Genomic DNA, 72089 nt, shown 5'->3' on the forward strand with positions numbered 1-72089 from the left:
CCCTACGTGGGCTCAGCCTTAACTACCTAAGGTTTGAGAAAACACTACTGGCTTGTGGGATGCCACATACAGAAGTGAAGGCACGTGATCCAGGCAAGCAGGTAGCTGGTGCACACCATGAAGGATGGCTGCCTCTGGAGGTACTCTGACATGTGGTAATCATTGCAATGGCACTTGGCACTGTGTGCTGACTCCTGTCCGCGTTGCTCTCTGTGACTTTGTGCCATTAGCTAATTGAGCTGTGCAGCGATGCCTCGGCAGCACTGGCATTGTCAGGCATGTTTTTCAAATGAGTAAATACAGATTCAGGAAAGCTACGTGTCTTGCCTGGCAGGTGGTTGTCTATGGGACTCACAAGCCCTGGGATCGCAGCTGGTGAGATTTTCACATCATGGTGGAGGCTGCTGAGCTCACCACAGTCTTGTCCTGGAGATTCTTATCTGGAGGGGGCACAAGGGTACTTGCAATGGGATGCACCCACTGTGCCCAGAGTGATTTGGCGTCACCAAGGCTCTGCAGCCTACTCTAGGGGAATGCAAGGGGGATGATCTACTCAGTAGTGCCCAGAGCCAAGACAAGAGGCAATAGGTACAATCTAGAATACAGGTGGGCTTCATCTCAGCTGATTACAGAGGACTGTGGCCTGTGAGAGCTGCAAATGTGCAGTAAGCGGAAGTGATTTGGTGGAGAGTCATCCAATCCATTTTAGATATCTGCTTTAACCTGCAATGTCCTGATCAGCTTCTTCCTGGTATCTAATGGAAACACAGCCAGGTAACTCAGACGTTGGCATGTGCCAGAGGAAGCTGCACGTCACCTCTGGTGGCTGGAAAATACTCAGTGAACTTCTCGGTTCGCCTGGATTAGATTGTGAGGACAGGAAATCCAAGGTGAGGAAAACGTAAACATAGGATCTGAAGCTCTGAAGAGAGCCTGAATTATTCATTATTCTCATGACCTAGAAAATAAGAAACACTCCATCTCTTCAAACCTACTCAGAGTTAGAGGGTGCATCTGAACAAGCTGCTGCTCATGCAGTCAGCAGGAGATGAAGCCTCCTTCATCTCTCACCACTTCCTGCTGGTGCTTTGTCTTCTCTCCAGTACCAAGCAGTGGAGGTGGCTATGGCCCAGCCCTCCTCTGTGCTGTCATGGCTGGGAGCACTGGGATCCTCCACTGGGCACTCTCTAAGCTCGCAGTGGAAATACATCTTTATGGTAATGCGGGCACCAGGCAGCCACTCTGAATGGGAAGTGATGGCAGTTACTTTATCTAATAACAGCATGAAAGTGTAATGTGTCTTTATTGAGCTGCTGGATTGCTGGTGAGAGCTGAAGGAGATGCAGCCTCGAGTATAACATTTGCAGAGAGAAGCAGCATGAGATATTGCCACGAGCTCCCCAGTTAATAAGCAAGCAGAGGAAGGGAGAGCATACCAACTGCAGCAGGAAAAAAATAAGAAAATGGAGGCAGCAACCTCCTTCCTTAGGCAGCAGATGTGCCCCAGGGAGAAATGAAGAATTCCCCTCTTGACCCAGGATCTAGAAAACTCATGTATGACTAATAAAAATGTAGGAAGGACATATTTGAAAGGAATAATAAAAAAAGACTCTTGTCATATTAGTGTCCTCAATGCCAGAGGGAAATGTCCATTTCTGTAGAGGGAAGGTTAATGTGGAAGGCTCAGCTGTGCGGTGACCACAATCTGTGGGCAGCCATGAGATGCAGGAGAGACTTCTGCCCTATGATGGATGGGGGTACATGTGGCCAGGTGTGAGTGCATCCCCTGCTCTTATATACAGCTCTGAGGGTGATGACTGCATGTGGCTGAGGGGAAAGAAATGTGAAGAACCACATCTTTGCAAAATTGGTTCCAGTTCACCAACTTCAGCTTCTTCCCTAGCTCAGTAGAATTACTGGTGGCATTTATTGTGTGTATTTTAATTGACATGTTATTTAATTGCATTAAAGGCTGCTTCTGATACTTCTTGCCTGACAAAATGTGGCCTTTTGAGAAAATGAAAATTGTTGAGATGCTTAAGATCATATTCTGGCTAAGTCTTGTCAACCTGCTCTGGGTGTCCCTGCTTGAGCACAGGGATTAAACAGATGAGCTCCAAAGGTATCTTCCAACCTCAACCACACTGTGATTCCATGAAAAGATCCATGCAGTTCCAGTGTAATTACTGTTTATATCTTTGTACATCATCTAAATTGACTTTTGAAAACTTATTTGGTAAAATAATTAAGATTTTGGTAAACAAATTCTGATTACTTCACTTTGGAAAGCCACCACCACCACCAAAACAAATCATTTTTTAAAAAAGAAATAATCTGGTTGATGTTCTCTTCCACTTCACTAAGTAGATACTGGGGAAGGTGATAGGAGGGTACACCTCTCTGCTGCCCAGTTTGGGCAATTTGCAGAAAGGTTTGAAGCCACCCTCACTGCTTGCCAGCAGCTCTGTCTCCCACGTAGCTGTGTTGAAGGTGTGAAAACAAGAGGAGGTGTAGGAATGGGGCAGGAAGGATGGCAGTGGACATTTTTTGCCCATCACTAACACACCTTGAGGCTGTGAGCCGAATGGGCCATTTTACTTCTGCACACATCAGCTAGGAGGAGTGGATCAGGCTCAGGAAGAGGTGATAAGGCTGCAGAGAAAATGCATAGAGAAGCTGCAACAGTGATCTGATCTGAGGCAAAAGGTGCTTTGCAAGGGAAACATTATCGGTCTGTTTGGTTTGCTGGGGGACAATTCAAGTAAAGCTGTATCTTCAGATGGAGAAGGTCTGCAACATCAGAGGCCACGTCAGCCCAGCAAGAGAAAGCACTTTATAGAATGACTTTCTGTACATAGAAGCCCATGCAGCAAAAATAATTCAAACTGAAAGTGTGTTGCAAAATGTTAGTGGCAAAGATAAACAACCTTAGCACATCCTTCATGGGGAACCTCGAACCCAGGTTGTGCAGAAAGAACGGGCATGCAGCAGTTAGCATGAAGGGACAAATGCTTTACTGAGAACAGATTGGAGGCCCACAACTCTCCTTCCAGCTTCAAAAATTACTGGCCCTGCTTTGCTGATATTATCCAGTGCCCCAGTTGTGCTGCAGTAAATGCTGGTGGAATACCAGTAGAGTGGATGGCAGGTGCTGACCCTGGCTTATGTGCCATCCCAAAATTCTGTCTCCGGAATTCACTGCTGGGGACGCAGTACTGAGCTGGAGGGGACACTGCCCTGAGCCAGCAGAACATCTCCTGCGTTCTTACTTAAAATTTCAGGTGAATGTCAGAGGAAAATGTGAACTGGTAGTGCAAAAACCTCTCCTCAAAACCTACTGTGAGACCCAGGAGAGCAGACAGAGCTTCACACAGCAAGCTTACATCCAAAGGATGAAGAAAGCTGCCTGATGCACCAGCTGGCTCAAGGGGAATACATTCTCAAATGCCCCATTCATCAAAACCTGTAAAGAGGTCTGGACTGACACACTCAGATGTAGACACTTACAGGAGAGGTGCCAAGGTGGCCTGAATGCTTTTCCTACAACCTCTTGCCAGGCAGAAAACAGACTTAGCTAAAAGAGAGGAGGGATTTTTTGAGTGGCCAAATAGCATCCCTCAAAGGTAGGCCTGAGGGGGTAACTGGGGTCTTCCCATCCTCAGGGCACTGTGTGGGCTACCCCTGGTGCCATGTGCACCAGCAAGTAGTCATCCCAGATGTAGGGATGGGAAGAAGCTTGACTTTGCTATTTGAAGGGAGCAAGATCCGCTTTTAGGAAGGTCATTTTCCAAAAGTGCCCAGCCAAAAAAACATTAGATTGAAGCCCAGGAGTTCCAATTCCAGTGGCAATAATAAACATAGATAGAGGCTGCACCTTTTGTTTATTTAAGGCTTTGATGGCAGAGTCATCAAACTGTAGAATCATGAAGTCTGGAAATGACCACCAAGATCATCCAGTCCAGTCATCAACCGTATCCCAACCATGCCCACTAACCACGTCCCTCAGTCCCTCATGAACACCTTCACAGGTGGTGACTCCACCACCTCCCCATGCAGCCCATTCCACTGCCCAACCACTCTTTCAGAGAGGTTTTTCCTGACACCCACCCTGAGATTCCTTGCACCGATGCCTTGTAGTGTGAGATTTGCCGGTTGGAAGCATTCGTGCAGCTACCGACTGCACACTGGCAGTAAATAAATAATAAATAGTTGGATGCCTGCCGTTACTTTGGGAACAGAGAAAAGGAGACATTTAAGCAAATCAATTCACTCTCTTGTCCTTAAGCCTGTCTGGAAATATTCTCCAAATCTCTTTCCACGCTGCAAAAATTATCTCCTGATCTACAAGTGAATGTGAGGAACTGAGAGATACATATTCCTCCCAGCTTTGATGTTTTCTGGGTGGGTTGTGTTGTCAGCTGTTCCAATGTTTGCAAAATTTCACTTATTTATCTATTTTTATGCACAGCTCTCTGCAGCCTGGCAGAGCCAGTATTGCAGTATTGATTCAGGAGCTCACAACAGTGACCACCCGGTCCCAGACTGATGCAGATGCTGTATATGGACTGCTCCATCCCTCACCCCCAGAGCTGAATCGCTTTTAAAATGAGGCAAAAGAAGAAAGAAAAGCTACTTTCATCTGTTTTGAAGGGGGGGAGGATTACAAAGGCTAAACGAGCCGTATGAGTACTTAGTGAGCAATCCTAAAGAGCACCCTGATAGGAAGTTCTGGCAGAGAGCTAATTAAATTAGCCCTCTTTGATTTATTAACAAGCAGAGCAGCACAACACACAAGATTGTCCCACAAAACGAACGTGCTTTCCTATTCCCTTGGCTGCTTCAGTGCATTTGCCTCCCAGATAACCGGGTGGTGGGAACTCTGTTTTGACGAGCCCCGGTGGCTCAGTAGATCTCCCTGCCCACCAGCACAGATACATGCCAGTAACGATACACAACAGCGTCTTATTATTTTTTTTTCCTACGCTTCCCTAATTCCTTCTTTTTTAATGCCTAACACAACCTAATGGCTAATTAGTAATTTCCTGCCCACCAATATGCGGATGAATGAGAAGCAAAAGCCTTCAGCATGTTTAATTATTCTGTTGATTTAGAAGCCACTTTTTCCCAGCGCAGTCCCTCCCCATGCATGTGTTCCCATGCATCACACATTTCATTATTTTTAGGAGCACGCTCTGTACCTTTATACACTCTTGCAGCTCCAGCATCCCGCACCTACAGCATTCTGCATCCAACCCAGACACGCTGCTGACTTTAAAAGGAGTTACCCCAAGTTACAGCGGACCCCACGCCTGCTGATGTCTGCTGGTTTTTATTTATTAGTTCATTTGTTTGCAGGGGTAGGGCTCATTTTTTTTGCTCTGGGGAAATGTCTCTTCTGTAAAGGAGCAGAATATAACATTAACAAAGCATCAGAGAGTGACAAAAACTGAAAGCAAAGCCCGCAACCGCACAGGCGTGAATCTATTTATATAGCGAGCGCTACTTGTGCTTCACCCTGAGAGGAGCTGTAACTCCCTCTGCATATGTGATTTTCCTCCCAGGCTGCACAATGAAGCCTGCTTCACCTATTCCTGCCACTTTCCTACAGTTTTGTTGGTGGGTTTCTCACCTACCCGTTCCATTTATCTCTGGTATTAAGGCACCCTTCGCTAAATGAAGCCAATTAATAAATGGAGACGTTAAGCAATCAATTGTGCCTGCCTATCTCCCCAGCCCTGCGTACTCCCGGCTGTAATCGCAAGATAAATGCGATGTGCTGATGTATGGTAATGTTCAATAATACATTCTCCGCCAGGCTCGATTCATCAGGGACTTTCTGGAGGGGAGGCATTCGTTATTGGCTGTCTCCGGACCTCAAGGATAACAGTTCTGTCCTTTCCATTGGCCGACCCACTGCTGCAAGCCTCTTCCCGTCTTATTTTGATGATGAATATGAAGGGATGCTGAGCCGTGCCGGAGCGCAGCGCTCGCCGACTGCACTCTCTCCCAGCCTCAAGGACTGCGGGGCTGCCTCGCTGCCTCCCCTGCCCGCCGCTGGCAGCAGCAACCCCCGAAGTTGGGATGCTTTTCTTCACCCAGTGCTTTGGGGCTGTCTTAGATCTCATTCACCTGCGGTTTCAACACTACAAAGCGAAGAGGGTTTTCTCAGCCGCCGGGCAGCTCGTCTGCGTCGTCAACCCAACGCACAGCCTGAAGGTGAGCCAAAGAGATTTGCTCTCTCCCCATTTCTCTGCTCCCTTACCCCTTCCTCCCTGCTGCTGCCATTTCTCCCCGGGGAAGCATGATGATCCAACAGTGTGGGGAGAGCGTGGTTATCACCACGCAGCCCCGGCAGAGGGATGGATGCTCACAGTGCTGCAGGAGCACTTTGGGGATGAAGGAAGGAGAGCATCCCGCAGCCAGAGTAGCTGTAGGCAGCCACCAGTGCCCACATTGCCAAAGTTTCCCATTCATCCACAAGACAAGAAGGCATGCTGTGAGCATTTTGGGGGGGGAGGTAAAAAGTTAGTTTGATGAATTAGCACGTTTTCTTTTAAAGGGCTCTGGTGTGGCTAGTGCTGCCAATGTGTGACAGTGTGCTGCTGGTGTGTGACAATGTGATGCTAGGGAGCAGGGTGAGGGGGGCTCTCCCACAGCTCAGGGATCTCTGCCTGTTGTCCATGCTTTCTTTGGGGCAGAAAAAGCAGTTTTTGCCTCCCGAGGGGAGCCTGAAGGCATTCTTTGGGCACTGAAAGCCTCCTTCGCCCTCTGCAAGGTGAAGCTATTTTAAGGCTGGAGAATACATTTGCCTTAATGCAAAACTATTTATAGAGACCATAAAACACTTCTCTTGTGAGCGTGGTTCTGGATTTACACTGACAAAGTGTCAACAGTTCCATCTACGCCAAAGCCCTGAGGCTTTCACACAGAGCCACAGCAGTGGGTAAGGCGGTGGCTGGGGGGCTTCAGGGACTGCATGGCAGCAGAGAGGGACCACCTTTAGCACAGTGATTCCTGTCCTGCTGAAAGCCCCTCGCAGACCTGACCTGCAGAGCAGACTCAGCAGGGAATTGAATTCAGGACAACTCATCCAGGCTGGATGTGGCTCTGGGTAGCCTGGTCTGGTGGTTGGCGACCCTGCACATAGCAGGGGGGGTTGAAACTAGATGATCTTCGAGATCCTTTCCAACCCAGACCATTCTATGATTTTATGATTCTAGTATGTCTGGCTCTGCTTTCCCACACCAAGAGGTCGGCTGGCAGGGTGACCTCCTCCTTGGGGCAGCATCCCCCTGATGGGAATAGCAACACTTCAAGAAAGCAGATTTCTGGAGCTGTATTTGCAGTGTGGGGCAGGTAGAGGTATTTCCCAGCACAGCAGCAGCTTGGAGAGGGTTCTCCTGCAGGGCTGCCAGGGGATGTTTTGGGGACAGCTTGCCTCTCATGTCATCACATCCTCTGCCACTGCTGGCACTGCTCAAACATCCCACAGCCCTCTCCTTCTCTCAAAGGGATCTTTCCATGCAGATGGGCAAAGCACGCTGCTGGAAGAAACAGCTGCCTCTGTGAGTGCATAGGGAGATTTGGTAAATGAGCTCTTCTGTTCCTGACCCCTTTTAAATGATTGCCTCCCGCTACTTTTGTCTGCAATCTGAATTATGAAAAAAAAAAAAAAAGCCCTTGGCATCCAATGGTTTTTGAAGGTCATGTTACAATGGCACAGTCTGAGGAGACACCCCACAGGCACACGGTCCACTTCCCTCCCCCGTGATAACTGGGACAGAACCTGATTTTGTCAGTTCACCTTCTCCCAAGCTGCAGATTCACTTCACTTGCCTTTAAAAGTGCCAGAAGAAAAGTTAGAATCACAGAATATCCTGATTTGGAAAGGACCCCTAAGGATCACTGAGTTCAACTTGTGATGCTTCCGTTCCCCTCCATTAAACACGTGGGATATTTCAGCACATTAAAATTCCTCATAGCCATTCTCCCCGTTGCTGGGACTCAGAGCCCAGCAGAGAGGTGAGTGATCTCAGTACAGCCTTGCTTGGGTGCAAAGCTCCCTCGGAACAAAACAGGAGCTTTTAGGAAAGGTGCAATGTGCAAACAAAGCACAGTGATCAGGCTGAAATTTCATGTTCCCCCATACATCCCCTTTGTGCCAGCAGGCAAACGGAATCAGCTGACACAAAACCACCGTGGATGGGAAAAAAAAAAGTGGTACACCCCAAGCAGTCAGCTCATCTTCCCTCCTAGCTTGCAGAAGGGTCACTTTCCGTGGGCAGGGCACCTTGTCCAAAAGGTGCCAAAAACTGGGCAAAGGAACCTGCTTCTGCCCTGGGGCTGAACCTGTTCCTCTGCAGTGTATTGTGGTATTATGACTACTTGGTGTTTTGGAGTCTATTACTTCCAGCTGGGTCACTGCATCTGTAACATTTTGCTGACAGCCTCCACATCTACCTTAACAATTGACAAGCGGAGTGAAAACTGTATTAAGGTTCACAGTTGATGAATACAAGCCTGCTAGGAAACAAGGGCCGGGAGCAAAGTCATTCCTTCAAAGCTTTAATGACTGTGCTTACCCCACAATTGTAAGCTCTTTGCAAAGGGATTATCTCCTTCTGTGTTTCTACAGCACTCTGGTGAGGGGACTGCTGGCTGACTTGTGCAAACGATGAATGATGGGCATCGTGTTCTGCTGTGATTGTGCACCTTGACATTTCACACACAGCTCAGGTCCCCCGTCTGTGTGTATAACCCCACTGAAGTCCAAACACGGCAGAACCCACGGAAGGCTCAGAGATGTGGTTGGCATCTCAACCCCCACTGATTGTGATGGCGGTTGGCCACCACAGTGTGCACCAGAGATTTGGCACCATGGATCTCAGCAGGAGGCAAAGGACAGGCATCCACCAGGGCCTGTCTTGCACAGCACTGTAGTCACAGCACCCATGTTCGGCCAGCTGCTGCATACGGCTCTGTTAAACACATCCTCTTCATTCCAAGAGTTATGAGCTTATGAAACTATAGAATGACTTTGGTTGGATCATCAAGTTCCAACTCTCCTGCCGTGGAAAGTGGTTTTAACTCTCCTGAGTGCTGGAAAGAAGTGTAACGTTCGTGTGAAAAACACTCTTCCCCATCTCTGTAAGATTTAAACAACTCATTAAATTGAGAGAAGATGCACATGTGAAGGACGGCATAAAAAGTTTAACTTTACATTCAGCAAGGATCTCAGTGCTGTTTATTGGGCCAGTCTGCATTCTAGAATTATTTGATGTGAGAAGCATATCTGCACTGAGTGAGTGCATTTGAATCCTATTCTAACTGCTTGGTTCTGTGCAGTGGCAGCCAAATGGCTTTGTAATCTATTTTATCCCCAGCAGGATTAAAATGCTATGGTACACAGTACCCCCATGAGATGTACTCTTACACTCGGTGTAAGCAAGGATATGGGCATTGCAATGTGCAGCTCACAGCCTCTAGCCAGCCCACACCACCATCTCAGTGCAGGGCTGTAGTCTGGGGAAATCAAATGGTGTTTTCCCATCTGAAGCAACTGGATCTAACAGCCAGGGCAAGAGAGGCTTTGGTAGCCCAGGGTGCCTGCAAACCTAGGGTCTTGTCCTGTGGTGGGGACAAGGGAACACTGGGCAATGTAAACTCCAAAATCCTTTTGTACGGAAGCAGCAAGTAGATAATGATGGGTACCAGGAGTTCTTCCATCCCATAACTCACTGATCTTGCAGACCCATACATGCACTCCACATGGTCCATAGCATGAGAGAGCAGAGTAGCATGGAAAAGCAGAGCAACTTCAAGCTCCATCATCAGAAATCACAGCAACCTCTGGGAGGATGGGAAGTGAGGGGAAAAGCCACTGCCCCTGAAGTTTCTATGCTAATATGCTCCTTGCCCAAGTTGATGGGTGCTATAGCTCTGGTTAGAGGTATACAGGGACAAAGGGACATCAGTTTCCTTCCCTACATATGGATGGAGATTTTGGTTTGGGGCTGGAACTGCTGGTATGAATTTTAATACTGAACCCGACCTGACTGCAGGATGCATCAGGTCAGTTGTCATCCATGGGAGACGGTGCAGTCATGGTAATGCTAGAGAAACCCTTCTCCCCCCCTCCCCGTGGGATGTTTGGCAGCAGGGATTAGGAGCAGCAATCAGACACATCACATTGTGCTCTAATCCTCCTGCTCTGAGCTGGCTCAGCATAGACATGCATATACATGAGCCATACACAACAGTCCTGACACCTCCCCCAGGAGCAATGCTGCCCCAAAGCTATTGCCATTGCAGACTCATGGGGTGCAGAAGAAATCAAGATGTTTTAATAAAAGCCTTGATTCTGTGAAATGACTCGTGAGGTCTCAGTGTGCTTCCAAACAGATGTAAGTTACACCCAGAGATTTCCATCATTAGCACAAATCTGTGTGATTTGGCAGTAGTCTCTGGATAGAAGCCAAGCACTGAGCATGGTCCTGCAAGACCCAGACATTCAGAAGTCCAGGCTCAGGTCTTTGAGCATCACTAAACTCCTCAGAGTCAGAATTTGCAAATAGTACAGTTTTTGTTTAGAATGAAGGAAAGGAGCTGCTGGCTGTGCCCTGCCTTCCCAGGGCTTTGGCACTCCCTGCACATAGGGAATCCCTCATCTTGTCCTCCCTGGCTCAGAGCTGAAGCTTTAGGTAGCCCTGGCATCCCCTATGCCCTCTTCTGTCAGCATCTCCTGGCTTGGTGTGGACCAGAGAAAATCAGTGAATCCCGCAGAAGTCTTTGCCCAGCTTTACTCAGGACTGAGCGAGGCAGTGGGAAAGATGTGCTTTTCTGGTTGTAACGAGGACCCCTGCGATGCCAGCTTGTTCCTGGCCCTCAGCTCTCCATCCCCTGCTCTCTCTGAACAGGGGAGCAACTTCCCAACTCTGCATGTATGTGCTTCATTTGGAAGTGAGAAGCAGGGATTTGGGAAGTTAAACACCTCATCAGGCTGCTTTTTCCTTTTCTTCATAGCTTGTCTCTTTTCATTAGGTGCCATTTCTTCTGAGCTATCCTCACGCTGCACATTGCTGCCTATACAAAACCCTTAAGGCAAAACATACTCTTTGTCATTCAGTAAGCTAGTTTTGCCTATTTTTTTTCTTCTTTTTACTCTTGCTGAAGGAAAGCATCACTAACTTTACTGCAACTTTGGGTCCCTTCTGTGCCTTTAAGCTCCTTCAGAAGAAACCACAGTCATTCAGACCTCAGCTTGTTTGGTAACACAGATTTCCACACTGACTGTAGAAGTCCTGTTTTAAAACAGTTACCAGCAAGATGGGGAGAGCTACAGAATTAAGGGAAAGATTGCTAACACCGCTTTCATTCCAACAAGGAATCACAGAATCATAGAATCATAGCATCATAGAATGGTCTGGGTTGAAAAGGACCACAATGCTCATCCAGTTTCAACCCCCTGCTATGTGCAGGGTCACCAACCAGCAGACCAGGCTGCCCAGAGCCACATCCAGCCTGGCCTTGAATGCCTCCAGGGATGGGGCATCCACAGCCTCCTTGGGCAACCTGTTCCAGTGCGTCACCACCCTCTGAATGAAAAACATCCTCCCATTATCTAACTAAACCTCCCCTGTCTCAGCTTAAATCCATACTTTACATGCTTGCAAAGTTCTGTTGCTCTTAGGCACCGGACAGCAATCCCAGCAAGCAGATCCTGCTGGCGGACTCATGGCCACACGTCACACAGGGCAGGGAGCCATGACCACTGTTTATTCACCAGTGTTGGTGAACCATGGATTCATAGAATTATACCATAGAATGACTTACATTGGAAGGGACCTTAAAGCCCAGCCTGTTCCAGTTCTGGAGTGACCTGCTGCCCACAGCCACCTTCAGCACTGCTCAGCTCTCCCAGTGTTCTCATCTAGGAGGGGAAGAGCACTCAGGTGCTGCAGATGAATTGCCTGACACATTTGCATGTACGAGTCATAGAAGTTTTATTTATTTAGAGGCATTTCTGAGCATCACATATAACATTAATAGATTTATCTTTAGCTCGTCTTGTTACTCTCAAGAGTGACAAAAAAACATTGTAAGAGAATGTTGGAGACCTCCAAGTGCTCTGCGTGTTTATTTTGATGTGTGTTTTCCTTCCAGTTTGGCCTCTCCAGTAGAAAATATATCATGTAGTCAGCTTTGGTGTTGTAACTGGTACCGTAAACATGCAAACACTGAGCTCCAGAGTGAAATGTCCATCAACCTCCGGGCACTGCATGGCAGAGATGAGACACAGCTCCTTGTGAGCTTCTCAAATACAGGATCACACAGCGTCTCGCATCAAGTGTCAGCTGAATTGGAAAGAGAAACAGAGAAATGGAGCACAACTGAGACAGAAAAAGATGAAATTAGTAACCTCCCCTTGTGCAGAAAACAAATAAGCACTTGAGACAAACAAGGAGGTGGCTGCTATGGAATCAGAAAACCACATCAGTGAAGGGTGAAAATGTTCTTCCGCTCTCAGGGACTGTCATGTGGCAAATAAGCCAAGAAGTAAGAGAGACAACAGAGTGAATCACCATCACATGAGGATCATATAGGGCAGCAATGTGACAGTCAGTATGGTCCTGAGCTCGGCAGGAACACCCAGGGGTGCAGGGTGAAACACATGCACAGATTCCAAAATATATCTGTTTTGTAGGGTCACATCCCTTATTCAGACACATCTATTCTCATAGCATTCAAACTGGCCTGTTTTAGGCAAAGCAAGCAAACAAACCATGGACATTGCCACCATTGCCAGATGAGCGCGGAAAATACCTAATGAAAATGAGAGGTGGACCCATACAAAGGAGGCACTCAACAATCCAAGGATCAGCAAAGGAGACTGACACTAGTGGAAAAGGATTGAGCAATGCTAGTTACACAAGTATCTGATGATTTAAACTCATCAGAGTCTTTGTGGTATCCACAGCCCTGGGATAGTAGGAGCTAATAAAAAGAGTCTGAGTTGAAAGGAAAGTCACTCTGGCAAGCAAAAGATGTCAGAAGAGAGTGAGAAGTATTTCAAAATATGCTGTGGGATAAGCACCCTTGTTGGTGATCACAAGCAGTACAAAAAAAACAATCTGAAGAGGGGAGGATAGATTGTTTGACATCTGTCTGCAAAGACTTTTCACCCCAGGACAACACTGAACATCTTCCTAAAGAGCACTGAGTGACTTCCGTGGCACAAATAATCCTCTCCACCAGCTCTGCCTTTCAGTCTCCTTATGGGATAGCTGCCAGCAGAACAAACTTACACTCAGTTTATTCAATTAACTGCTTCTTGATTACATTCCCCCTCCAGCAGGATCCCTAATGCTTCAGAGCTGGTTTTCGGTGCGTGTGCTGTGTTAATTAGCTATGCATAGAGGTACAAAGCAGAGAGGCGACATAGTGTCATTTCCTTTCCCTGCCTGGATTCTGGCTTTGTACATAGAAACACAGCGTGGCTGAGGCTGGCAGGGCCCTCTGGGTCCCTCTGCTCAATCCCCTGCCCCAGCAGGACACCCAGAGCAGGGTGCCCAGGGCCACGTCCAGGAGGCTCTGGGAGATCCCCAAGGAGGAGACCCCACAGCCTGTGGGCAGCCTGTGCCAGTGCTCCGTCACTGCACAGCACAGAAGGGCTCCTGGTGTTCCCAGGCTCAGTGGAGTGTTTTCTCCTTGATCAATGAAAGCCATGGATGCTGCCCAAATTCTGGACTTAGGATGAAATAGCATCACTTAAGATGAAAAATTGATGACTTCTCTGATTTATTAGGCTAATTCATGGTTTGTAGATCGTGAAGGTGTATGGATGATCTGTGTTTTTCTGGGACATTTTAAAATATTGTCAGCCTACATGACTCAGAGTAGTGAAGCACTGAAATCGGTTGCTCAGAGAGGTGGTCCCATCCCTGGAGCCGTTCAAGATCAAATTGTACAGGGCTCCAAAAACCTGATCTATCTGAAGGTGTCCCTCTTCATTGCAAGGATGAATTAGATTCACAGAATCACAGAATTGTAGGGGTTGGAAGGGACCTCCAGAGATCATCGAGTCCAACCCCCATTTTTTTGTCTCTTCCAACTCAAGCAATCCCATATTCTATGACTTTCTTGGTCCCTAAGAGCTGCCCCTGCACTGGTGCAGGTGCAACAGAGAGGAGCATAACCCCACTCCTCACTCCACCCCTACTCATTTCACAGGCCTTGGCTGGTTGAATAAAAGAGTTGGCACTGGTATGCCAGACTGCATAGGCAGCTGTAATGTGGGCTTGTGTTTCCCATCTGTTGTAGGAATGGAGCTTTCAGTGGTGAAGGCACTGGGATGGGGAATATCTCAGGTCACTGCAGCAAGCTTCATCAAAGGGTATCTGACATGAGCCCAAAGCATCGCTCCTTCAGCCGTGCTTTGCTGATTCTTAAGGCTTGGTGGCCAGGGGGAGATGTTTGCACTTCACTTCCTCGCCTCATATTCCTACAGTGTAGCCATGGTGTGGCCAGAGGCTTATCTGGCTCATTGAATTTCCTCTCTGCCATCCTTCTGGAAGATGTTTTTGGGGGACAACTCTACTCCTGGTGAATCGAACAGTATCCTATATAAGTAGCTTTCCCAAGACACATACGAGAATCTTTCTTCCAGATGCAATTCCTCTTTTGAATCTCAGGGGAGGAAATAATGAAACTTTAAAAATAAGCAAAACTTTTCCTGGGTTTCTTCTATCACAGAAAATATTTCAAAAATGAGACTCAAAAGTACTGAGGTCATGCAAAGTTGCACAAATGTAACTGATGGCTTGTAAGTAACTGATTATACAGGCTGAATTTTCTTTCAGGCTGTTGGTAGAAGATGAAAGAACTATCAGAAGACAGATCTGAAGCCAGCTTAATCTCCAGTTGCTTCACAAGGTGGTTGGAGATAATTTAGTGTTGCAGGTACACATGAGCTTACTAGGGAGGTCTCTTAATAATTTTTAAGCTTTTAATGATTTTTTTTTTTTTTTTAACAATAAATCAGTGATTAGGAAAAACTATCCCAGTTTACAAACAAATCCAGGCTGTATTTGCATATTTTGATATTTTGCTGCTTTAATTGAAGCAACTTTAATTTGCCAGAGACCAATCAACAGCCTATAGCAAAGAGAACTTGTTCTGATGAAGCAGATGCTGGAGACTGGAAGACCTTTTCTCTACTCACTCAAAAGGAAAACTAATTGATGCTGAAAGCTGCCTTTCAGCATTTTTTTGTGGTAGTAACTTTTGCTTTGTGACTTTTACAGCACGAAAGAAACTTGTAGGTCAAGTAGCTTCTGTGTTGGCTTTCATGCAAAAGGGCAAGCTGCACGCTGCTGTATCTGCAACCTGGGTGCTCAGTAAGGAGTGTGTCTCCTGGGGTTTGCAAACACCTGAGATCTGAAAGAGACCTCAGTCCAGCCCTCTAATGTGGAGAAGCTCTATTGCCCAAATCCAGTCTTGCAGACAATCTGTTTTTACCTCAACCCTAACCCTGGAGATGGAGTCACCATTTCTGGATATGTTCAAGGACTGTTTAGATGTGGTACTGAGGGACATGGTTAGTAGGCATGGTGGGGATGGGCTGATGGTTGGACTAGATGATCTTAGAGGTCTTTTCCAACCTTAATGATTCAATGATTCTGATTTGCTTGGTGGGTGCCTTTACCTCTTTGGGGTGATCTCATCACCAGACTTCTCCCAGATCCTTCCAGCACATTCCTGAATCCTGAGTAAAACCAGGCTTAGCAATCAGGGGAGCCCTTAGTGATGAGTGACCTGGTACTCAGATCCCAGGGCCCAGCTGACAGTTCAGAAGACAGTGCTTGTGTCATAGGTTTGCTGAGCAGTCTTCCCTGACATCAGGCAGGTAGTTTGAGATGCAAGCAAAATACTCAAATCTTCCACCATAGGTGAACCATAGATATATGGGGGACCCATCTGCAAAATGAGTCCTGTTGCCAGAAATTCTGTGAGGCTGCTAATGAATGCTTTGGTGTAAATGATGCTGGGGGCTGTACTCTTCCTATCTCACAGTCAAGATGTAAATATGGAAGATGAAAAAGGGGACAATGAAGTTAAATTATAACCACCTAAGTTTCTTTTCTTTCTTTCTTTTTTTTTTTTTTCTTTACCTTAATCACTTAATTATGATTATACTGTACTTAGAAAATATAATGCATTTTAGGAGTGTTAAGTGATACTTATAGGGCTCATTAATCCGTGGTTAGTGAGCAGCCACTGCTGAGAGGGAATGGAGCAATCACACCACTGCAGCACTACACAGCATTATGAAGGCAGTAGTAGACTCTATACTCACGTGGCTTCAGAGGGATCTGGACTGGCTGGACCAATGCACTGAGATAACTGTGTGAGCTTCAGCAAGACCAAGTGCCAGGTCCTACAATTTGGGCACAAGAACCCTGTGCATTGAAAGGCTGTGCAAAGGAAAAGAACCTGGGGGTGTTAACTGACAGCTGTCTGAACGTGAGCCAGAAGTGTGCCCAGGTGGCCCAGAAGGACAACTGCATCCTGGTTGGTATGAGAAATAGTGCAGCCAGCAGGAGCAGGGAGATGATAATCTGCCTGTATTCAGCACTGGTGAGGATGCACTTTGAATACTGTGTTCAGTTTTGGGCCCCTCACTACAAGAAAGGCATTGAGACCCTGGAGTATGTCCAGAGAGGAGCAGTGAAGCTGTGAGGGATCTGGAGCACAAGTCTTATGGGGAGAGGCTGAGGGAACAGAGATTGTTCACTCTGAAGAAGAGGAGGCTCAGAGGAAAGCTTATTGCTCTCTACAACTGCCTGAAGGGAAGTTGTGGTGAGATGGGGAGGTTGGCCTCTTCCCCATGTAACAGTGATAGGATAAGAGGTGATGGCCTTAAGTTATGCCATGGGAGATTCAGGTTGGTTATTAGGAAAAATTTCTTCTCAGAAAGAGTAGTGAGACACAGGCTGCCCAGGGAGGTGGTGCAGTCGCTGTCCCTGGAGGTGTTCAAGAACCGTGTGGATGTGGCACTGGGGGACATGGTTTAATGGGCATGATGGGGTTTCGTTGATGGTTGGACCTGGTGATCTCAGTAGTCTTTTCCAACCTTGACGATTCTATGATTCTACAGTTCTATGTTCTGGCCAGAGTATGTGATCACCTTGAACACAACACATGGCCAGAGCTCAGAAAGAGGACAAACCTCATCATGGTGGCTGCTCCTTTTCCAAAGCAGCCAGAGGAGCAGGATAAGGTAGCCTGCCTTTCTGATGAGCTTGCCTCTCAGAACTGGTGATAGAGCTGAAGATAGAAAGAAATGCATATGCTTCATGTGGTAAAATCCTCCTCTGGAGATGGGAGATGAGGTGGAGGGACCCCATGGTCCACACCTGAAGCTGTGCCATGTGTCTCTCATCCTCATGGGAAGTGACCTGTGGTGAGTACAGAGCATCAGCAGCTGCCCCAAACCCATGGGCAAGAAACATGGGATGTGGACAGGTTGTTTTGAAAATACAACAGCTTTCTGCACATCAGGCTTCTTCTTCATAACCTGTACTGCTCTCCTTGCTCATGTGGACATACTCTTTCACTTCTAAGCCAGAAGAAATACCTTGGGAAGCAATAAATGCCATGCCATGATACGAGACTCCTGATCTTCCAGGATTTTTATCTAAGCATAATCCATCGAAGATATTTAATTACGACAAAGCAGCTGCCTTATACATCTGAAATGCTTCTATTTGCCTTAATTTTACAGCACGATAATTAACTACCAATAACTTATTTAACATATATTTACAGAGGGGAATGTCAGGAATGCATCATTTTTTTCAATCTCAGTAAATGCATCTGCAATAACCAATTTGGTATTTAATTAGCTCATCTCTGAAAGAAATTACCTCAGAAAATGTTTTAGCTATGGTTCTTTGCAAGGTCTGAGGAAAAGGATGCACCAACTGCAAGCCAGTAACATTTTTTTGGCTTTATTATGTTGAAGTGTTCTGCTGTTCATGTAAGCTTAACATAGTCATGGCCTTCACATCATTTTAAAGTTCAGCTATTAACCACATAGCATATCAATATGCAATAGAACAGCATTCATTAAGTAGACTATAAATCAACCCTTCTGTTGGCACAGTAGATACCAATGACTTTCATAAAGCTCCTGAAAGCTCGTGGCCAAAGAAGAGGACACCGTTATCAGGAACAACACATTTCCGTGCAGCCCAAAATGCATTAGATCTATACTAAGCAATACATAAATAAATATTAATGGGGAAGAGAATTTGTGTCTGTCATGTGGTTCTTCAGGATTTCCTTGAGGAATGAGTTAAATATATCCTACATTCCTGCAGTGTGCTCAGGGACGTTGTTCTCTTGGGAAATACAGCACCAATCCCTCAAATGAGGGTCACACCACAGTCCCTAGGGATTGCTGATGAATCTCTTAGCCACAAACCCCAGGAACTGCTGAGCATCACATCTGTGTTTTTCTTGGCCTAAACACAGTGTGAGCTGCATGACCAAGCATCTTCCGCTGCTGGCCACTGACTCTGTGCGCTCACAGCATGGTTCATCCACTGATGAGGATATGTGCATCTGTAGGGGAGCGTGGAGCTGGGTGGTTGAAAACAGGGATCCTCTTCTGAAACTTTACTGACTGATAACAAGGTTAAGCTGCATGAGGGGACAGAGAAAGTTTCTTGCCTCCCAGTCTTGAAATCACAACTTTTTAAGCTAGAAGAGGCTCTTATAGCGACCTCACTGGGGCAGCTGTACAAATACAAAGACAAGATCCTTTCTCAGGAGCTTAGAGCCATAACTTCAGCTTCCTGATGTCTATTAGAAAGGTGTGCAGGTTAGACACAGCATCTGCCATTGACAGAGATCACAACATGCCTACGAGCAAAATATATGAGGGCTGGTCTGAAAGTAATGCCTCCTAATTTATGATTTTGGCCCACAGTGCCAGAGGCAGATGTTGGTGGTATGGCAGTAGCAGCTGAACCTTCCCACCAATATCCCATTACATTTTGTTGCCATGTGACAGATGGCAGCAGAAAAGCAGTCTGACAGGTCCCTGAAATGGATCTGACATGGAAGTGCAGATGAGCAAAGTTACTGAATTACTGAGCAAAGTTACATGAGTTACTGAATTCCCCCATGATGAGAAAAAATGGCACCCATTGATATTCATCTACACTTACTGAACATTTATGGAGACCAAATAGTGGATATGAGCACAGCGAGGCAATGGGTGCTGTGTTTCAGCAGTGGCAACAGCAACGTGAAAGACAAGCCACATTCCAGACAGCCACACACAGCTGTCATGCCACAAAATGAAGAGTCTTGATCAGCTCATCCATGCAAATCATCTAATGGTGGTGACTATGTTGAAAAATAGTGTTTTGCAGCTGAGAATTTGATCTATCAAATAGTGTTATTGTTCTCTTTTCATCTGTTGCCACTTATACGTGGAAATAAATAGAAGGCATTACTTTCAGAGCATAATATTTTAGAAATTTCAATGTCAGAAAAAAGAAGGCTGCACCTTGGAAAGGCTTTGGGGAAGCCAGGGAGGAGTTGTTCAGTGTTTTATTTTTCCTGAATGCTAAAGAAATAACAGTAACCTGAGATCCCACACAAAAGCCTGGAAACCCAAGTATCCTTCTCCTCCTGCTCAGGGGAAGTTCAATATCCCCACAGAAATGCTGTGTCTGTTGTAAAACCCAAACTAACTTTGCTAGGAGTGGGGGGAAGCAATGAAAAAAATGGAAAAAAATCAATCACAGTTGATAGGCAGTAGAGGTTTGTATCGATTCCGTGAGATTCCCTTCATCGGGATTGCTAGCAACAGTCTTATTTTCCCTCTGTGCTCACCACATCAGACTGTTCCCCTGTTCCCTCCCCAGTGGCTGTCCCTGTGCCCCTCTCCCTTCCAGCTCTGCAGGTGCAGTTACAACCCGTCTCAGCTGCTGGATCAGCACTTCTTGTCCTCTGAGGCTTTGTGAATGTCACCCCCCGCTTGCAAAACCACCGTCTTCAGCAGTGTTTAGCACTCTGTAAAAGGTAGCAAAGTCTGAAAGTCACCCCTTACCCCATCCATGCACCAGCATCCCAGCCTTCTTCACATTTTGTCTGGTTGCTGTTTCACTTTTCACTCTCTGGTAGATTCCTGCCTAGTTTCTCCAGGCAGAGAGCACCCCTCCCTGTAGAATATCAGCCCCTGGAGCATCCCTGGTGCTGTTCCTTGGGACCACCAGTGGGGCCAGCTGTCATCTCTCTGCTTCCACATCTGTGGGGTACCAGTCTCTTCCAGCCTTAGTACCCCACTTCACACTGAGTATCAGAGCTCCTGTTTCCATGGCCTGGATCTCCTTGTGCTTTTATTTTTTTTATTTTTATGTTTAATTCTGCAGAAGGGAGGCCATGGTTCATTGGTCTGGAAAATATCATGCTTGTCTTTGGTGAATAGCCAGGTTTTCATAAAATGTTCATCAAGCAGAAATTCCCAGACCACTTATAAATACTGTTACCTTCCTTTTAGAGCTGGAAAATCCAAAGCCTTTCTGAGATTAGAACAACTTCTGCACTGCAGAGAGGAGACGGACGTTCTGCTCCCTTTTAATGAAGGAAGCGTCCTCAGTAATTCTGTGGAATGAGTGACAAAACGTCTTCTGATGTCAAGGAAAATCTCAGGGGCTCCACGTTTGCAGTTTCACACCTCATGCAAGCAGAAAGAAGGTTTTTCTTGAAGCTGCTCAAAATAGATTTGATTTTGAAGGAACAGAAACCCATTAATTATGCTGTTTTGTGAGATAATCAGTCCAGACACCTGCTACATAGAACAAGCTGAGATGTTGTGCTAAAGTAAATGACAAATAAATGCAAGCCGGTTGTATTAGAGGACAAACCCTATTCTCTGTCCCACCTCATAGTGCACAAACTGTGAGCTGTGTACGGCCATCTCATGATGGAAAGGTCATCCCAGCCCTAAAAGACCAGAGAATAAATGTTAAAGTTACTTCCAAGGCTGCATGGCACTTGTCCCAGCAGTACACTGCACTTGTCACTCAACTCGTAGAGAAAATAGAGATGCTGTTGGGTCTCCAGGAGCAAAAGTGCAAATTTCATGCAAGATGCTTTCTGTTTGTCCCTGAGGCAAGTGCCTGGGCATCACTGCAGGGTGCTGCCTTCCAGCTCTGCCTCTGCTGCTGTTAGCCCTCCTGCACACTGAGCTCCATGCGAAGCAATAGAGTAATGTTCCTACAGGTGGTCAAATCTGCCTTACTCTGATCATTCCAATTCACAACAAAATTAATCATCGTGCAGGGCTTGTACTTCTCATCTTTTTTTTTTTTTTTTCTCCCCTTTTAATACAGCAAAGTGGTCTGCTATTAATGGGCATGCATTAAACTGCTTGGCACAGCATGTTCAGAACCGAGAGGAGGAAACGATCATTTCACGGCCACTGCAAAGCAAACCTGTTGAAGTGTCTTGGGGCAGAGTGAAAACCTAGTATTTGGGGATTCATTTTCTGGAATTTAATGAGGCCAAGAGTCAGGTAGCAATTAAATCTCTGTAGATAGAGAGGGTAGTTTCATAATAGACTTCAAGTGGTAAGGTTGGCTTAGAAACTCCTAACCCTGTGTCACAGCCTGTTACCAGTACTACTATGCTGGTGGCTGTGCTGTAAACCAGATTGATGGGATGATCTGCATTGCAAACTCTTTCAGGAGATTATATTTGAGCTGTGGCATTTCAAGAGTAGGCTCAGGTTCCTGCCAAACTGGAGTGATGAAGCTGTGTATGTGTCAAGTGTGCATGTGTGCATTCATTCATATCCCTGTAGATGCTTTGCAGATGTGATGCTTGCACATAGGAAGCACAAGAAGTCCAAGATTCACAACAGGGGCAGTGAGCAATGCCTTGCCTAAAGCTAAACATCATTGGCTTTTTCACCTGGTTAGAGCTACCTTCTGCTGTAGGAACTTCACAGAACCATAGACTCATAGAATATCCCAAGTTGGCAGGGACCCACAAGGATCACTGAGTCCAACCCCTGGCCCCACACAGGACCACCCAAAATTCAAACCCTATGTCTGAGAGACTCAGTCACATGGACAATCAGGACCCCATGGTCTTCTTTTGCTGCACATAGGCATATAACCCTCTGCACTGAACAAGCCCAGCTTTAGGTGCTGGCTTTGTGTTTTGGGCCCATATGTGATGTAATCAAGCCAATCAGAAGTGTAGAAATGGCACTGAGGGACATGATTAGTGAGCATGATGGTGATGGTGGTTGGATTAGATGATTTTACTGGTCTTTTCCAATCTTAATGATTCAATGATTCTAGAATTTGACAGTGGTATTTTCAGAATATTTTGATTTTACTTTTGACCTTAATTTACTAGAAATTTACAAATAAATAGATTTTTTTTTCTGTAGTAAGTTACACTTTGAATATGTCAACAGTGATGCCTGATTACAAACTTTTCCTCATTGATGTTAATAAATATGTGAGTAGTTCCTATGCAAGAAATCAGTGCTTTCAGGGGAAAAAAAAAAGAAGTTGAATGATGAATTTAATTCCTGAGCACAGCATGATCAGTATACAGCTGTCTATTTTGCAATATCCAAAATCCAGTCCTTTCTGCTACTTCAGTCCAGTCCAGTTTTTCTGCAGAGTACATGTTTCTCTCTGAGTACAATAACCATGTCACTTCAGTTATTGCCTGTCATAGCAAGGAGATCAGACACGCTCCCTGGCTTCTCTATACAATATATCAAGTGTGGTTATGTAAAGTATTACATTAAATTATTACGTTAAACAGGATGCAGACAACAGGATTAAAACACTAGGGCATTACACACATAACATGAAATCAGAGGCACCCTGCCTGTCTCAGTGCATGTGTATACATTACTTTGTATAAGGGGCTTGAGAAAAGATATGAGAGGTTGAAGATTATTTTATTTTTTAAATCAAGTATCAGACTATGACTATTCTCTGCCCTTTCTCGTCTCTTACAGAAAGTCTAAGGGTTTTCTTACAGCTATAGGCCAGCTTTCCATCACATACTTTGTTTTCTTTAGAAAGCTATAATGAGATCAGTCATATCTCAGCTTCCCTTACCTCTCTGTGGATGTTATATCAATGCAGACATTTGTGGAGAAGAGATAATGTTTTAAAAGCTCTAATTTTGTTACCCTCTCCATCATCTAAACTGATCCTAATGTGATTGGGAAAGTCATTTATTACTTAAGCAGGGTCAGTTTGTCCCAGAGAAGGCAGGGAAAGGAGGCAATGAGGGTGCCAGAAATGGAGCCATGCTCACATGTGTTAACATTGTGGCCAGAGGACTTGTAAGTACAGCCTCGTTCAGTACATTCAAAAGCAGGGGAAACTGACCTAAGCCATTTCTTCTTGATTTGCAAGCCTGGCAGTTCCAGCTGACGGTGCTCAACACCACTTGCTGCTCACTTCGTTCCTCCTCTGCAGTCCATTGGTGTGCATCAGCTCTTCACATGTTTCCTACTATCTTTTCCCTGTAGGTATCTCTATTGTAGATCTGGGATTGGGCTTACTACTCACCTGGTATCGTCTCCATGCCATGGTGGTGAATAGCAGGGACTGGATCATTTGTTGTTTGTCATTTCTGCCTTGTGTCAGTGTTGTACTGCAAGGTCTGTCCCCTCTACTGAGCTGAGTGCAGAAATTTAGTTCTCTGAACTGTCTCTTCCATAAGAGCCCAGCTGTGTGCTCCCCAGCCTCTTGCCCACCCCCAGCCCACTTGCTGCAGGGCTAAGTGAGGAACAGAGAAACCTTGATGCTGCGCCAGCACTGCTCGAAAATAACCAAAACATCATTGTCTCATCTACACAGGTTTGGTCATAAATTCAAAGTGCAGCACCATAGACCCTACTGTGAAGGAAGGTAATTTATTTCCAGCTGGTGCCAGCGTACTCTTACTGTGATTTTACTCCACAGTCTTGGTGACTCCACTTTTCTTGCCTACTACTCTTTTCTCGTGCAAAATATCTAGTTAAATGGGGTTAAGATTGGATGGGGTCCAGGGCAGCCTGGTCTAGAGTGTGACGTGGCCTATGGTAGGGAGCTGAAGCTGGGCTTTAAGGGTCCTTCCAATCCAAGCAATTTTATGATTCTATGATTCTATTAAACACAAGGTCCCATTTTACCAAGTGGACACATCTAGGTGAGAGCAGATCAGAAGAGAAACCCAGAGGACTGTGCAATTTCCTTTGACAGTTAGGAGTGTCTACACTGACTAGCTCATATGCAGACATCTGTGAACTGATGATGTTAAGTAAGATGAATCATTCTTTTTCCGCAAGTTGTTTTGGAAACCTTTCTGTGATCTCCTAACTTTGAAACATAAAGCATAAAAAATTTAACCAGATCTCTCTTTTTGAGACTGTAGATACTCTAGCTCAGCAGACTGGCACATTCTGCTAACAACATGGTCTAGGTTTTCAAAGGTATTTTACTCTGTGACTCTTAGTAAAATCAGAATCTTGTCCTACTTAAAAATTGTCAGCACCATGACTATGCAGCACTTGCCACTTGTGTTCAAACAGACATACAACCCCAACTGCATTTTGTACCCCTTTGCTTTTGTGGTTAACCCCATACTCCAGCAATCACAACATAAGTCTTTTCATTGGCTCGAGGGAGGATGAAGATGAAGAGGGAACCCACGAACAAAGCAACTGCACTTTTTTCTACTGACCATGCTGACTTTCTATGCTGGAAAGAAGGTATAACCCTTCTTTTCTAGGTCATTTTTCATCTCTTGCTATGCACAAATAGACTCAAAGCAGGATGCACAAAACTTTGAAGTGTAACACAGTTATTTATTGGCTAATACAGATGAGAGACAGCTGGGATTCTATGTGCCACCAGACTAAACATTAGTATGCTCTGTGTCCCCAAAAAGACACCTGAAGTGCCCTCACTGTCCAGGCAGTGCACTATCAGATGAGCCAAGGTTTGTTTCTACTACAGCTATGACAGGTCCTATCAGTGGTGCTGGGTTACCATTTTCTGTCTATGTTGCCATCTAGGACTTCATATCTTCCTTTTCCCTTCCCCGAATCCTTGAGCTGCTACCTATCCTCAACTCAGCAATCCTACCTACAGGAGATGGATAAGTTCCCATGATGGATGGCACCTTAGCCAGTGTAAGCACAAATTTTGGTATATCCTTTATTGTCCATAAACACTACCTGTTGGTGACTCAGAACAAGATCCATCTACTGGATACTATTTGATCCTTAAGACTCCAGACTATTTAGATGCTGTAAGCTTTTAGCACGGAGAGCAGGATAAGACACGACTCCCTGGCAGCAGCAGTCTACGTTCCATTTACCACTTGCAGAGAAAATTTGAAGCTCCTCTCATGGGAAGGAAGGCACAGTAGTGCTTTGAATGTGGACAGGGCAGTGGTCATGCTCCATCGTTCCTGTTGAAGAAAGACCAACACTCTGCCAAAACCAGAGTCATCTTGGTGCTAGAAGAGACTGGAGTCCATATCTTCGTCTCCTGTAGAAACAGTGCACTGCAACCTGAATTTTTTAGATACTCACTGTCTCCTGTAAAACACAATCCACAGAAATTACGGCTGGGTCCTAAATTTATCTTCTCTCACATCAGCACCCAAACTGTGAAAGCCTCCGTGGTCCTGTGCTCATAGCAGCACAGTTAGAGTAGAAGAAATTGCTTCAGAGGTAGCTTTGTTCAGCCAAGAATTTGGGTCTGTGGTGATTCACCCTTTCTGAACAATCCTTTTACAGGGCACCTCTTCTGCTCGGAGAAATAACAACAACATTAATAATGAAAGTGGCACAACAGTAGTGCAGCCATGTGAGAAATGTACCACTCCAGTGCAAAGGAGGCCTGTTCTGGCTGCTCAGCATCTGCTGTTTTCCCCCAGAGATGCAGCTCTTTTCCCAGCAATGTCTACAAAACCTTGAGATGCCTCTGGTGAAGTATGATGTCCCCCACATACAGCTGAGCATGTTCAGTTGAATGTGACCCTTCTGCCAGGTGTCTGTAACTGTCCTGGTGGGATTTGTATGTATAATGAGAAGCCAATTTAACATGAGATACCCTTGCTCCCAAGTGCCAGTATCAGGAAACAAATGACATAAAAGGAAAGTAATGCACTCCTATGCCTGTACTATACACTTAAGATTAATTCCCTGTAACTGAAACTGATCGTTAACACAAATTTCACCCTGCTTTTAAGCTAGGACATAACCTCAGCTTAATTTATGTTCGTGCTTGAAGAGAAGACAAAGAAATCAATTTGGCACACTGAAAGAGCCTCTAGGTTTTTCACAGAGAAATCCTTTCCCTGGTAAACGAGCTTGTCTTTTTATAGGCTCAGGTTTGTGAACACAGAGGGTATGGCTCTAACAGTTACAAACGTAGCTCTCCTAGGAGGTCTTAGACATAAAAACATCTTCTGAATACAACCTTACAGTGCTCTCTTTGGTCTCCAGATGCTCAAACATACGAAAACTTGCCCAGATAATTCCCATTCTTTCCCTCCCCATCTGACTATTCCACTGTAAAGTGCCCATATATTGTTATTTATCACTCTGTAGTTACTGTGTTTTCATTCTTGTTTTATTATTCTCCCAATACTGCACACCCACTGACATCCTCAGATTATAGCTAAAATTCATTTCAACATTAAATCTGCAGTATGAGTACATCATTAAATATATATACATGGTGCATGAGGAAGTTCAGCCCCATTTTCTGGGTAGAGTTCGTATGGGGTTAGCCACCCACCTTCACAAGCACATCCACTCTTAAAGCTGTGAACCAAGCCAGAGGATGAGAGAAGAGTCCGTGCTGGGTTTTGAAAAGAGCTTGTAAAGCAGGTTCACTGCATGCTCATCATGCCTTGTAACGGGCACTGCCTCCATGTCCTGCAATTTATGTGCTATTTCTAATATAGCAGACACATTGATTTCAAGGGCAGTTTGCAGAGCAGTGTTCTTCAGCTGACAGGGAAGGTAATGCCCGAGTGCCCTTTTCCAGCTGCAGAAGAGCTGTGGTATGGCTGAGGAGCTGGGACTGTTCCAAAAGAGTTGCTGACATTGTATGCTTCAAGGAAGATATGTTTTTTGTATAGTTCCTTATGTACACACACATACCTGACAGGTAGCTGCATCCAGATGTGAGATGTCAAAAGAAATATGGAAAAGGTCTTAATATTTTCCCTTTTTAAATGACCAAGTTCTTAAGAAAGGTGTCAAAATGCAACCCTGAAAGCTGACGGTCCCAATACAGCCATTAGCCCTCAAATAGCACATGAACTCTCCTAATATGTTATTGCAAATCAGAGTCTCCTTTGAGTGCAGGAAATTCAGATACGGCAGTATATATCAAACTGCAGTAGGCCAAGGCCCAGCCACCAGCTTGCTATCATCCATCACGCATGGTGGCCAGCTAGCACTCTACCCAGATCTACCCCATGGCATCATATGCATCTCTTAGGTGATGGCCAAGGGCTGAGAGAGATCAGAAAGTTCTCTTCGGACATGATGCTGAGGCCAACCCATGTGAACCATGAGTAGAACCACATGGACACAAGCTGTGCCACTTGTTCCTAGGGCCAGGGAAGGATTTCTGGTCTGTTTTACTACCTGTATAAGGATTGCTTAGTCTAATAAATAGAGATAAGGCCTTAGGTTGTGGTCTGGACCTTGATCATCTACATCACTTGATCAGGTTTGGTCTGCTCTGTGCTCCCTCAAGGGAGAGGCCTTAAGTCAGGATGTGTCACCCAAGCTTGGGAGATCTGTCCCTAGACCTCTTTTATTTGGCATTTAGGCCTTGCACATAAGCCCTGAATGTCATCATCCTTTAAAAGCTACATACCATGGTGAGGAGTACTGGCTTTGTCACGTGGAGTTCTTTTATATGAGTAACCACCAGTTATAGTTTATCAGCCAGAGGATCTGTGTCAAGACACATTTTCATACAGTAGAGAGAACACATGGAAGTACTCCCTCCAGGAGGCTAGCTGAGATCCTAAGGGCAGTTTGGATTCAGAGTGAGATGATGATAGTGGCTTGGTAAGGACAGAGTTCAGTGAAAAGCATATTATCATTAAGAGAACTCAAACTCATAAAAACACTAATCTGAAGGAGGACATGGGGACAAGGGGACAAGTGAGAGGAAATAAGGGGACAAGGTAGTGGCCAGGTTGATGGACCATGAAGAGGCAGAACCGAAGAACTGGGATGAAGGGGGAGCTCAGGAGCCAAGACAGGGGATAAGGTGGGATCCATCTCTCCTTAGGGTGGGGGTTGAAAGCCAAGTGTCTGCATCTGAGCTCAGTTTAGTCCCCCTCAGCACGCTTCACAGTCAGTGGAGACAAATATTCAGATGATGCCAACTCAAAGTGGGAAGAAAGTTTAACTCTGACTCTACAGCTTTCAAAAATTTAACTTAATCCTGGTGTTATTTCATATATCTCCAACTTTCTAGCACACATTCCTTTAACTACAGTCACCTGTATAAGGATCATCAGCAAAAATACTTTCATCAGTCAGTTTATGTTGATATTGCTGTCACTGTCATTTTCACACTTGACTGTTAAGAAAAAGTTGTAGTTTACTCCAAGTGTTAGTGTAAATTTGCTGCTTAAAGCTGTTCTCAACTTCCATTTCTCCTCCTGAAACATTCATTTCCATCTTCTGTCACTGTCACTGTGGTGTCCACTACTTGGAGCTGTGACTGAGTTCCCTCCTTCCTGCTCTGTTAGTGGCCTTTCTACTGTATTTTCGGCATCAGCCAGACATCACTGTCACCAGTTTTTTTACATGTTTGTAAGGACAGAAGAAAATAAAATATTGAACAATGATAAATGAAAATGAAACACAGAGCAATATGGCAGATGAATGCAATGTTGAGGCTCTTGGATCACAAGGGTTTTTCCCTTGAACCATTCTCCCTTCACAAGGTCATCTATGCAACCACTGTACAGCCCAGGGCACTACCAGACACACAACCATTTAGCACACGACTTCTCCATAAACCTACTAATTCAGATGATCTCTGGCCATCTTAAATCACAGCTAGCTTAGATCTTGTACATCTCTGCTGCAGTTGATTGCCATTCTGATAAACAGCAACAGAACAAAGGGAAAAACAGCATGGGTTTGTTCCTCATTTACTTAATGGATCCTCAGTAGTATTGCCCATGTAATGTATCTGCTAACAATCAGTACTTTGTATAATTTCAGTGAACAGTGCTGGAGCTAACCCAGAAACTCAAGCAGATCTTCATGTTAAAAAAAAATTGAAAAAAAAAAAGAAAAAAAAAAAGAATGGGAATAAATTAGGAGAAATCTCATGTGGGAAGAAAAATGGAGATGTGATTTGCTCGTCTGATTTTTCAATGCTGACCTCACAATCTTGAGTCCTCCAGAGAGGCAAAGCAGCTCTAGGGAAACGGTATGTTGTGATGGATGAGCCAGGACCACAGGGACTACAAGAAGGGAGTGGGAAGTTCTTGTTGTAACTGCATCAGCATTTGCTGTGAAATCAGGTTCTCGATGGCTTTCCCTAAAGTTAGCTGCTCACACAAGTGTTGACATGAGCCCAACCAAGGGTGAGGTTAGCAGTCTGCATCCTAAGCTGGTAACAAGTGGGGATACTCCAGTTTACAGTGGCAGAGTTGTGTTCCTATGGCCTACTGTGCTGGAGTGCACTGGCCTAAGAAGCTATGGATGGAGGAAAACAGTGGGAATACAAAGTCCTTAAGGCACTGATTGCTTAATTTCTGGACTATGATTAAATCTGAATCCGATGTTGCCGCACAACTTCACATCACAGCCTTGCAGAGTCTGTTGTTGTTTGTTCTTTCCTGAGCCCATGAAGACGCACAGACAGATTTGCTGATCTGCTACAGAAGAAAGGCAAATCAGAGCAAGGTTATAGCACTGATTTTCTTCCGTCACAGTGCTAAGATGAAACCTCAACAGAGAGAGGAAAGTATAACCCAACTCCACAATATAAGGGTAGAATACTGCTCTGAGTGCTGGATATCAGAAAAAGGTTCTACATCAGAGGGTGGTGAGCATGGGACAGGCTGCCCAGAGCAGTGGGAACAGCCCCTAACATCTGGAATTCAATGAGCTTTTGAACAATGCTCTCGGACATAGGGTATGAATTCTAGATGGTCCAGAGTGAGGAGCCAGGGGTTGGACTTGATGATGTGGGTCCTTTCCATCACTGGATATTCTATGATTCTGTGATTCTATGATTGTCTATTGAGGTACTAATAAGAGATCTATGAATTAAGGGCATTTGGACAGTTTTTCATGTTAGATTAGATTAGAAATAAAACGAATAGCAAGTGACTAGCTAGTATTTGATTAAGTCACCACTAATTCTGACAATTCTGACAATTCCTTTTCCTTTGATACAAGGGGCAATGTCAGGGCACTGTGTCTCAATCTGAGAGATGCCTGGTGTATTGGGCTATGTTGCAGAGAGGAGCAATGCTACTGGATCAGAGTTGGCCAGCAGATTGCAGGGTCCATGGTACAACTGGAGCCCAGACTCAGACAATGAGAATACGAACTGTGTGTATGATGTAAAGATATTTCCCTTAAAACTTGAAACAGTTTTCCAGCGCTGAGGATGCACTGTAAGCAGATCAGCTACCTTACCCGGTAGCAGGAGCCAGTCTGCAATCAGCATCATGCTAAGTGTGCAGGCTCTAGTGAGGCAGCTGGCGTTAGGCCTATCTATTTACCTCCTTCTGATTCAAAATCTCTTTGGTGGGCAATTTAACCGCAGGTAGTGATGGAGGCAAAAGGGCCAAGCAAGGACGTGGTTAACTGCTCCTTTGTCCATATGAAGTCTAAATCGTGGTGGGTAGATTGCACTTCCAGGTAGTAATGGAAAGAAGATGGTGCAAATGGAACATCCTGCTGGGCTCCTGCAATTCAGATCCGCAGCTCGAGGTCCTGTTATCTCTGAGCTTTTCCCACAGGTAATTCCAGGCAGAGCCTCTGGTAAGGGCTGTGCTCATCTCATTATCGATTCAGTTTTTGTGACAGCCCTGCTAGGGCTCTTAATTTCTTGTGTTAAAACAACAAATGAGATGACCCAACTGTAATCTCTAATAGGTATCATGGGTCAGTAATCATTCATTTGTTATAGTGCCTCTCACCCAGAGGACGGAGATGAAAATTTGTCCTCCTAATGGCAAGAGCTATAAATTAATTTTATTTCACCGTTGAATCTAGAAGTCTGAAAATTAGGATTCTCAGTCCTTAGCTGGGAAGAAAATGTGTCTGCTCAAGGGATTTTCTGCATTAGGCAAATAGGCAGCTCATAATCACCCATTAAACAGTTGCTGTGGCTGTCTCCTGCCACCACTGCAGCTCCAAGTCATGATGATCCTGCTGTGCTGAATGTGGCGAAACTTTTTGAGGCTGATGTCCAACCTCATGGCCATGACCCCACCTCTGCTTCATGCCAAGGAAAAGAAGTGAACACCTTGTGTAGGTGCCATACCGAAGTTTCATCTTTTCCTGAAGATGGGGGTATTCAATACGGGAATGATTGATTACTTCACATTATACATACACATTTAGGTGAGACAAATCCCATTAAAAAATGTATCTGGTTGTTACACTTGTTTTTTCTGGTAAGAAATGCTGTCCTTCTTGAAGGACTTGGAAGCCTGGTGTGTATAAAAGCTGTTATTCTGAGATAGCGTGGATTTACTGTGAATTTGGAAACTGCAGGATGGGCTACCACTGCATGCCCTTAGGGTGAAAGGAGGGAAATAAAGAGTTTTAAGGACAGATGCAAGCTATGTAGACAGAGCACAAAATTTGTTGTGTGTAACAGCCCTCACTAAGCAAGTCCTGCCCACCCTACTATTTCTCTAACCCAGCACAATGATTTCCCTAGCCCAGTGCTGCTGCTGGGGTACCTCTGACAACTCACTGACCAATACAACTCACCAAACCAGCATAAAAGTGGGCTAACAAATCAATTTTTAAAAAGGAAATCATTTTCTGCTGGTTTAGAGTTGAAGCAACTCACCAAATAGGGCAGGTGAATACCAGCAAAAAAGACAGAAAGTAGAAGAGGAGAAGCATCTCATCTTGTGGCTGAGATGTCTCATGCAACCTCTCCCCTGCCATTCTCCACTGGAGGCTTTCCATGCTGTGTGAAATCAGAATTTGCAGGAGCAAGGACTGCATCTGGGATCTCAGCAGCCAGAACCTCAGGGTAGTTGTGACTTCTCATAGGTATTCACGCTGTTTCCTTGATACTCCACCACTGAGCTGCCACACATCTTCCCTCCAGCTCTGGAGGCCACTTTGGAAGGAGAAGAGAGGTTTGCTCTAGGAAAGAAAGGCTGGAATGCCTTTAATGTGGTGAAATGAGTGGTTTGTCATCTTATTCAATATTGTCACAGAAAGCTCTATTAAAAAAAAAAAAAAAACTGCAGAAAGAAAATGCTCTGAAAACACACCAAAAAATATCCACCCTAACCTCAAATCATCAAAGACGTTAAGTGTAGGATGGAGAGCCAAAGAGACAAAAGCCAACAAAAGGAGGACATACTGGACAGGCTACGGCGTGGGATTTCCATCAGTGAAAATTCAGTAGCATCCAGGAGCTGTGGCCCTGATAAGTGATGGATTCCTCACATTTAGGTCATACCAAATTTCCCCATGAACAATAGAATCATTCCCTGGTGACAACTCTCTTACTGGCAGCATATGAGGCCAAAGCTGAGGTGCTGGTGAAGCAAGGGGATGACAGGGGTTACCTTCCACAAAAGGACAGTGCTTCAAGAGAGGAAACACAAGGCCTCTCCTGGCCAGGGGAGAATTTTTGTCTCAAATTTGAGGCGTTCGGACAGGGCAAGGTGAAAAAAAATGAATACAGTTCTCCGCTCTGCTACTTCTGTAGGCAGAGCATTGCACATCCAGGAGATGTTGAGCTGGTATCTTTCCATAAGCGTGAATGTTATTTTAGAAGTAATTTTTATTATGATTATTTCAAAACCCTTTCAACCAATCTATTAATAGAGATTATTTTCTTTCTGTAGGTGTAACATTGTCTTTTCTGGCTGAGCTGAGCCTCCCTTTCTGTTCTTTCCCTCCACCTGCATTCTCTCTGTGTGAAGAAAACTTCTAGAACAATTATCTGAGAATTAGCGGGGGAGGAAGAAGAAGGAACAGGCTATGATTTGTACAAAATTAAAAGAAGTATGTGTGATATAAAACCGAATGTTCCCACATAAATGTCCATTTCCTTGCTGCAAATGGTAAGGATCTGAACCCAACCATGACAAACCTGGTCTTGGCATTCTGTGCACCATCCCATCAACAGTGTGACTTGGCCCATCGAGTAAATGCTTGGCCAGGATATCTCTGTGGTTGGGATGGGCTTTGGACACATCCCTCCCACCATGAGAGGTTGCAGATTTGCTCTGCAACCACCCCTCATCTCCTTATTAGCAATGTATGTGCCATCCTTTGGTGCTCTTGGTTGTGTTGCTGAGAGAGAAGTTAGTGAATTTAAATGTCATGTAATTTTGATAGCTGGAGGTTGCCTGATGGAAGGGAAGCATTTTGATTGTCTAGGGATGGATTTGGTCTAATTATCTAAGACGACAGTAGCAAATCTGCTCTTCTTGGAGACCTGCTGTTACTGTAGTAACTTGTAAATGAATATTGGATGATGAGTTAATAGAGCCAGTCTGAACTGGCAAGTTTATGAGCACAGTGGGCAATCATTTCTTCTTTTTTCTTTTACTCTTTTCCATATTAATATCTTCTTCAGTGCAAATGTAAAACGAAAAATCAACAGGTCAGATATAGGGCTCCTGTGAACTCTGCCTTCCCTATCAGACACAGCAGATGAAGCCTGGAACTACTTTATCTCTTTGCTATTAATTAAAGCCTTAAATGGTTTTGCACTCTGTTAACAGGCATTATACAAAATACAAAGTGGATAAAGGATGAATTGAATCTTCAGATATTCTACAATTTGGATTATCTCTTTTTATATATGCAGACCACTCACTACATCACCCACAGACACAAGCAGTACTGCATTGTGAGAGACCTAGTAATAAGAAGCAGTTACACAGCACCCTTCTGGACCAAGACCTGATGGCACCTGCCTTGGCTTCTAATTCTTTTCCTGTCCTGCCAATGGGATCACAGAATCACAGAATGGCCAGGGTTGGAAGGGACCTCAAGGATCACGAATCTCCAACCCCCTGCCACATGCAGGGCCAACAACCTCCACATTTAATGTCAGACCAGGCTGCCCAGGGCCCCATCCAACCTGGCCTTGAACACCTCCAGGGATGGGGCATCCACAACCTCTCTGGGCAGCCTGTGCCAGCACCTCACCACTCTCTCTGTAAAGAACTTCCCCCTGTGACATCCAACCTCAATCTTCCCTCCCTCAACTTAAAACCATTTCCCCTTGTCCTGCCCTTTCAAAGAGTTGACTCCCCTCCTGTTTGTAGGCTCCATTTAGGAACTGAAAGGCTGCAGTTAGGTCCCAAGACAGACCCCTGGGGGACACTGCTCATTACTGGCCTCCACCTGGACATAGAACCATTAATCACCACTCTATGTCTGCGGCCTCTCAATCAATTTCTTATCCACTAAGTGGTTCACCTATCAAATCCATATCTCTCCAATTTGGAGATAAGGATGTGGTGGGGGACCATGTCAAAGGCCTTGCTCAAGTCCAGGTAAATGACATGGGTGGTGTTCCCTTTGTCCACCAATGCCATCACTCCAATAAGGTATAAAATATTCATCCAGCCCAAAGAGGGTAGACATTCCCATGCCCCAATCCATCAGCACTGCAATGAATCATCAAGTACTCTGTACTATGGTTCTATTGTCTCAGCATTGTGCACCAGTCCTAAAATACCACAATGGAAATTTAAGTTGCAATTTAGGCACTGAGGGTGCATCCCACTCCCCAGGCCAGCATCTCCCAGATCTGCAAGAGCTCCAGCCCCACTGTGGGACTGGATATTGTGCCAGAAGTTTAATTTGCTGCAATAAAGGCACCCCTAGCACCGAAGTTTCTATACTCCCAAGAGAGGAGGCAGAGCATGTTCTGGCCTCTAAATGCCCACCTTTCCCACCTCTGTTGTTGGTGGTAGCTGTAGTTTAGGCTCTGTGCCTGGAACTGTCCCCAGCAAATCTAAAGAAGGGCAACAAGGCTGGTGAAGGACTTGGAGAATATGCCCAGGAGGAGCAACTGAAGGAACTGGGACTGTTTAGTCTGGGGAAGAGGAGACTGAGGGGAGACCTTATAGCTCTCTTCAAATACCTGAAAAAGTGATTACAGCAAGAGTGGGGTTGGTCTGTTCTCACTGGTGATAGGTGACGACAAGGGGAAATGGCCTTAAGTTGTGCCAGGGTAAAGTTAGGTTGGATATCAGGAAAAGCTTCTTTACAGAAAGGGTTGCTAAGCATTGGAATATGCTCCCCAGGGAGGTGGTTGAGTCACCATCCCTGAATGTGTTTAAAACTGTTTGGATGTGGTGCTCAGAGACATGATTTAGCAGAAGGATGTTAGAATTAGGGCAGTATGGTCAGGTTGTGGTTGAACTTTAAGGTCTTTTCCAACCTGAGCAATTCTTTGATTCTACGAGCAGCCAACTGCAGCTCAGGGAAGTTCCCCAGGCTGGAGCCAGAGCCCATGCCCACTCCTTGCATGCTCACAGTGGCAGAGCAGCTCCTGCAGAAGAGTGCTCTTGACCAAAACAACCTCATTTCAGCTCCTTGCGTGGATATCTCTGTAAAAGGCTAAAGGATACAGGCCATGTGGCCTTGCTGGCTTTTTCTTGAGGAACAAGAGCAGCTTTCCTCTTAGTTTCAAAAACTCTTCAGAATTTCCAGGAAACTGCTCTCAAGGGTTTCTCTCAACAGTCCTTAAACACAAGTAACAGAGAGTAGGAAGCGAGCAGAGTTATATGGATTCTGTGAGCACATCTTTTAATTCTTTTCATTCTTCATGCCAATTCAAAGCCAGGATGCCTTTTTTTCTCTTATTACAGATCTTAAATCTAAGACTGATACTTTGTTAAGCCCTTACAGTCTGCACAAGACAATTACTGCAGAGCAGGTGATACATATCAACTTGTTATCTCAGGTAACAGTGATAGGACAAGAGGTAATGGCCTTAAGTTGCTCCAGGGGAGGGTCAGGTTGGATATTAGGAAAAATTTATTCTCAGAAGGAGTGGTAATGCATTGGAACTGGCTGCCCAAGGAGGTGATGGAGTCAACATCCCTGGAGGTGTTCAGGAGCCGTGTGGATGTGACACTGAGGGATGTGGTTAATGGGCATGGTGGGGATGGGCTGATGGTCGGACTAGAGGATCTTAGAAGTCTTTTCCAACTTTGATGATTCTACGATTCCATGAATTTGTCGACCCTCCGGATGTCCACAGGTCAAGATGCTTCTTTTTCATCTTCATGTTTTTCATATATTTTGGTTAGCAAGTATCTGTGACAGAGGAATCAGGAATCACTCTTGTGTGCAGTTGTGCTTGTATGTAATGCAGATATTTTATTCCTCAAAGCACAGAAGGTGATCTCAGACTAGATGCAGAATAAGAACCAATCAAAAAAGGAGCTAAATTGGTATCGTTTGTCTGGATGGTCACAACCCATTTGCAGCTTGGCTGAGGGCTAGCGAGGTGGTTCATCTCTCTTCAGCCTGAAAAATGGGAAATTTTGTTACCGTCCCACATGAGAGGTTCATCAAAGTTGTTTTTTAAAGCAGGAGAGCTGGAGATCATGACCTCGTTCCACCTGCTTCATGTCTCTGCTTGGGTTTCCCTAGGAAAGCATGGACTCAGCTAAGATGCTTTACTGGATCCTGTCTATATTTCATTATAATGATATTGTTTCAGTGTATTGAAGGATTTCAAGTTTCTTGATTTATTTTTTTTTTTTTCTTGCACTTCAAAACTGCCAGATAGTTTATTCTGAAAATCTTGCTTTTTGAAAAACAAAACGGTCTGTCTTTTGTCTTTCCATCCAGGATACATTTAAAATGCTGCAACTCCTTTTTTGTACATGCATAACTACCACTAAAAGCAATTTTCTTTTTTCTTTTTTTTTTTGTATTTTACAAAATATCTCTTAAGATGTGTGACTCCAATTAAAATTCAGGGTCCTCTGATACCAGGAATCGTGGTGCAGCAGAGCAGATGTGGACTAGAGCAGCGTCTACTGCATGTTTAGAGGTGTGTCATTAGCATGAGGAGAGCCATTAACACATACCATGTGTTGTGTCACCAAGTCACACTTGGTGATGTTGTAAAGTGAGATTAGCAGAATGAGCTTGAAGTTGTCTTCTTGCTGCCATTTGATAAAGGGGAAAGCAGCTATATCCACTGCCAAAGCTGCAACTAATATTCAGTGCTTAAGAAATTCAACTGATGCATTCATAATTAATAGGATTTTATGTAATTAAAATTTTAAATAAATCCTCAACATGAGCCCTGATTTGGGCTTCTTAATTTCAGATATGGAAGTAGAGCTTTTTACAAAATAGGTTGAGGGGCTTTTTTTCTTTCTTCTCTTTTCTTTCATCTGAGAGATTTACAAAATCTCATTAGCATAATAATAATAAAAAAAAAAAAAACCAGGAGAAGAGAAAATGAATGAAGACCAGGATTAAAGGCTGACTAGTCTCTTCATGTCACCTTTGTAGTTCTTTGGAACATCTGTCCCTCGTGGTGGGTGTAAGTAGCATGGAGGTAGATATTAGTGGGTGGCGAAGCTTTTATGAGGCAGAAAGAAGCTGAGAATTAGGAAATTATTGGAGCATTTTCCATACAGATGAGAAGAAGAGACAGAGCCCCCAAAACCAGGGAAAAGGAAGAAGATGGTAAGAAAATTGAAGAAATAGTACATTTTACTACTAATTTGTTGCAAGAGAATCTCCAAAAGTAACTGTAAAGCTCCCAGCAAAAGCATCTGCTGTGGTTAAAGGGCTAGAGCACGGGGAGCTAGGGGAACTGCATCCTTTTCTTGGACAAAATCCCCAAAAAGTCACATACCCCAAGATGTGAGTTGGAAGGCTGGACTATTCAGTGGGTAAAGAATTGGTTGGATGGTCACAGCCAAAGGGTAGTGGTAAATGGCTCTGTGTCCAGGTGAAAGCCCATGATGTCCCCAGGATTCCATCTTGGGACTGATGCTCTTCAACATCAACGACATAGACACATAGACAGTGGCATTGAGAGCACCCTCAGCAAAGCGATGCAGTTGACACAATAGAGGAAAAGGATGCCTTCCAGAGGGACCTGGACAGGCTTGAAAAGTGGACACACAAGAACCTAATGAGGTTCAACAAGGCCAAGCTGTCCTTGGGTTGAGGCTATTCCAGACTGGGAGGAGAACTTGAGAGCCACCACATGGAGAAGGACTTGGGGGGTTCTGGTGGATGAAAAGCTGGACATGAGCTAGCAGTGTGCTCTTGCGGCCCAAAAGGCCAACTGTATCCTGGGCTGCATCAAAAGGAAAAAATCATACAAATTTGCCCTGAGGATGGATGATACCTCTTGCATGTAGAGACCAGTGCCTAGGGGGACGTTGCTTTGGTCTCTCCCAAGATGAAGTGAATTACACTTCTGAGTTCTCCTCGAGTTGTAAAAGGAGCTGATGCACTTCAGACTTAGACACCTACTCCTCATGTTTCAAAGTTAGAACAGATGAGTCATACCTGGAGTGATCTGTTGAATTTTTAGCAGTCTAGAAAGTCTTTAGACTCTTTAGAAAGTCTATAGAAATGTTGGGACAGGACACAGAGACGCTGTGTCTCAGCTTCAGATGTAAGTATCTTCCATGAAGAGAAAAGCACCACGTATTTGTAAATTGCTCTTTGCCTAATGTACAGAGAATTACATTGTAATAAACCACATCGTTAAAAAGACATTGGTCTGTAAGCAGCAGAGCCTGCTTTCCTGTGGCTTGCATTTCAGGACTGGATTATCTTACATTTAATGAGGAGCATTCTGACTAAAGGCTTTTCTCCTGTTAAAAAAGACACTGTCTCATGTGGATTTTCTGGTGTCTGATATTATATTTGGACTCAAGCTGCAGTTGTTTATGTTCTCCTATCTGAAAATGTTATTTGCCCATTTGGCAAGATGCACTTCTCTGGAGACATGGAAGGGTTAAATCTCTCAACCTGCCCAGAAAAGTGGTGAGATTAGTCTTTGACACTTCTATCATGCTTAAATTTGGCTGGAATTGACCAAGAAGATAAGAGACTATTCAGAATGAGATTTTTGAAATGTTTTATGTCTGTTCCACCTTTTAGTTTTAGAGGCTCAAGTAACAGCCATATGAAAGACAAACAAGTGCAGAGGCACCCCTGCAGTTACAGTTCTACCCCAAAAAATGTAAGTTAAAAAGCAGTTTTTCTGTGAAACGTTTTTCACAGAGACTGGGAATTTTTAAAATATTTCTGTCAAAATATTACAGAATTCACAAGTTAGAAGCAAGAACGTTGAATAATTCAGAAATCAGATTTTGAAAATCCTTCTCACCACGATCAGAGAACAAAAACAGATCATGTGGTTTGCACAGGAATTCTAGAATTTTCAACAAACTTGAGCTGAATGAGGCTGGACCAAAAAATTAATTGCAGAAACAATTCATAAGAACCTTTCAGGAATGGAACATGCTGGAGGGAATTCTCATTTATTTGCACACCAAGAAATCACAAACGAAGGAAAGGAGCAATATACGATGAATAAATTGCTCACTGAAATTTATTTTTCTTGTTCCTGAGTCATAAAAACATGATTGTCATATCATGATTTTGGAGATACCTCAACTTTCTTATTTTGAATACAATTTAGACCGATGAGCTACCAATGCACTCCATGCTTATCAAATTAGGAGAATGCATTTCTAAATTCAATTACAGCCTCAGTGGAAATGGTTTCTCTGACTCTGGTAATCTTTGGAGAGGAATTATACACAGTCTATAAAGCTTTACATTTCAAAACCCAATTTTGAATGTTATTCAAGAGGTTAATTTAAGATTCATCTTCCAAAAGAGGAGTTAAATAAAACTGATAGAAGGCTGGAACTTGTCGAGTGGTTGAGAGGTTTATCAGCATGTGAGTATGAGTTCATTAGTTTTAATTAGTATAATCACTAATGTTGCATTAACAGTTTGGTGAGAAAAAGTAATTGCTCACACCCACTGTATTAGATTGGGAGATTAGAATTCATTTTACGAGGCAATTAGCATTTCAGGGATTTTTTAAAAGGCTTTTACGATCTGCCATTGCAGAGCTTCCTTCACCAAAAGAGTTTAAATTAACCATAACTTTCATCTTAATGGGATGCAAAAATTAATGTAGAATTAAGTGTGAACCAGTCCTCTGCAGCAATCCCAGAGCGATAAGTAGGCAGCTAAAGCCACAAACCTCGATTAGCTTATAATGACCTGCTTTATTTCCCAGACAATGATAGTCATTTATCTGTCCTCAATTCATTATCTTGTTGAAAAGTTTATATTCCTGAATTTTATACAGCAAAACAAATAAAAAATGAGGAAAGAAGGAAGCAGAACAGTACTATTAAAGTAATAACTCTCCAAAGAAAAAGCTGGAAAGTTCAATAACAGCATTTAAATAGTACATTATTCTTCATATCAGGTGTCAGAGAACGTAAAAACACCTCGCTTTTGTGCTCAGGGTCTTGGGAAGAGCTATGCACTATCTGGATGTGGCCCTAGGCATCCTGCTCTGGGTGTTCCTGCTGGAGCACGGTTTGGAGCAGAGGGACCCAGAGAGCCCTGCCAGCCTCAGTTGTGCTCCAGTTCTATGATTCTGTGAATATGCAACAGCAATCGTAACCCTGGCCTGGCCATCACATCCCTCAGACAAATGGAGATTCTGAATGAACACCAAGAACTTTTATTGTCCTGGTTGGCAAGGAAACCCTGGCTGTCTAAGAGTTGGGATAGCTAACACAAGAGCTTCTCTTCCAAATTGTCTTGGAAAGCAAAAAATGCGAATTCTGGAGGTGGAAACTGATGGCAGCAGTAACAGAGAGCCTCAGAGACAGCATTACATGGACACACATCTCACAGGTTGCACCTTCTAGTTCTGCTTTTATCGGTTATGCAGATATGCGCATCCCAGGGTTATACCCACTTTGTATTTTTAAGCTTTTCCCTCACCAGTCCCTGTATAGAAACACCTTTCGAGAAAGATGGTGGCAAAATTACAGGGTCTCAAGCAGCAGGACATGTGTATGGGCAAGAGAAACCTTGACTTATCCCACCCAACAACTCTAAGTAATAAACCCATAGCAGACTGTAGTCACTACCATTTGGGTATTGGGAATTATAAGAACCTTTAGAAAACATACATTGAAACAAAATGAATGCACTCATATATATATATATACTCTTAATTCTTATGCACCTTACAAGCATCTCCAAAACAGTTCAGGAGATAATCTCCCCTCTACATGGAAGCATCTAAAATTGAGGTCTGACCAGGCAAATTGGATCTTAGCTTTAGTCTCTCTGGCAGCAGCCACTGCCACATTTAAGAGGTGAATTACTCCAGCCAAGGTCAGAATCAGCTGGTGGAAAGGGCTGCATCTCTCTATTGACTACAGAGACAGTCTAAGGTAACCAGGTTTCTGTCTCAGATGGCTGAAGTAAATGCTTAAAATTAGGCTGGATGAATCATGACCATCATGTGGATGCCTGAGGCTTTGCCTATGCATGGAGTTATTGCAGCAGAGCCATTACTCTTCCCAAATACCATTACACGTGGACACTCTTTTGGTTGGATAAAACTTACTCATTTCTCTTCAACAATGCCTGCTTGACAGAAGAAGTGCAGTTTGCTTCCTAGTCATCACATGCTATCATTCTGCTAGAGCCTCTGCCTTCCCATTTAGCTGCCTTACTTTAATCCAAATTAACTTTAGCATTCTAAATTTACCATCTATCTACCTTCAAGAGCAATTTAGGATTTATGGAGGAAAGTGCATCAGTTAAGCACAAATACATTGACCAGAAAAAAATGAAGGAACTGTATACAATAAAAACTGACTTTTATTTCACGAATTATGGGTGTTATAAAGCATATCATTTCAGAAGAAATGCCTGTATTTGCCAGTGTGTTTCATTAAAGCATAATAAAGCTGTACATATTTCATTTCCTTGTTCTGAGCTGCAAGAGCTGTAACCATATAAAATGCCCCATGCTGTCCTTGTTTTGTAGGGCTTTTTTTTCTTTTTAATCAGATTTTCCCTCTGAACTAATGAAATTGCTCTTGAAACACATACATCACTTTCATTTAAGGTTACTTATCATGGCTCAAATGGTTTCTCTCTTCTGGAGAACAAGGCATCTGCTAGCATATTTTGCTGTGCAAATCCAGGCTTGTATCACCTCTGATCTCAGTCTGGTTTCAGGAGTGTTGTGTTCTTGGGGCTCCCTCTGATGCTGTTTTAGTTGGGATATCAGGTGACTGGTGTTTGTGGGGTCTGCACCCTACATATCTGCACTGGTTCCTTGCCCACCTACTATTGTTAGCGATTTATCACTCTCTACAACTCCTTGACACGAGGTTGTCATGAGGTTGAAGTCAGTCTCTTTTCCCAGGTGACTACTGATAGGATGATAGTTAATGACCATAAGTTGTACCAGGAGAGGTTCAAGTTGGATATTAGGTAAAACAACTTCTCAGAGAGAGCGGTGAGGCACTGGCACAGGCTACCCAGGGAGGTGGTGGAGTCCCTGCAGGCTCAAAAAGCATGTAGATGTGGCACTGAGGGGCATGGGCCAGTGGGCATGGTGGCGATGGGTTGATGGTCAGAAAAGGTGATCTTAGAGGTCTTTTCCAGTCTTGATGATTCTATGATTTCTCCCTTCTCATAGTATGCACCAACCCGTTGTGCAGTTGCACAGACATCCACGGAGCAAGGCAGCCTTCCTCCCTGCCATCACCATGAAGCAGTGCACGACCCCCAGCTGGTTCCCTGCATGTGTCCTCTCTTCTCCTGCCCATGGGAAGGGCACCTGGAGGTGGTGGTGTCCCACCTGAGGCAAACTCACCGCATCAACATCCTTCAGGGGGCAGAGATTGTCTTCCTGGCCACGGACATGCACCTGCCCGCACCCACGGACTGGATCATCATGCACTCTTGCCTTGGCCACCAGTTTTTGCTGGTTCTCAGGAAGCAGGAGAAGTACAAAGGTCACCCCCAGTTCTTTGCCACCATGATGCTGATCGGCACGCAAACCCAGGCTGACAACTTCACCTATCGGCTCGAGCTCAACAGGAACCAGAGGCGCCTCAAGTGGGAGGCAACTCCGAGGTCGGTGCTGGAGTGCGTAGACTCTATCATTTCAGATGGGGACTGCCTTGTTCTGAACACTTCCCTGGCTCAGCTCTTTGCTGATAATGGGAGCCTAGCAATAGGAATTGCAATAACCACCAGCAAAGTTCACAACAGTGAAGCTGAAATCTGAGGGAGAAGAGGAAGAGAAGGAGGAGGAGGAATAATGGTGCTCTAGCTGCTTTGTGAGAGCCAGAACTTGCAGACTTTTTGGGGGGGTCTCAGGTCTTTTATGGTATTTAGTACTGGTCCACAGTGGGCATTATGTAAACATCCCGTGGTTACGGTCTCTGTGTAATGTATTTACTGTTTTGTTAATACAATTTTATGAGAAATTTTAAAGAGGCTGATCAATTTATTGTCGCCTTTCAGCAACACTGGAGATGCTGCTCTCCTGGAAAGTACACCAGGATGATTCACAAAATCCTTTGGTTTGAGAATGCCACTTCTTCCATTGCTTGCCTAATTGCTGGGTATTAAGAAGGCCTGCATGTCCGGTAAACACAAAGTATTCCACTAAGGTACAAGAACACTCAATTTGGATAAATTCCTTGATCACTGGTTCAGGAGCAGCTTCAGAGAAACTGATGTACTGCACTGAGCTGACTGCAAGTGGGCTGGTTTGCAAAAGGCCTCAGACTACCAGAGGTAGCTTGTGCCTCCCCTCCCACCTATATTTTGAAATGTTTACTTATCTCCCCATGTTCCCCATTTTCCTCATCGGCAACAGAGATGTAATGTTTATACTGGTCACAACCAAACCCCAGGAAGTTTGTGGTTTCATAGTTCCCTTTGGCTCCAGGGGAGGTAAAGCTCTCCAGACAGACTTTGAACACTGTAGAAGAGAAGTCACTTCCTCTGCTGAGACATGGCCTAGGAAGCCTCATCTTGCATTAAATCAATCACAACATTTAATGAGAAGTCACCGTGAGTATGGTTAAATCTCACTCACTTCTCATGATGGGGAACAAAAGACTTGCCAGGGTAGAGATGATATCCATAATAAAAAATCAGAGTATTCACCTTTTAGCTACTATTTCCTCATGTATTCAAAAAGAGATTTTCAGAAAATTAAATTTAGGATAGCCCTACATTTGTACTAATCTATCTATTGAATTCTTTACCCCTTAGCTCCACAGCTTGTGCTGACAGGCATTGACTTGAAACAACACAGCTGGAATCAAAGAATCATAGACTGGCTTAGGTTGGAAGGGACTTCAAAATCCCACCCAGTTCCAACTCCCTGCTGTAGGCAGGGGTACCACTCACCTGATCAAGCTGCTCAGAGCACCATCCAGCCTGGCCTTGAACATCTCCAGGGGTGGAGCATCCACAGCTTCTCTGGACAAACTTTTCCCGTGCAGCTGGGAATATCTGCTTGTAAATTGGCCAAGAGATTTGTAATGTATTGCTTTAAAAATAACCTTATTTTTTTCCTTCTATATACTTGGGTTTGGGGGTGGTCCCTTTCTTCTGCTGAGCGTACTTCACAGACAGCAGTGGTCGCAGGAGATCCTCCCTTAGGTGTCTCCTTGGAGAGCACCAGAGGGAGGTGCTGGCCATCTCCCAGTGCTCGGCCTGGCTGCTGCTGAATGCTTTTCTGAGAAGCAGCCAGTGGGTTGTGTCAGCTAGTAGCAGCAGAGGCTGCTTGCCTGAGTCCCATGGAAAACTAAGGAATGAGACAAGTGAGCTAAGGACAAGCTTTCCGCATTTCGTAAGGCATCTTAGATAGCCAGCTTTGGGTAGGAAAAGCCCTGGTGCTAATTTCCACCACCTGCTACTCCCCTGGAAATTTCTGAAAATAGTGCACGAATAAAGCAAATTGCAGATTTCCGATGAATGCTGGTAATGCATCTTTTGAGTCACCTCATGTCCTCACTTGGGCTTTCACAGCTGGCTGCTGCTCAGAGAGGAGCCAAGACCTCTTCAGCATGCTGCTCATGACCACAAAGGAATGGAGGCTGAGATCTCAAGAAGGCTCAGTCTGGTATGCAGTACATATATGCAGGGATATACTTACACAGCTCTTCTGTCTCCACATTTTCCGGGGCCATTCTGGTTTGCAGCACTTTACCAAAATGCACAGCCTTCAGAGTGGCTTGCTGTTTCCCTGCAATGTTAAATATTCAGAACCAGCAACTGCTGCCCTTTCCCTAAATGATGGTAATAAATAAATCATTGGCACTTTTGTGAACTGAAACTTCTCCAGCTCCTCCAGCAAATATTCTGCTGCTGAACTAAAAGAAAAAGCAATAAAGCTTCAAAAAAACCAAAAAACAAACAAAAAAAAACCCAAACAAACAAACCCAGTTTCTCTAGCCTAAACTTCCTGAACTCTTTGTGCACTGTGGAAGAGATCTAACATAGTACTGCTTTTGTTGTCTGATCACAACCCGCTCTGCAGGAGGGATATTCCTCAGGTATTCACATGTTTTAGATTACTTCCCTCCAGCTGGCATCTTTGGCTCTTGAAATATCTACTGAAATTAAAAGTACACTGTTGGTATTTTCTGGGCATGATCTCAGCCAGAGCACTGTTACATATCTGTCAGGAGGAATGTGACAGCAGCAGTTCTCTGGGATGGGCATTTCCATCTCTCGCCATTTCTTGATTTTCTGATTCCTACAGTGCTGGAGGCACTGTGGATATCTGACTTCCACATCACAGATCTCCTCACATCCCACATGTCCTTCTACCAGAGCCTTCACACAACCAAACACAGTTCAGTTTTCTCATTGCTTTCCACGCCCTCCCTATTTTCTGGTGGAAATTCTTTCAAGCCCTCTCTCAGACTCTCAGCCTTGGCTTTCCCTTTCATGGTCTGTGGTGCTGCTAGACTCCTCCTGCTCTGCTTTATGGGTGCCCATTCTTAAATCTTTCTTACTGCTCTCTATGAGGTAATGGCTTTAAGTCATGCCAGAGGAGGTTCAGGTTGGGTATTACGAAACATTTCTTCTCAGAACAACTGGTGAGGCATTGTAACAGGCTGCCCAGGGAGGTGGTGCAGTCATCATCCATAGAGGCGTTCAAAAACTGTGCGGATGTGGCACTGAGGGACATAACTAGTAAGCAAGGTCGGGATGGGCTGATGGTTGGACTGGATGATCCTAGAGGTCTTTTACAATTTTTATGATTTTATAATTCTATGGGTACCAAAAACCGCGCTTAATAAGCATTTCCACATAAAACTCGAAAGTTTAAGGGTCTATCTAAGGACTTTCTTGTATGGAAGACATTTTAATTCCCTCATAATAAAAGCCTATGAACAACTCTTTACTGCCATAAAGCAAAGGTGAAGCAAATATTCTACGTGATGGAACATAAATTCTGAAATGCTGGTGAGTAGAATCAACAATGAATTTGGTTTACACACATTATTACAGTGCTCATAATATAGAGCTTTTTACAGCTATCTGATCATGGATACAAAGCAGCTGTAATTTGGTTTCCAAAATGAGTTTCTGAATTTTTAGATTCTAGAGTTAATTTTATACTCTGATATTTTGTATCTTTTTGATGCATTATATCCAGTCACTCCAGATACCTTGAAAAAAGTGGAAAACACAGCCCTACGTCTCTGTGAAGTAAGGACATAAACTTATTTCAGTACAGAAGAAAATGCTTAAAATGTTGCTACAAAGGTGTTGCAAAGTTCTGATTTCTTACCTACCTGACAGCAAAAATCTTTGTTTATTTTCATAGAATCATAGAAACTCCAAAGTTGGAAAAGATCCACAAGATCACCCAGTCCAACCATCCAACCAACAGTTCTCACTGAACCATCCCTCAACACAACATCCAAATGTTCCTTGAACACCTCCAGGGTCAATGACTCCACCACCTCCCTGGGCAGCCCATTCCAGTGCCTGACCACTCTTTCAGAGTAGTATTTCCTAACGTCCAGCCTGAATCTCCACTGGCACAGCTTGAAGCCATTCCTTCTAGTCCTTACATTTTATATTTTATTTTTAAATAGACAAAATTGAGTATTTTTAAAGTTTTTGCATATCTGTGCTCATGAACAGACTTTCTTGTGCCCAAATCAGTAAACTGCAACAATTTCATCAGGCTGAGCCAGCTGGATTGCCACCAGACCCTACAGAAATCCTACTTTGGTTCTTCTGCACTATCCATCAGACTCAGTGTGAATGTTAATGCCAGGTCTACAGTAAAATAGGATTAGTGCTTTTAGCTCAATCCCATTATGAATTAAGCTCACATCATATATCCATGACTCCTTATAAATCAGCTGAAGCATTCTGGTGCTCATCATCTTGAAGATGACAAAGGATCTTGCAAGCTAACAGTGCCAGCCGGAGGGTTTGCTGAGAAGTAGGGCAGTAGTCCCCTTCCCACTGGACTGTGATTTCATATCCTACATTTCAAACTATCTTTTATGAATACAGGCCAGTAAGCTATTAAAGAAAGGAGAGGTGGTAAATTCTGAAAAATGAAAAGGTTATAATAAAACAAATGGGTTACAATAAATTGCTGGGTACTGCTACATGACTCTCTTTTGGGTATCAGAGGAATGAAGGCTGATCGACAATACTGTAGTATGGGTGATTTATCTGAGTTTCCAGCCTATAACACACCTGAAAAACACTTTGATGGGAGAGTCAGAACAGACATAGAGAAGCACTTCTGCCCCAGCTGGATCACAACGCCTTTTCCCAGTGGAGCTGCAACTTGTAAACAGTCAGACACAAGAAAATGGTTCTTTTTTGTTTGCTTTCAGATTTAATTAGTCCTGAGTGCTCACACCAGCTGAGCAAAGGGCAAAAAGCTCTTCACCTCTACCCCCAAGGTGGGCAAATTGCCCTAAAAAATCTTTGGCACAACACTAGATCGCACCAATACCTCATATCCTTGATGAGGACTGTGCTCACAAAGACATTCTTTCCAAGGGAGGCAAATGGGAAACACCAATTACAAAGGCTGCTGTCCTTCAAATAGAATGAGCTCTCTATCTTCCAAATACTGAAAATCCTCCTGAGACATTTTCTATCTGAATACATCACTTAATCTTGTAGAAAGCCCCAGGACTGAAGGGTGCGTGCAGTAAGAAATTGCATCAAGTAACCGTACTGAAGATAAATGGCTTTGAACTTTCATGGCAACAATGAAGAACTACCTGAACATCCATGCAGCACAGGCCAAAAAAATCAAGGCTTTTAGACAAAGAAATAAACTTATTCAAACAAAAACTGAAATGTGGGGCAGAGTCTTAAAGCACTTTCTTTATTGCCACAGTCTGCTAAGCGAGAGTAATTCCAGTGCCAGTCAAGTCCCATTGGCTTGAGTTCAAGAGAAACGTAGGTATTCTTGCTTTCTCAATTAAGGGAGACTGCTCCAAAAAGCAAAGCTAACACTGTCACGGATGAAATAACTCTGGAAAGGAGCCTTCTTTTCTAACTAGACTGCCTGGACTGCAGGGAGAGCGCTGCATCTCCCACTTGTTCAGGGTGAAGCCAAAGCCTCATTTGGCTTGATACAGAGCTGCAAGCATGACTTGTGCAAACATTTCCTTCATGTCCTGATCACTACTTCATTTATTGAAGATAACATCTGTCAGGCAGCTGACTTGAAGCTTTGGATGATTTTAAGGCTGTTCTCTACAAACCTGCTAGTACTGACTTGTAGGTTAAGATGGTTTTAAAGCATGAGATACCACAGCTCCATAGAGGCTCTGCTCGTCTCGCCAGCGTGTTTGCAAATGGAGGAATGCAGGAAAGCCTTAGGCCTTTGCCTCTGCTTTTCACAGCAGGAACACTAGATATACCCTCAGGGATCTGTTTGGCTCTCTTCTAATAAATCTTGGCAAATGAACAGACCACAGAGCTGGATGTCACAAGCGCTAGTGATGTTTAGTCCAACAGCAGTTGAAATCAATGACAGTCCCTCTCTTAGCTTTGAGAATTAAATAGAATCTTGAACAGAAGCATAAGGCTGTTTCAGATCTCTATGAGAGCACTCCTCAAAACATGGTAGGTGACACTGTATCTTCCACACTGGGGTCCTGATTCACAGAAAGGTCTCTGAGAAATACAGTAATCTAAATAAATAGCAGTATAACTCACTAGCATAAAATAATAATAATACAGTGAGACCTATCAGGACTGATAACATCTTTAAAAGTAACAGCTGATACTGAAAGGAATCGTAACTCAAAATGAGCTTCGGGTGATGCCTGTGCTTTTGTTATTGAGATGTGGAAGAAGATATGCTGAAGAGCAGCAGTCTCAGGGCTATACCCTGATTATTCATAGAAATGCTGCACTGAAAAAGAAAAAAAAAAACGAGCTAGGAGAGTCCTGAGTGAAGGAGAAATATAGTGCTGTTGCCTCTGGGCAGTGTTTTCTTGTGGTGTGCTTTTGGGGAAGGATTTCCAGCAGCCAGAGAGGGCTGAACTCTGACACATCATAGCCCCTGCTCAGCCACTTCTGGAGTATTTGCAAAGAAATATTTATCCAGAGCTGCAAAAAAAGAAGACAAATATCCACTGTAAGGTGTGACCAGTGTGAAAGCTGCCAAGGAGATTTATCCAACAGCCTGCAGCCAGGCCGCTGCACAGCTGCTCTGACGGATTGGCAGAAGATTGGGACAGCCCCCGGTCTGAGGAAGGCTGGCTGGGTTCCTGACAGCCTGTAAAATGTTGTTGCTGTTGTGTGGCAGTTGTGTGCAATACCTCCGGTGTTGAAATACAGTGGAGATTGACCCTCCAGTGGTGTACATCTGTACCAACTGATGCTGCTGACGTGCAGCATCATCAGTCCTATGGTGTTATCAATAGGGTGAATCAACAGAAGTTGCCCTGAGGTTGTGCAGACAGTGAAAAGTAGTGTTAAAAACATATTTCTGCATGTGATCTGTCTTTTCCAGGAGGGTCAGACCAGAGAGGGGTCAGCAGCCATGCAGGTGGCTGGGCCACTGAGAGCAGCCAGGAAGCACGGCAGAGATACCTGTCTGAGATGGGCCAGCATTGTGCACAGAGAGAAAAAGCACAGACCTGGATGCTAAGAAGTCCTTGAATACAAGTCTTAACTTGTCTTTGCTTGCAGAAACAGAGGGTTTCTTTCTGCTAAATGCACTTGTCACTGCTGAATCCACTCAAGCTGCAGCCTTAGTGAAGGGTCTGTTACAGCTCATGACATTTCCTTATGCAGGAATTGTGGCACTTCCCACTCAACTCCAATGCTATCAGATAAGATGGCATAGACTTTGGGCTTTCAGTTCCTCAGTGGCTGTGATAATTCATGTGCTGAGTGGGCAGAGTGCAGCTCTTTTCCAGAACTGATGCATCCCCCAGATTGAGGCTTACTACAAAAAAAGCCAAAAACATACCTAAACCACTCAGGACAAGAAAGATTCCTTTCCAGCTCAAAAACTGTGAAGCCATTATGCTCACACTGTGTTGCTGTGATGTGTGGGATCCAACTACAGACATGCCACCCCAACAAGCATCAGAAACCAACCTGCCATTATAGTCCCATCACTTTACCAGGCTCAGTCACTTGCTCAGCTCACAGTATTCACAGCTGTTCATCCTGGAGCTAATTTAACCCTACAGATCACAGGTGTAATTGTTTTCTTCTATTGATGGCCTTAAGCAGACATAACAGACAGTTCTAGAAACAGGTTGGAACCCTTGTGGCTGGGGTAGGATCTACGCTGCACGTGAATGTTAACAGTGGTGCAAAATGTCACCCAAATCTAGCTCAAATACAAGAAGTGATGGAGTTCATCCACAGTTGAAAATCACAAGAAATGGGAGAACGTTGATAAGAAGGATTACAATACAGTGCCCAAGTGCAAACATGACAGGAAAGGACACTTCCAGGCTAAAAAGACGGAGGTTTTTTCTTGATTGTCCTTTAGTTTGGTGATAATGGCCTGGCAGAAAGCAGGCACGGCTTGGCTCTCAGACCCATTGGCTGGGCAGCAGCCAAGAGCAGAATTTACTCATTACATGTAAACTAAGCAAATTGCTGGGGAAGAGAGTCAATAAACATGGGGCCTCGCAGAGCTGTTTTACAGTGACCTTTCAGAGTATAATTGCATGTTAAAAGACTCGATGGCAGTCCTCTTTGATCCGAGCAGTGCTAACTGAGCTGGCTTGGGTTGGAAGAGGGCTGTGTAGATAGAGGCTGCTTTCGTCTGCCATGAGAAGTGCCATAGAGGGACGGTGGTAAGGAGAGGTCCTCCTGACTCCTCCATTATGCAAACATTTGGTCTCATGTCCTCTTAGGGAAGGGCAGTGGTGATGATAGGACACATTTTCATCATCATCAAAATGCCTGTTGCTTTTTGCTCTCTTCTCATTCAGTGGTGATAACTCTATCCAACACTCTTCAACTAGGGGGGATGTTGATTTTGTTCATGGTGATGTGTGAGGGTCAAAGGCCCTCAGTTCACTTCTTTACCGCTTCTTCCTGGATGAGAAAATCTCAATGGCTGCTGTCCCCACTGGGACATTACCCTTAATTATCACAACATGTATACTAAATACACTTTGTCACTCGCTGCAGGCAAGGACCAAAGCAATTTCAAGTCACTCACAGTTAACCCTGATTTTCACTGCTGCGTCCATGCTGGTTTTCATACTGCACTGCTGCAGGTATGTGGAAATTTCCAGCAGCTCAGGGCAATAATGAACTACAGGACATCTTTCCTCATCTGTCCTTAATGAGAGCAGAGCCTGTTCCAGCCTTTTTTATTGTGTGATGCTTTTAGCCCCTGCTCCACTCTGTGAGACACCTTTTTTTTTTTTTAGTGAACTGGTTGCATTTGTCAACATAATTGCACAAGACTGCATACTCCCAAAGGGTTAGGGATCCCAGCTATCTCTTCAGCCTTGTGTTAGATGCCACATGTCATAACACAGTGTCATTTCCCAGGATAGACACGATTAACCCTACGGCAAATGAGCACAAGGCATTGCAAAGCATGCAGCAGCCAGAAAATCAGAAAGAGTCTGAGACAGGATTCTGGCTTCAATTAGAAAGAAGCATCAAGATGTGCAATAAGGAGCGGTTGGAGGTGGGCAGGTGGGCAGTCCTGCGGCTGATGGGGAAGAAGAGGGATCTTAACAAGAGGATGCAATGTTTTAATTACAGTTCAGGTCACCTAATCCAAATGCTTAACTTAACCTCTGAGACACCGAGATATGCCCGTCTGTGAGCATCAAGGACAGTAGCTTCAAAAGCACATTTTTTTATTTAAAATTCAGACAGTATCATCACTCTACTAATAACTCAATAAAATTCTCTGAGAAACTGAATCTGCTTCTTCTTGCTTGGGCAATATATGGCTATGCCACATGAGACTTATGATGGCACTATTTTTAAGCAGCTCCTTAAAGTCCAGTGCACAACTCTTATAGGGTTTTAGTCAGGAGACTTTTCTGTATGCTTTAACATTTCAGTGAACACAGAAGGACTAAGCACAAATGCAACTATGAGTAACGTGTCTGAACCCAGTTGAGTTATGCAACATTGGTAAAGAAAGTGATATAGGATTGGATAAGAAATCTACTGTAATAAGCAGTGTTCTCTTCCATATATTTTTGATATACACTTTTGTTGTTGGAGTTCATTTTCCACAGTCCCTTCTCAAATATTTGACATTAACCTAATATATTACATTATATGAAGTGCTTTGGTTTAATATGCAATGATAGCTTAGAAGGAATTGCTTAATCTGAATCAATATATTTAATTTTCTAGAAATTCTTATGATGATGTACTACCTGAAAGAGCAGAAATAAACCCTTCTATCTGTAAAACACTTCACAATATCTGGCACAGGAAAATGCCATTAAGTCCTAGTTGGTATTCCCAGCTTGTGTCACCTACTTGCGTTGGAGAGCTACTTTTTATGAAGAGAATGATGCACCGTGAGATGGTAGAAATGAAGTATTAGGAAGAAACAATTGTAAAAGTGCACTGTGTTCAAAAGCTTGCCTTACAGTTTGTTGTTGTCTACCTTTAATCTTCTGCAGTTGCAATCAGTCTGAAAAATTTCACCATCACCATAATACATGGCAAAGTCAAAGCCCAGCTTGGACTCCCCCAGTTGTTCTCATGAGCTGGATTCAGCACCCACAGCATTTGATGTCAACAGCCTGAAAAAGTGCATTCCATCTGAGCTTTGTAATCTGCTTCTGTATCTAGCCCAGAGCTGATCATGAGGGGAAACAAAGAAAGGGGTTCTTAGCATTTTCTTTTCTTCAACTGGAAGGAGCGGTCCTTGAGAGCATCCCTGCAGGGAAGGACCTGGGAGTCCTGATGGATGAAAGACTGAACATGAGCCAGCAGTGTGCTCTTGCAGCTTGGAAAGCAAATGGTATCCTGGGCTCCATCAGAAGAGGGGTGGCCAGCAGGGACAGGGAGGTGATTGTCCCCCTCTGCTCTGCTCTTGTGAGGCCCCATCTGGAGTACTGTGTCCGGGTTTGGGGCTTCCAATAGAAGAAAGACAGAGAGCTGTTGGAGAGGGTCCAGAGGAGAGCCACAAAGATTAGTAGAGGGCTGGAGCACCTCCCCTACAAAGACAGGCTGAGGGAGCTGGGCTTGTTCAACCTGTAGAAGAGAAGATTGCAGGGTGACCTCATTGCAGCCTTTCAGTATCTAAAGGGAGCCTACACACAGGAGGGGATTCAACTCTTTGAAAGGGTAGATAGCAGCAGGACAAGGGGAAATGGTTTTAAGTTGAGGGAGGGAAGATTTAGGTTGGATATCAGGGGGAAGTTCTTTACTATGAGAATGGTGAGGTGCTGGAACAGGCTGCCCAGAGAGGTTGCGGATGCCCCGTCCCTGAAGATGTTCAAGGCCAGGTTGGATGGGGCCCTGGGCAGCCTGGTCCAGTATTAAATGGGAAGGCTGGTGGCCCTGCCTGTGTTGGGGGGGTTGGACACTCATGATCCTTGAGGTCCCTTCCAACCCTGGCCATTCTTTGTGTGATTCTGTGAGTGTGAGAAACATCAGGCTTCTCCTCATGGCTTGCAGGCTTTGGGAGTTGTGTTTGTTTTTTTTTTTTTTTCTTCTGGTAGAATTGGCAAAGAATATACATTAGTATTACCCAATAAATTGTCAAGGACCTTCAGAGATTAGTTTCTTAATTTCAGGTTGGCAATTTGCAAGATCAGAATTGGGAAGGATCTCTAACCCTATTGCCTGTCAATTCCTTTTAGCATCAATCTTTTTCTTTGCTCTCTTATTGCCAAAACCTGTTTCAGGCTCTCATGAAGCTTGATAGAAATTGCCTTGAAAAAAGCTGAGTGATCAAACCTGACCAGATAAGCAAGACGGATATTCATAGCACATTGGAGCCACCTCCACCCTCTTCCCAGAGCAGGGTACCTCCAGCTGACCTGTTGACTCTCATACAAATTTCTGCCTCATTATCACTCATTTGTTCCTCCTGGAGCCTGGCTGCAAGGGACATTTTAGGTTGGATATTAGGAGAAACTTTTTCTCTCAGAGGGTGGTCAGGCACTGGAATGGCTGCCCAGGGAGGTGGTGGAGTCGCCATCCCTGGCAGTGTTCAAGAGGCGCCTGGATGAGGAGCTACGAGAGATGGTTTAGTAGCTTGTGGCACTGATAGGAATGGGAGGGTGGCTGGACTAGATGATCTTGCAGGTCGTTTCCAACCTTGTGATTCTGTGTGTGTGTGTGTGTGTGTGTGTGTGTGTGTGTGTGTGTGTGACATCGAGCTCATGTCAAATAATTCAGCAAAACAGTGAAAGAAAAATGTATCTGATCCAGGCTGGAGACATCTGAAAATCCCTACCGTATGTGCAAATGAAAGCAGATTTCAAAGGTCTGCAAGAACCAACTTCTCCTCTTGGACATGAAGTATGGATGCCATCTCTCCTGATTCCACGTATCTGTAAGGTGTCTGCATCTGCACACATCACCCTTAGTTCTCTTTGTAGAGTGGAGGGAGGTCATTTCATGACTCCTTGTAGCTCTTTGGACACCTGCTTTGGGAGAGAAGGAGTAATGTCGTTTTATTTCTTGCAGAAAAAAAATGAGCTGCTGATGAGGAAGAGCTGGCAGGTGATGTTCCCCCACTCCCCATGGACAACTGGTGGTTGCAGAGCAGTTGCTTGTTTGCAAAGAGGGATTTTGTACCTAAAAAAAAAAAAAACAGGCAGGAAGGGGCAGAGGGCTTTCTGTGGACTGTGGACATTTGGGAAGGCAGCATGGAACATCCTTTAACATAGCTCCACTTTGTGCATAGTGAGAACAGGGGCTAAAAATAGGCAGGGATGCTAATGAGGGCCTGCCACATACTATGCATACAATGAGATGATGATTCTTTTTGAAAATGCAATAATTTAAGGAGTTGTTTAATTTTGTTTCTTTCTGCTGCAGCAAAGTGTTCTGAAACATGGCGCTGTTCACAAGTTCAATTTTTTTCCTCTTTAATCTTAGGAAAATGAAATGTAAACGGGCAAAGGGGAGAACAACCAAAAGCAAAAGATGCTTTATTTTTCCTGAGGCTGCACGCTTGTGATCAGCCAACAAAGTGGGTCAGAGAATGCTTTCATAATATTTCAAGCCTTCCACATGGTCCCAGATGGGGAACTGAGTTGTTTCTTACATGGAAGAGTGTTGATCTTCCTCAGTTTTTAAGTGCCAGAGATGATAGCCTTGACACTATCATTCCAGCCTCAGGAACGTGGCTCATGCAGGTGATTGGAAGAAGAGCCCCAGCTGGACCTTTCTGCAAGCCCAGGACATTTCTGCAGCCTTTCAGCATCTACATAAGGTGCATCCTACCCTCTGTTGCAGTCACTGTAGGGAGATCTGTGTCACCAGTTTGGTTATTCTCGCTCTCCAAACCCACTTGGTGCCCTGGTCTAAACTGGACCAGCCCACTTTATTGGAATATCCAGTACCCCCAGCTGCCCATACTGGGGCTTTCACTGAAGATAGTGCATTGCATAGAAGAAGGCTGCATAAAACACCACCCAGATAAAACCAGGCTAAAAATCAGAGCAGGAAGTGTTTATGATGCCTATCTTTTTTTCCTGTCAGAGACAGCCAGCTACTTGCCTGCTAACAGCCTACACTGGTAGACCATAAAACTTACAGTAGATCAGGAGCTGTTTTCTGGCACACACAGCCATCTATAAATACTGCTCCAGGAGGGAGCAAAACAGGTATTGTCTCTTAATGCTCCCATTAAACACAGCCACACAGATGGTAATTAATGCATCATGACGTGCCTAAATTGTAAGAAGAAATTGCTGCAACAAGAAATCACTGCAGGAACAGCAGGATTCAGATGGACGTTTATTTTAAGATCAACTCTTTTTTTCCTTTGCTTGAAGAGTGAGGGAATAGCTACTCCCCATTATGAAAGATTTATTCATCTGTTTTCCTGAGTTTTGGGTCATAATGAAGCTTTGTTATCTTTAATAGATTCATGTACTCCTTCCCTAGTGCTTTGTCAAATAATAATACTTACAAGGCAATAAAAGGAAAAGGAAGGAATAAAAAAGGAACCAGCCCTGTGTCTTAAGTAAGTGATTGCATGTATGCATTTTTGTGTGCACGTGTACAGGAGAGAGGTAGTTTATTGCACTGTCCAGTGCAGAATGAAATAATTTATGTACCATCTACATGCAAATATATCTTTCATTTAGGTAATAAACTGCAGCCTTGTATAATTTAGCCAAACAATGAAGCTGTGAGGACACCGCTACTAATCTTCAAAAAATCAACTGTGCCTTTTCAAAATGGATTTTTGTCTTTCTATGAATTGATCAAACTTGACAAGTAATTTCAGCCTAATGTTCACGGCTATCCTCCTCTCTCCTCACCATCTGTAGGTGAGAAATCCTATTTTCTGGAAGTGACAGGGTAATGCAGCAGGCTGCAGAAATCTGTAAGAAAAGAAGAGTTTTCCCCAAAGCCACGAGCAAAACAAGGGTGAATTCAGGAAGAATATGTGTAGGGTTTCTTTTCAAAGTTTTTCATGCCTGCAACTGGCCACATGGAGTCAGGATTTTTAAGATACTAATATTAATGAAAGTGACTGAGAAATTAAACCGTCTCTGTATATAAAATATTATGGTTGAAATGCTCCAGGGGAATAGCCTCATTCTTGTTAACAAATGTAATAAAGACTCTCAGAGAAATTCTTTCCGCAAGCTTATTGCATCAGTGAAAACTGCATTATAGACAAAGGGACTGAATGTAAATTCACTTTGCTTCCAGATCTGTTTATAAAAATGCCAGTTTGGACTCACAGCTGTTTGGCCATACATCAAACAATATTGGAAAAGTTGGAAAAGGGCTGGATCCAGACAGGATCATTCACATGACTGAAACCAATTGTAAATGATCTGCAGAGCTATGAAGAGTCTTGTACAAATTTCAGTTTTCTCATAGGTTGTACAGTGTTAGCTTCTTTGGACTCTGCAGTCAACATTAATATCCTGAATACTAAGGAAGTCATTAATTTTTTTAATCAGAACCTCCTATTCAAGTGTTTCCCCCCTTTCTGGATCACTGCTGCCCTTAAGAAATTAGATGGGGCTATTTTCCCTATCAAGCAGGATGTCGTCATGTGGGACACCAGCTACCCCCACAGCCAGAGTGCAATGTGTTTTTTTCACTATGTGTCTATCAAGATAACTGGCTCTGGCCCCTGGATCCTTCTGCACATCCATGTGTACTGCCTACAAGAGCCCCAAGCCAAGGTCTTTCCTATACTTCCCACATCTAGCTCCTTGGTTCAGCCCTCTTCCAGGGCTGCTTGTTGTGACTTTTGGGTCAGACCTGCTAAACATGCTTTAGGAGGAAGTTTTTCATTCAGAGGGTGGTGATGCACTGAAACAGGTTGCCCAAGGAAGTTGTGGATGCCCCATGCCAGGAGGCATTCAAGGCCAGGCTGGATGTGGCTCTGGGCAGCCTGGTCTGCTGGTTGGTGACCCTGCACATAGCAGGGGAGTTGAAACCAGATGATCATTGTGGTCCTTTTCAACCCAGGCCATTCTATGATTCTATTATTCTATTAAACATAAGCTGAAACATTCACATCTTGATAGTGTCCCTTTACCAATGGAACTGATGTCATCTAGCTGTACTTACGCAAGGCTTTTGACACAGTTCCCCGCCACACCCTTATCTCTAATTTGGAGAGATATGTATTTGAAGAGTGAGCTATTCGGTGGATAAGGAATTGGTTGGAAGGTCGCAAACAGAGGGTTGTGGTCAATGGTTCTATGTCCAGTTGGAGACCAGTAATGAGCAGTGTCCCCTATGGGTCTTTCTTGAGTCTGGTACTCTTTAACATCTATGTCAATGACATATGTGATGGGATTAAGTGCACCCTCAGCAAGTTTGCTGATGATACCAAGCTGAGCAATGCAGTTGATACGGCAGTAGGAAAGGATGCCATCCAGAGGGTCTTTGATCAACTCAAAAGGAGGGCCCTCGTGAAATTGATGAAGTTCAACAAAGCAAAATGCAAGGTATTGCACATGAGTCGAAGTAATCCCAGGTATGTATACAAATTGGGAGAATGCCTTAAGAATATCCCTGCTGAGAAGGACTTAGGGGTTGTGGTTGATGAAAAAGGGTAGCAAGGTAAGGCTGAAAGGGATAAGTGGTGGCCAGCAGGTAGGTGATGACTCAAGGCCAGCTGCAGATTGGGCTGAATCACCCAGCTGGACAGAGCACAAAAAAGTGCTGGAGGGGCACAATTCACTTGGATGTCACCAGAAGTTCTGAAATCCTCTTTAATTTTCTCCTTAGAAGAAATCTGAAAGCTTCTGAATTTTTGCAGTTAGGGATTATGTTAAAACAGATTGAAAACATCCTCTGCAAGATTGAAAGTCTTTCAGGTCGTTCTGGATTTACCTCCCCAGGGATATAGCCAAAGCGTACTCCTGAAACTTCATTAAAGTGTAATGAAAAAAATGTGGAGGAAGTCAATATATCACCACAAAATATCTTCTTTAGGATAAACAGGCTAGCCAGAACACAAACACAAAACAAAAAAAACCCCTTTCTCTTCAACTCTCCTAGGGTCATTTTTCCAAATATCACAGGAGAAAAAAGTAAGCTTCTCTCTGTTGCCAGGTAAGGTAACACTGTTAGCTTCTCCCCAAGCTCCAGTCATTGCTGATTCATTTGGGTTATGGGCTTTTCTAGTATCAAAAGAAACAGCTAATGACCAGATTTGACCCATGAAGGCATTGAGTGATAGAATCATATAATCGTTAAAGTTGGAAAAGGCCACTAAAATCATCTAGGCCAATCATCATCCCATCATCACCATGCCTATTAAACTATGACCCTCGGTGCCACATTCAGATAGTTCTTGAACACCTTGAGTAGTAAGCCCTCTCCTCTCCTCTCCTCTCCCCTCCCCTCCTCTCCCCTCCCCTCCTCTCCTCAACAGAGGAGCTGGGAGGAGATGACAGAGAATCAACCTGCATTAATTATCAAATCATAGTATCATAGAATTGTAAGGGACCTTAAAAGTTCATCTAGTCCAAGCCCCTGCAATGAACAGGGACAGCTACAGCTCCATCAGGTGCTCAGAGCCCCTCCAGCCTGACGTTGAATGTCTCCGGGATGGGGCATCCGCCACCTCTCTGGGCAACCTGTGCCAGTGCTTCACCACCCTGATTGTAAAATACTTCTTCCTTATATCCAGTCTAAATCTCCCCTTCCAGATTAAGTGCCATTGATGTGACACTTTCCTTTTGTCAGCAGGGCTCTGTGCTCAGATGGAGGCAATAATAACTTGGTGGCTTTTCATTTCCAAGCCAAATATGAATGAGACCTTTGAGATCAAGTGGAAACCCTGCTGATATCTTTAAAACACATCCATGGGAGGAATGCAAAGCACTATCCATAATATTTATTTTTCACAGCATAACTATCTTTTGGGAGGGAGAAAGGCATGCTCATTAGCAGTACAAATATACCAACATGTGTTTTCAAGCTATTAATATGGTGGCTAATGTTAATGGAAATGTAACAGAATGAGATTATTTTAAAAGTATGGCATTTACTACTGCCAGAGAAAAAAAAAGACATTAATGAAATTTTAATGAGAAAATCAGCTTGCAGTAATTTTACAAGTAATGATTATTTCCTTGATTTGACTAGCACAAATAGCTTTGTCTTTGCTGGGATGCACTTGAGAGATGCATGCTCGAGGACAATGAACAATGCATTACAGTTCGCAGCTGTGATCGTCCTGGAAAAGGAACATGGTTTGGTGTTTTTTCCTTGATGAGGAGCAATACCCTGACTACCTCCTTTCTGCTGAAGAGTGGAGAGGGCTCTTAGATGTGCTTTGGCCACTGGTTGCTAGTCACTCATCACAGACTCATAGAACCATAGAATCGCTTGATTTGGAAGGGACCTTTAAAGGCCATTTAGTCCAACCCCTCTGCAATGAACAGGGACACCCACAGCTAGATCAGGTGCTCAGAGCCCTGTATGTCTCCAGGGATGAGGCATCCATCACATCTCAGGTTTTTTCCAACTCACTTCCTATGAGTTGGAGCTGAGGCTTTTGGCTTGGAGTACCTTGTCCTCTAGGAGCATGTGCACCTATTTAGACACTCAGTATAAACCTAATTATACATGGAATCTTACTGCTGTGTCCACGTGTATACTTGTTCACCTCTCAGAGGTTTTTTCTTTGCTATGAAAGAACAAATGCACCCACTCAACTCTGTGACCATCACAGCTTTCCAGCAATGAAGCTGACCTGGAAGAGATGGGATGGTGTTGAGCTAAATGGCCAGACTCTCCCTAAGATCATGAGATCTTATCCTCACCGGTTTGGAGTGCCAACAAAGGAATTGTCTCCACCTGGATGGGCTACTCTCAGTTCACTTTGCTATCTCTGAGAAGAAATGGGTACATTTAACACCTAACCCATCTGAGATCTTGTAGACCTCTGCACTAGGAGATGTCTTGCACCTAGACAGGGGCCTTATTTGCCATCACTTAGGACAACAGTGACCATGTCAGGGCTTGTGATCTATCCTGCAGACATACTATGTGAATTCAAAGATGTGGCCAGTCCTCCCCAAAATCCTCCTGTGAATGTTTGTGTATCTCCCCACATCAGTTTTCTATGCTGATGGCATCAGGAATACCCAGGAAAGAGCAAGAAAGTGGCATTTTCGGGGATGGATCAGGATGATGTACATACTGAACACTGCAGTCCCAGGTTAGATAGCTTGGGTCTGCCTCATCACATCTCACAATGAGGCAGGGCAGGAGGAAATCCCCCTTGTCCAACAGAGGCAGTATTCTGTGTTCCTCTGCTTAGATCATGTCTCCCTGAATCCCACATAAATCAATAAGAAGCTGTATCCAAGCAGCATAGTTAAATTTCTAAGAATCTGGAAGGACACAGCCTCAAAAGAGGCACTTCTTACTGCTCCTGACATCCAGAATATCTTCTCACCCTCTGTTTGTGCACCATGGCAGACTTTCTCCTGGATAAAACTCCTGCAAAAAAACTCTGCAGCCACTGTTGTTACAAGATTAATGTATTTGGGGCCAGAAGGGAGGCAATTGTCTAGTCTAAGCTCCTTGACATAGAAGAAGGACATTTCACTTCCTACACTGAGCTCACAGATCCTTGCTGAGCACACATTCTGGGAGGACATCCAAGTGCTTTCTGAGGTTGCCAGTGAGAAAACAAGAGACGTGAGAGTAATCAGGAGTGGTTCTGCCAAGGTGTTTTCATTTTATGTACTGGTCACGCTTTGAAGAATAAGTAAACTTAAGCCATATCTGACATAAATTAATTGTTAATTTTGTGTGCAGTGCTTTCTTCCTTCTGTCACTGTTTGCTCAGACCAACAGTAAGTGAGCCTCAGTGTGAGCTGTGTGCTTTGTCAGGCCAAAGTCCAGAGCTTGTAGATTGCCTGAGATTCTCTATTTTCATGTTTTTCCATTCTAGGTTGAAAAAGGTTAAAGTGAAAACCTGAAGCCAAACTTTCATGTCTGAAATGCAGTGATTGTAACACACCAAGATAGCTCCAACCACTTGGAAACTGCAGTGCCCATAAAGTCAAGTAGGCACCTCTAACATTCGGAAGTCACTTGGAGCGACTCTCCATCACTGTATTTTCCCCAGTAGATTTATTCTCTCATTTACTTTTGTTTGTTTTCTTTCTGGTGTACTATGAAATTTAAAATTAAAGCTCTGCTTTGAGGGGAGAGGAGTGCAGGAGATGTTGTAATTTATCTTCACTGCTAAAGCAGAAGGGAAAAAAGCAGTGAAGATACTGTTTGTCACTGCCCTTTAAGCTAGCATATATTACTCCAAAAGGTGTTCCACATTGCACAGAGCCTTCAGTATCTTTTGCAGGATTGCTTCAAACTCAGTTGCTTGAAAAATTTCCATCAGTTCCTTCTTAAAAATAATTCACATATTAGGAAATAACATTTAAACACAGAACATGCAGAAAAACTTTCCCACATCAGCAGTAGCATCAGTCACAGAAGCACAGAAATTGAGGCGTTTTGCCTCCCAGTGTAGACAGAGCCAAAAGCAATCAGGCAATGTGTCACCAGCTCACCACAGTTTTCTACTACATCTCCCATAAGTTTTATTTTAGTGAAATGTAATTCCACAGGATTTTGTTTTAGTCATCATCACAGACTAAGAAATAGGTAAGTTGCTTTTATTTTTTTTCCCTCTTGTCTTACAAGCTGAATTTTCTTAACGTTTTCTTAAGGTCCTGACTAAGCAGAATTCCTGAACATGCATTTAATACTTAATGATATTAGTAGAATGATCTGTAAACATTTCAAATGTGTCTGATCAAAATGTCTCTCGCTACAGCAAGGGGAAACAAATGGAGACATGGAACCTCTTCCATTTGTTGCTATCATTAGCTTTTTTTTAAGCAGACTGCTGGACTTAGCAACAGCAAAACTGATAACACTAGTAGTGAGAAGTCTCTCTGCCAACCTTATAGTTCACAGTGTAGATGTTTATATCTAAGCCACTTACTATGCCTTTACCCACAGCCAAGGAGAAAACCCCTCTGCACCTGCACCTGGATAGGGACCACGCATCCACCCAGACTGGAGACCCACACTGTGGCCACAAGTCTCCCTAGCCTTCCTCAAGGGATAATGAAACCCCTTTCTTCCTTGAAGCATGAAAAACCTCAAGTTTTCAGCTTTGAGCTCCTGCCATTGATTTCTTTCTTTACTGAAAAATTGAAGTGGGTTACTGATAAAGGCAGCATTTCCTCCTTCTTAATCCATTTGAAAGAGGCAGGTAGTGCTACCAAGCTATTCTGCTCAGAGGATTTATTTGTGTTTTCAGTATGCTCTAAAGCTTCAAAGTGCTGTGCAAGTATTACTGGGGCTGTGTTTTCAGGGCTGTCTATCACTATTCTTATGGCTGCTTACTTGAGGATATTGCTGTCCTTTGTAAACATCCATGAAGCCCATCTTCTGAGGGGTCATTACCAGACACTTTTAAAATGTCTGGAAAAAATAAGCCTGTGTGATGTTGACCTTTTATGTGAAGCTGCAGTGTTGCATCCCCAGCCTTGGGTCCCATTTCTTTAAGGCTGGATACACCACATCATTTTCTGAAGACCAAGAGGCAATAATAGAATCATAGAAACATTTGTGTTGGAAAGAACCTTTAAAGGTCATCTAGTTCAACTCCCCTGCAATGAACAGGGGCACCTATAGCTAAATCAGATTGCTCAGAGCCTGGACCAACATCTCCTGATATCTTGCCTGGCATGGTGAGATCTAAAGTGATATGAGCAAGATTTCAAAATGTTTTTGTGCAGATGTGGTTGAATCCCTTTCCTGAATACTCTGCAACTGAAGACATCTTCACAGCTCTTTTGCTTGCAAAACTCTTCTTTGTGTACCTCTCCTCACTCTCAGCAAAGAACTAGAGGTGGCACTGGTTTTATAAGAGTTTGCATTTTGATCCAGGTGGAAAGACCATCTAAAATGCAAGGCTAACCTTCTGAAAATGAGGCCAGGAATTACTCCTCTATTATATTTAACTTCTGATTTAACACATGGTGAGAAGATAAATCAGAGAGGTTAATTAGGAAGGCCTGGAATTCTGTTCATCATTGAGCTATGCAATGATGGCTACAACTTGCCTTTAGGACCCCGAATATGCTGACGTGAAGTCTTTTCTGCATGCCAGCCTAATGGCATCTCCATCACAGTAAAGAAGCGGGAGGAGATGGTTAGAGTAGCCAAGCAAATCAGGAAAAACAACCAGTTAAATTGAGTGCTTTCTAATGTAATGCATTTAAGTCATACTCGGTAAAGCTTGCCAACAATTCCTGTCCTCTCTGCTTCAAAGGTCACAGAGGCATCTGATTGGAATAATGCATGTCTTCTAAAAATCCTCCTTTAAAAAGATTTTCGTTCAACACAGAAATATTCAGGAATGTCCCTTTGTGGGTGCAGAGTGAAGGGGATGGCCACCAAGCTCACCTGCCCTGGGCGTCCTACTGCCTGCTCCTGCTGCCACAAGATGGAAAACTCATCATCCTCAAACAAACCCTTTCTTCCTTGCCAAAAGCAAATAAGTGAAACAGAAATAGCTCTGATCAGCCCTGCATTCATTTTCTGAAACTAGTTTTGGGCTTGAAAATCCATGCCCAGGATGTTTTGCTTTGTTTTTATGTTTGTTTGCTTTAAATGAAATCCAAGCCCAGTTTTAGATTCTAACAAAAGTGGCCATACATTCAAGGACCCCACGAACCTCATCCCTCAGCAAAGTATGGTTTTCATACATGTGTTACGTGAGCAGTTGGACCTCAGTGATCCTTGAGGATCCCTTCCAACTCGGGATATTCTATTATTCTGTAACCCACAGTTGCTTGTCCCAGGTAAGGCTCCTGGGAGTCAGAAGGTAAGAGTGGTCAAAGATTGGAGAAGAGATCAGGAGTGTAGTGAGGAATGGGTAAGTGTGGTGGCACGTCATGGGCAGAAGGGCAGAACAAATCTGTGAGACAGGTTGTCAAGAGGGTAGACGCTTCTCTTTGTTTTGAGAGCAATTTAAGATTTGCATCTGATATTTGTGAAAACCAAACGACATGAATCTTTAATCACATGTTGTGAGAGTACAAATCATACGAAGCATGCTTGCTTTGTGGTTGTTTATTTGCTTGTGAAAGAACAGCTCCAAGGAATGTGTGCATCTGTACTGCATCTGTGTTTATTCCCAGGAGTCTGAGTTTTCCACTTACAGAAGAGCTGTTATCAGTGCCAAAAAATGGTTTTTTGTTAGTACTGGCCATGCTAATGCTCCAGCATTGCAGATGCACTCTGGTGGATTCAGCTTGCTGCTTCCCCCAACATCTTGGCAGAGCACACAGAGTAGAATAACGGTGTGAATGCAGTGTCTCACATTCTGGGAGACATTTGAAGGTGTTGTGTTTGTGTGTTGTATTTCTCCTAGAGTGTCAGAGCAAAGAACCTTCTCCAGATCTTTCCAATTATGTCAGGCATTAGCCACCAAGCACAGCTTTGCTTGCAGCAATGATGTTCAGCATACCTTTCCCCTCTGCAGTCCAGCTTCCCTAAACTGCAAGAGGACATGTGATGTAAGAGATGTTTCTGTCCGATTTATACCTAAGAGTGTGATGGCAGAAGAACCAATTCACACAGAGGAGAAGTGCAAGGATGAGTGGATGTTCAATAGTGGATTCATACTGGCCTTTCCAGCTTCAGCTAGCAATACACAGGGTTAGTGTCTGGATACAGTAAAGCTCAGGGCCCCTTCCCACCATGGCCTCTTCAGAGGTCACTCTCACATGGTCTGGCTCTGAGTTCTGGCTCTGGCCTGGCAGGATGGGAGAACCTCCCTTTTCTAATAGGGAAGCACCTGTCCAAGCCGAAACCCTCTGTTCCCTCTCAGTTGTATCTACAGTTCTCATGACCTGTTCACACCGTTGTCTGGAAAATTGGACAGAAATGGGGATATGAGTTCTGATACCTGGAGAACCACTGAGGTATCTGAGATTTGCCAACACATTTAAATTGAGCAATAAAGCATTCTTGAAATTTGATGCCAGATTCTGCCTTTAGGCATTCTGAAATAAAAGTTTCAACACAGCATTAATGTTCACTGGTTTTACAGGGAACTAGGCTGTCAACTTTAGTGTTGCATATGGCATTTTGTTGTACCACTATCATGTATTTACAGGCGTGCAATTTTATGCCCAAGGTTAGCTTCCACCAAGCTGTGGGCAGTTGCACCAGTGGTGAAGGTTCCCTACAAGCAAACATCTTGGGTAGAATAGCAGAGTACTTGGAAGTTTGCACTGAGGTCTGAAAGATCCTTGCAGAAGTGAAATTTCTCCCTTGGTTGTTCTACCTTGGAGCCATAAAGCAATGTGCTACACTTGACCATTACCTGCAGTGTCCCATAGAAAATAACTTTCACATCCCATATATGGAATTACACTGGTGCATTGCTCCTTCCTTAGGATGTTAAATAATTTATAAGCCTGTTACTGATCTCCAACTGATGCAGACATTCACTCTTCTATTTCCAGTATAAACAAAATCTGCTCCAATCTCCTGTCTGCTTCTTTGTCGAGTGCCAGTGAAGTCTCCAATTATTTAAATAGTTTAAAATAGCTGAGTGTTAAGAGCACTTGAATCTTTCATTTTCCTTGAGGAGTAACACAAAATGCCTGGCAAGATTCATCACTCTGCTCATCCTCAGTATCATCTTTTACAGTGTTGGTGGTAGAATACCAGATAGACCCAGGAAAGATGACTACTCAGAAACAAGCTGTTGAAATGAAAAGCCATTAAGAAAAAGCTTGGTTATCCATGAGTAATGACATTCATTAGCTGAAATGTTTCATATTTAAAGTGAATCAATGAGTTATAGTTACTTGTGATCTCCAAGACAGAGATTAGAGAATGTATTAATGTATTTTGCGTGGTGTAAACTGTACAACCACAAAAGGAAGCACTGAGTATCTCAGACAATCAAGCAGTGTTTCTTTTGTTACAGTCAAATATTTGCCTTGCTCCTTCTTAAAATATGCTTCAGACTTTAGACTTTGATGTCCACATGCCATCAACTCATCACTGTTTATGGTACAGTCACATCAGGCATAGCAATGGTAGTTTTGAAAATGTTTTACCTGACTTTTAGCAGATGAATGTTAATTGGGTATTTATTTACAGAAAAAAAACTAAATTGAAGCTGAATCTTAATGCACAATTTACATAATCAGCTTTGTTCTGAGCTGATGAGCTGTTTTTCCCAGCGCTTGGGACCCTTCAGTTATAGTGGCATCAAAGAAACAGACACTGAGAGTGGAGATTAAACAATTTCCTAAAGTTAGAAGTCCTGATGAGAATCTATTATTCTATATTAGAATCCCATAATTTCTGCAGATCAAAGATGTACGTTAGTGCTTTGGCATAGGCCACAATCTGAATAAAGATGATCAATTTGCCTTTGGAAAACATTTCTGCCAATTACACTTTTCTAAAAAATGGAAAGTTCTTTGAGTTCACCTTTTGCATCCGAAGGAAGAATTAAATCTATTGCCTCATAGGTGCAGACAGGTTGAAAGCTAAACTATTTACAGTGAGTTTGGTGAGCTTTGGTTGTACTATTTGTGCTGTATGATCACGATGCTCCATCCTGTTCATCACCAACTCCACAGAGGTTTTGCCTCTCTCCATCATTTGGAGAAACTATCTCAGGTAGCCATGGACCTAAATTAGTGTTTTCATTTCAAATCTCTGCATAGATTTGAATATTGAAAAAAAGATGACTTGTCCCTTTCCAGCACAGAGGCTTAGTGCATGACTTCCACTCTATCATGGCTGATTCTGTGAACTAAGATGTACAGAAAGGGTTGCTAAGCACTGGAATAGGCTTCCCCAGGAGGTGGTTGAGTCACCATCCTTGAATGTGGTTAAAAACCATTTGGATGTGGTGCTCAAGGACACGATTTAGCAGAGATTGTTAGGGTGGTATGGTTAGGTTACAGTTGAACTTGATGGTCTTGAAGGTCTTTTCCAACCTGAGCAATTCTTTGATTCTATGATTCTATGACTAAGATCACACCAGGCAGAGCACAGGCTTTGGCTGATGCCACAGATTCTTGGAGGACATCCCCAACTTCATGAGAACAGAAGCAAACCCATGGGAAACCTGGCTTCAGTGGGAAGATGGAGCTCAAAAAGCTCAAAAAGTTTTGAAAAAAGTACTAAACTTCTCTTTTGGGATGGGAGGACAGACTGAGTCTGCTAAGTGCAAAATGCCAAGGTGAGTGTTACATGAAGACAGTACAAAATCAGCTGTTTTAGACTACCTAAGAGGAAACAAGAATGGGAAAGTCAGCATTTGCACAGGGCCCTGCTACAGGCTATAATCCAATTACAGGGAAGCAAGAGGCTGATGGTGACCTTGCCAAAAACTAAGTTATCCAAAAATAGTCTTGACAAATGAGTAGTGTAAAAATAAGGAGCTAATCAGCAACAGTAAGAAGGAGAGGGAGAGATAGAAAATTTCCCTCTGCAAGAAGTAAATTATGCAGCATAAGAATGACACCCATCCATTTCAAACCAGAATAGCTATCAGTTCTCAGGAGCTTGCAAATCAATCAACAGGCAAGGAAAGAAGTAAAGCTTATCCCATTTTTCTTCTTCCTAAATCTGCCTAAATGTTATGATAATTAGCAAATTGTCACTGTATGTACCATTTTTCCTCCATATTTACTTTAGGTAAGCTGCAGGAACTGCGCACACAGCCCCCACAGTGCTCACCTAGAGAGGGAAGGTAGGACAAAAATGCATCGAATGCTGTGATGCCTTCACTAAGGGTAAGGAGAAGTGGTTAATGCCACTTTCTTGGGGCATGGAGCGATGCAGAGGGTGGCAGCACTTAGGACTATCCCCAAGCAGTTATGTGTGACACTCTACAGACAACTTGTCCAAGTCTTACCAACCATGTTTTTCGCAATGAATGAGAGGTCATGTGGTGAACAAACAATTCTATGATCACCTGCTTTATCCCATCATCTAGAAGTGATCTTCCACAGTTACCACCAACTCATTTCAGTTTATAAGTACATAAATGTAGACTAGAGATTCGATTTTGAGTGTTGGCTTATTACAGAATCATAGAATCATTAAGGTTGGAAAAGACATGTAAGATCATTTAGGCCAACCATCAGGCCATCCCCACCATGCCTACTAACGTGTCCCTCAGTGCCACATCTACACGGATCTTGAACACCTCCAGGGATGGTGACACCATCAACTCTCTGGGCAGCCTGTTCCAAAATCACACAACTCTGTAAGACTGTAATGACCTTTGCCCAGACAGACTCGAGAAATCTGGAAGGCATGAATTCAGTTTCCTGATGAAAGGTGCTGAAAATACACACTGTATCCAGACTTTTTATAACTAGGAAAATCAAAGATCCAAAGCAATGACCAAAGCATGAAGGGCTCACAATACCTAGTTCTCCCAGGAACACCATTAGTATTCAGAAGAAGTAGCATTTTCCCCTGAGGATCTTACATGTGTTCCTGACAGTTAAGCTCTGCCCAGACTAACACAATTTTGTTCAGAAAGCAATAATTTCCTCTCACACTGGAGAGCTCTGATTCAGCTGCTTAATGAAGGTATTGCACACAAAGCAAAACTGGGGACTGAGGTCAACAGCGCAAGCTCCTGATCTCATGCCACATCATCACCCTGATCTCACAACCAGGTGAAGCGCCTCCTCCACTCAGAGCTGCCAGCTTTTAACTGTCTATTTTAACAAATATTCCATCAAAAAACAGTAAAAGGGAATAGCTATGAGAAAAGGGACGTGTCTGAAGGCACAGAAGCAATTCTTCAATTCTGAGATGCAGCCCTTTCCCTTTGGCCATTGAAGAGATTTTCCTCATCATCTTGAACCCCCAACAGAAGAAAATGTTTCATACTTTAGGCCTCTGAAATACACAGTCATTACCTGGTTGTTGGCCTGGTTTGGCCTGTTGTTGTCTGAGTGAGATACAAGGTGAGGAATAATTTGTTCTGTAAGCAATTTAGTTCCAAATTACTTAGAGACCGATAAACTATAATGACAAGATGTTTCTTGGGTCCTGTTGCAAAAGCTGAACCTTCCCATAACCTTTCCTTTGCTTTACAGCAATGCTCATACAATTACACCACAGAAGTCTTCTTGCACCTGTCTTGTTTGATTACCTAACGAGTCCAGTATTCTGTCTGAAAAACTGAGACAGTTCGCACTGTCTAAAACAGGGAGAAATGCTTTTCCAGATGTGATGCCCATACTGCTGAGACTAGACCCAGCTTTCAAACATGGGTATATAAATAGGCTCTCTGTCTCCTTGTGACTAATCACTGTTCACTGTGTGAGCAGATTAGCATCCAAGTACTAATCTAAGCCATGGAACAGCCTCCAAAGAGCTGTTTTTGATGACCTACTTGCTTGCTATGGGCCAAGAAAAAACCTGCCTTAGCTGGCCATTCAAGAAATTGAGAGAGTTCTCACTGCTCTGTGCTGCCTGTTCCATTCACCCCACCATGGTGTCTGTGAGGAGGTATCCACATTTATTAATTGCACTTTATGGAAAAGCCTACCCCTGTGCTTAGACACACTTTTCTCACCTAACTTTCTTGTCCTCCCCTCCAGGCTATGACTGCATATAACAGTAGAGGCAGAAGTAAAAATGAAGACCACTGAAGTATACAGGAATTTTCCTTGTAGCAGCAAGCTGTAAATAAAACAAAAAGAAGTCCTTCCCATACATGCTGCAACCTAAAAGTGCCATTTATCAGCAAATAATAATCTCACTTGAAATTAGTAGGATTATTCAAGTGTATGAAAACAAGGCCATTTGAGAAGAATTTAGAGTAATTAAGGTACAAAATGATGAAGGCAATTTACAAATAACTGAGGCGGAAGGGGACATGCTGTTCTGTTGAGCAATGTTTGCTTTATAGTCCTGTTGTACTCCAAGGCAGAAGACAGATTATTTTCTGAAGAAGAGCTTTAAACAAGGGGAAATGACAACAGAGTAAGTGGGAATGTGGGACTTGGAAAAGAAAACAAGAATATGGTGGGGGTCAATTGTAGTGGAGAAAATTATTTCTCATCCATCTGTTCATCTAGGTCTCTATCTGTCTGTCTGTCTGTCTGTATCTATCCACCCGCAAGTATTGTAGAAAGAAAATATCTTAGCTAGTGTGTACAGATCAGATATTTCCATTCTGAAAAAATGTGAAGCTTTTCATAGAAAACTCCAATGCCATGTTGTTACACTATGTCTCCCTAAGGGAAATACTTTTCTAGGTTTGCACTAGTGCACAGTGCTTTGTGGGACATGTAGTTTGTTTTTCTACGTCACATTGTCTTTCATGACCCTGTATCCTGTGAGACACTGCATTTTCTGTGTGAGAGAGAAGGCTGGTGTGTGGCGGCAGATACAGTTCAGCCACTGAAGATGGCCAACCATAAGAAGGGGACAAATGGGGACCCAAACTCAGTTCCCATTTGAGTTTCTTATTTTCAGGAAGTGCCTATCATCTCTTTGAAAAGTATGGCCAACCTAAAGTACACCAAAT

General features: G+C 43.8%; 1 protein-coding gene across 1 annotated transcript; it reads left to right on the plus strand.

Annotated features, from left to right (window-relative positions):
* The first annotated feature begins 5979 nt into the window (after positions 1-5979).
* On the plus strand, positions 5980-43749 carry SIAH3 (siah E3 ubiquitin protein ligase family member 3). The gene is made up of 2 exons (XM_042868144.1): positions 5980-6216; positions 43017-43749. Exons 1-2 carry the CDS (start codon positions 6082-6084, stop codon positions 43608-43610), a joined length of 729 nt encoding a protein of 242 aa, XP_042724078.1. The 5' UTR covers positions 5980-6081; the 3' UTR covers positions 43611-43749.
* The last annotated feature ends 28340 nt before the right edge of the window (positions 43750-72089 follow it).

The sequence above is a fragment of the Lagopus leucura genome, unplaced genomic scaffold, assembly GCF_019238085.1.
Source record: "Lagopus leucura isolate 7727_CA_CO unplaced genomic scaffold, USGS_WTPT01 Super-Scaffold_100001, whole genome shotgun sequence".
NCBI lineage: Eukaryota > Metazoa > Chordata > Aves > Galliformes > Phasianidae > Lagopus > Lagopus leucura.

Bases quoted from the DNA above. Each gene is read 5' to 3' on its own strand.
- SIAH3 (XM_042868144.1), top strand. From the start codon at position 6,082: ATGCTTTTCTTCACCCAGTGCTTTGGGGCTGTCTTAGATCTCATTCAC. The intron at 6,217-43,016 runs GTGAGCCAAAGA...CCCTTCTCATAG, and splicing joins ACCCAACGCACAGCCTGAAG to TATGCACCAACCCGTTGTGC.